Below are 72,089 nucleotides of genomic sequence, written 5' to 3' on the forward strand. Positions count from 1 at the left end.
AGAAGACAGGGAGCTTATCGGTAGTCACAAACCATCGTGATACTAGTAGAAATATAAGGATCTACGGTAAATATGAATGCCTTACATTATTTGTTTTCATCATCATTTTCAGCTTTTATCCATTTATTATTATTGTTAAATCATATATTTCTAAATTTCTATCACATCTTACACTTTTCACATCATCATATCTCTAACTTCTTACCATCATTGTGCTTACGCACATCATTCTATCATCACATACTACCTATTTATCTGTTTATCTTCGTATGTCATTCTCATCACTTGCTCATCTATCTTACTCATTCTTATAACCTTGCTCATATGACTATCTCCTGACTACTATAATTTAAACTAATCATCTTAATATTATTAATAATTACCACAGTCTTGCCTCACATTTTTGTCATCTCACTATCCCTTATTTTATATACATACATATATCCCCTTCATTGCAATAATTACTTGATAACATGGATATTAGTACTTTAATATGATCATATTACCATGTCTATTTGCATTAATTCACTCATATTTGCCTGTTTTCAAGCTAAAAATGATTAAATCTATTTTTAGATTGATTTTATGAATTTTCTGCCACCTTGTACATTTTTTGGGAATTTTCTGACAATAGATTCTAAAAGAATATAATTTTTTGAGACAGAAAATGATTTTCTGAAATTTTTTGACATTAAATTTGGAAAGATATGATTTTTGGGCTTCTGTTCATTTAATATGAATTTTTAAGGTACTTTTTTTAAAAACATTTTTTTGCGCTGCCATGTGTTGCAGTTCGATTTGTTGAATGGTGACGACTCATAGCTATGCTAATGATTGATGACCGCCATGATTGCATTTATGACTAACACATATTTTCAAATTTTTCTGGTGCAAAGCAACATGGACCAATCAAAAAAAGGGACGAGTGTTTTTGCAATAAATGCCCCTTGGACCGAGGCGCAAAAAGACAAAATAATACTTATTCACCTTCTCTTTTGCTGCTAAAGAAGAGCGAAGTGGGCGTCCGACGGGGAGCCACATGTACACGTGGCCCGCTTGTGTACACGTGGCACACTTATATCCTTTGCTGAAGATATGAAAAAAAAGAGAATAAAAAAAGAGGCGATGTGGCGCGCAGTGACGCGCAGCCACGCCAGCCTTGAGAAAGAATCTTTCTCTCTCATTTTGTATCTTTGTTTTCTTTCTTGTTTTCCTTTTACAGGTACAAGTGGACTCTGAAAAGCACACGTGTGGAAGGCGAGGAGACTCAAAATATCAAGCAATGGCTCAACGACAGTGGAAAAAGAAAGCGAGGAAGCGTCAGCGACACTGATGAGGAGGGAGAAATAATTCAAGGGCTAGGATTGGCTCACTTCCAACGGCCATAACGTTTGATCTACAATTTCAATAGAGCTGAAATGTTCAGCATTGCTTCGTCTTCCCCTCCTCTGACGTAGGACAACTAAGGAAAAGGTGACTGAGGGAATGGATGGGTTGACGACAGGTATGGGTAATAGGCGGATTATAGGTAGGGATAAAACAGCCCACAGAAATTCACTATCGAATTCGGATTTAAAAACCGATGAAAATCTGGTGGTGTAGTTCTGACCCTTTTCGAGGGCGGGAGTACTGTCTTCCCCCACCGCGACGATGCCTAAGCACCGAAATCAATACCCGAATTCACGTAGCAAGGGAATATTCGAGAAGAGGAGAGAGGAGATAGAATCTCAAACCAAATCTAAATCTGACGGCGGTGGAAATTTCTCGGGAAAACACTGAACGAGGAACACTTCGACACCAAAGAGTTCAGGCGTACCTCGGCACCATAGTGCGTGAAGAGGTTGCGGGCAATTCTGATCGTGACGAAGCTGGGCGAATCTGGGCGTTGAGCGGCCCACTAGACAAGGACGAGGCTGGACGTTATGGGCGTTGAACGGCCCTGGTTGAGTGCGGTTGTTGTGGGCGCAACGTCAAGCGTGGGCGAACACCCGTGCGCGCGAAGTGTGCGCGGAGCGCACGGAGCAGCGCGCGCGGGCGCTGAGCGCGTGGAGCGCCGGCGCGCGCGCGGAGTGCGCGGAGTGCGGCGGAGCGCACCCAAGCGCGCGCAGCGCGCGCGGCTTGAAGCGTCGACGACGTCCGGACAGGGGCAGCCGGAATGTGGCCTCGGGCGGCCCTGGCGAAGGCTGCCTAGGCGGCGCAGGCAGCGCGTGGGGGGTGCGCAGGCGGTGCGCGGCGGCGCACGGTCGGCATGCGGGCGGCATGTGGGGCGCGCGAGCGGCGCGCGGGCGGCCTGGGTGGCCCCTTGGCGGGCTACCTGGGCAGCCTTGGGCGAGAGAGAGAGGGTGAGAGGGAGAAAAAGAGAGAGAGAGAAAGAGAGAGAATGGAGAGGAGACGGGAGACTGACGTCGCGAGGCGGCGGCGGTGGTGGCAGCGGCGGCGGTAGCGGCGACGAAGGCTAGGGTTAAAAGGGACAGAGGAGGCTGGGCAGTCCTCTAAGAAGAGTTAACAAAACTCAATTCTTGAATCAATGACTACCTGATGTTTCTTGAAAACAATGGCCTATATATAGGCCTTGGAGGAAAGAGAAAATGACGAGAAAATAAAGACGAGAAAATAAAGACGTGCGCCGTGTCACACCAAAGGGCAGTTGTGGATCTGCCTCTGGCGTCGTGTCATGACGCGCGTAGGGACGTGCGTGGGTGGAGACATGCTTGTCGACGGTTGTGGCATGTTGACTTCGGTTGACTCTGGTTGACCGTGGTCCATAGCGGGCGTGTTGACTCTGCTTGACCGTGGTGACGCGTTCGATGCTGAAGTGTTGGCGTCCTCGCCATCATCCTCTTTCCATCCATACCCTCTGATTTATACATAGAGGCATCGATCACTGTGTAATTCATCTTGAACTTGCTTCCTACTTATGTCGGCTGATTGAAAGATAGTGAGTTTTGAGATCCATCAAGTGTGTTGTTGGTGTCATGGGTGTATGCGGAGAAGCATTGAAGAAGAGGGGGAGGTTATCGCCCCTTGTAAATTTTCATGATCTTAACGGAACGTAAGGATCTAAAGTAAGTGTCTTTGTCATATGTTGTTTCTTTTTCCAACATCATAGTTAGCTTAATTAGGATTTATCCTCATCTTCTCACTCCTATTTTACTTCTTTATATCCTCTTATCTTGTCTCTCTATCCTCTCCATCACAGCATTCTACATTCTACTACTTCCATCGTTCACACACTCGACCACCATCGTGTCCTTCACGTTTTCTTACTCAACCCCATATCACTTTGCATAATTCACGTTCACTTACTCTTTTCTTTACTAAATTTACATATAACTTACATCCTTTTACTAGAGATCACTAGCTTGCACACTCTACTCTCGTCTTCATTTCTTTTCACATTGATAATCACTATAGTGATAAAATTAAGACCTTAATCATCGTTCCTTGTGGAGACGATCCATATTCATCACTAAATAAATATTCTTAAGTACGGTTAAATATATTTTTATTGAATAATCTCAATTACCAACAATGAATTAAAACCCCTAAAATTGAGATTATTATTAATCTTTAAATAATTTTAATTAGGGAAAAGTTTACTATTTTTTTTTGAATGACCCTTGTGTTTTAGTGTCACCAAGTTTGATTGAAGGAACATTTTTGTACTCTATCCTTAGACCTAAGTCACAATATACATCATTTTGATGGACTGTTATGTTTTCACTATAAACAAGAAATCCATAATCACAAGATTACATTCAATCATATGAGATTATGAAAGAAGTTTAGGAAGGTTAAAACATGTCTATGAAGGTGATTGTGTTATCAAGGTGGGATCATCTATCATTAGTATAATAGAAGACACTCAAAGCAGATGAGATGAATCCCTTGGCCAAGGTAGTGGAAACGTCAAAAAATACATTTTATAATGATTTCCAAAATGCGTTAGTGCCAACTAGAAAGAATGAGTAGGGTTAGACAAGTGAGAATATCCTATGTCATTCTAAGTTTCGTGTGGATAACGGATAATATGTAGATGGTATCTACCAAATTACAAGTTAATTGAAATAGTTAATAATGTTTTTCTACTTTCTGACATATGAGTAGCTAGGCAATAATCTAAGTATATGTATGCCACTAATAACATTCCGATTTCATTTTAATAATCGATTCTAAAACATTTATATCATGTTTACGATGCATGGTATCATCTAATTATTGTGTTTTCTCCACTACCAGAAAAAACTCCTTAAGCTCGTATTTTTATATCATCATCTAAATTGACAAGAATCAGCTTGAATGCTCGCAATGATCTCTCACCCCATTCTCTAAACAGATTTCAAAGGAATAATAATCAACCAGAAGATCTGAATCACACTGGGCATTCAAAAAATGTTTTCCAAGATTCAAAATAAAACTTCCATAATTTTCCACACTTTAATGGAAATGTGTGATGTGCCATAAAAATGCAACCTCAGATTCTGATGAAATCAAAATTTGGGTGTTGAATTATATTTTTTATTTCTGTTAATTAATAAAAATTACAAACTTTGACTTGTAAAATAATTTGACTAGTTAGTGATGAGCAATGGTTATCTCCATAGGTAACAGAAATTAGGGCTTAGATGTATTTTTATATAATGATTGAGGGATGAGGAAATTCCTCTTATTATTTAAGAATAGTGTAAGTGTAGGTGTCCATAGAATAACCTAAGGGGAGGGGTGAATTATGTTCTCTATTTATATTATATTTTTATTTTTAATTAGCCTAGAGTTTTTCTACCTAAGAAATGAGGTAATGAAAATGGGAGATACAATTATTATTTTTAGACATCTTAGGCTAATCCTTAATGATATTCGGGGGTATCCGTCTTGAGGTGATGATGTGCCCTAACCAAGTTTGTGTGAATGCCCTCCTAGAAAATCACTTGGAAATAGGGTTGAGCAAGGATACCAAGAAAAAGAAAAAGTTGATGAAGCTTTGTCGTCCTCAACCCTCAAAGGCTTCCACGGAATGACGTTGCTTGATCTACTTCAACTTGGCCCCCAAAGCCTTCTTCTTATGGCCCCCAAAGTCTTAACCTGAGTGATTATAAAGATCTAAAAATAACAATATACTTATGAATAATATATTTTCCTCAACAACACTTAGTATTGATGGCTACTTAAAATAGTATTCAAGACAACGATCGATTTTAAGTATTTCAACAATAATACTTTTATGTCAAAAAATTTAATTCAGGGATAAAGATTCATCAATATAACTATGACTTCACTTCTATAATACCTCCTTGTTTGTGGCTGTTATTTCTTCTTGAAATACCCTGCACAAAAAAATATGGTTCCAAGTTCTAAGGATGATGTTAGAAACAAATGATCTCTTCAAAGATTGCTCAAACACTGCTTGAAAATTGCTCCACGAATTGAGAAATCTCTCTAGCTTTTGGACTGTGATTTTCAACAATTAAGAGAAGGGTGATTGAAATCAGGGCTCAAAACTGTATTTATTGACTTATAAATGTGAAAGGGCATAATGGTAACTGTCAAAATTCCAACAGTCATATTCATTGATTATGATTAAGCAATATAAAATAATAATTATTTTGATTCAGTTTTTTTATACTTACAACTTTGCCATCAGTTCAAAACACCTTTCAATAATTAAGAGCAAAAATTAGGCATTATGCAACGATTTGAGTTTTAAAAATAATCATAAAATTTTAGGTATGTTTACCACATCATTTAAATAAATATATCACTATTGTAAAATAAGATCTTCATGTAATTCATTTTCATTAAATCACCAGTAAATTCAGCTATAGATACTCAAAGGTAATAAATAGGATTTTGGATAAGTTATTCAACAAATCAAATGAAGAAAAATTCACACAAATACTTGAACAGTGTTAAAAACTATGCTTATCTTCAAGTCATAAAAAATACAAGTCCTAAATACATGATTTGACTTGTTCAGCGTATGGTCAAACTAAGTAGTATTTTAATATATCTAAGGCTCCTATTTTGTCTTCACGTACAATTAGTCAACTACTTGATTGAGGGCTTATTGTGCTTTGATCACATCCCATATTGAGGCATGCATCTCTTTGAACATTCATCAAAACACACATTAAAGTATTGTGTTTAAAATCCACTTAAAGCTTAATCTTCAATTTTTTTAATAGTTAGTAATGAGCAAGGGTTATCTCCATAGGTAACAAAAATTAGGGCTCAAATATATTTTTATAGAGTGATTGAGGGATGATGAAATTCATCTTATTATTTAAGAATACATTGAGATGAAAAATATCATATCTAAAGATAAATATATAAATATAAGTAGTATTGGTTTTTGAATACAAATGAATAGAAGAAGTGAACATGATGGGTAACATAGAGATGAACTCTAAGAATAGACGTGATCGATATATGAAAGTAGACCGATGGACATGAGTGAATGGATATACATGAGTGGATTATTATGAATGAATGTGGATGTTGAGAAGATGGTGATAAAGTAAGTGCAAGGCAACTCCCAGTTGATCCTTATATTCCACAAGGATCAAGGCAAATTACAACAGCAAGAGAACCTCTCCACTTCTCTTGCACATTCTAACTTCAATCGATGGCAAACAACAAGAAAACTTGTTGTATCTTAAAATCACTTTCCTCCTCTTGGCCCAGCTTAGAAACTTATTTAATCCAAAACTTAATGTCATAAAATTCTAAAAAGATTACAAATTAGAATTTTTTTCTTCATGGAAATGTAAGAAATCTAAAAATACTTAAAATTACATAAAAATCAAAATATCCTTTTAAAAATATAGTTAATCCTTTTATGCTTGAAAATACACATATTTAAATATTTTAGTGTATATATATGGAATTTGTGATATTAATATAATAATTTGTGTGCTTAATAGAAATCATCATATGTATGATCCGTGTTGATCCTCTTACAACCAATCAAAAATTTTCATATGTATGCACTTTCTTGACCTTCAAAATTGCATTTATTTTGAAAAAAAATTCTGGATTTAGCATGCATTTATGGGTATCCCTTTCCAACCTTTATAATCACATCTTTGTGATTTAAAACAGATATTTTCTTTATTCCTCCATGATAACACTCACTTTTAGTATCTTAATCTGACCATATATACATGTTTAGTAGCATTAAATAGATTTTTTAAGCATATGTTTTCAGAAAAATCCTTAAAGTATATAAAATTTAAAATATTATTTTCAAAATATATTTAATCATTTTAAGCTTGATAACACACATATACTTTAAGGATTTTTCTGAAAACATATGTATATGTGTGTTATCAAGCTTAAAATGATTAAATATATTTTGAAAATAATATTTTAAATTTTATATACTTTAAGGATTTTTATGAAACATATTCTTGAAAAATAATTTTTTGGGTCAAAGATGATTTTTCCGGAATTTTTTGGCATTAAATTCTTAAAGATATGAATTTTGTAAGTAGAAATACATGTTTAATAGTATTTTTATGGTATTTACTTAATTTAATATGAATTTTGGAATATTTAACACTTTTATTTCTGCGACGCCACATGTAACTGTTTGATTGGTCAAACAAAGACCAACCAGCAAGTAAAGTTAATGATTGGTTGACACACTCAGCAAATCATTAATGTAAATTGTTAAGCCATCATTATTAGCAATGCCCTAATGGCATTCAATGACTAACAAATTTATTTCTTAGGTTTTAATTCAGGGTGATGTGGCCCAATAACAAGACAGCCTTTTTTCCTAATTAATGCGAAGGGGAAGCTGGGGCTAAACTTTTAAAGTTTTGATTTTTCAAATCCTCTTACCAGTCAAAGATTGTGGCTGCGCCACCTGTCATGAGACAAATGGCACCATGTGTACACGTGACGCGCATGTGTCATCATTTCATTTGACGTTAAAGGGAAGACACCGATGTGGGGCGCGCTGATGCGCCGTCACTTCAGCTGCGACTTATTATATAATATATTTTATTATTAAACTGTTATATATTAATTTTATCTTTTTCTAAAGGGGACCCATGGCACGACGAGAGCCATCGATCACGGATGACGAGGAAGAAACTGAGCCAATCGTCACATTAAATGCCATGATGAGACATAACCCTAATAGAACGACATGATGGTGTTGATGAGGACAAAGAGAGAGAAATATTGTCATTAAATCAATAGCTAAAAATTGTTCAACTTCCAGGCTTGATGTCTAACGATCCAAAACTCCGATTGAGCTGAAATTTTTAGGGTTTGTTTGTCCTTATTTCCTTGTCCATTGATGTGTTATCTATAAATTGAGCTCCCAATCTTTGTAAAAAACATCTTTAAGATCACTTACTACTAGAGAGGCAGATTGAAATAAAGTGAAGTTTTGAAGATCCATCATGGTTGTTCTTCATGTATTTAGTGCTTGGAGAGGGTTCATAGAGAAGTGGGGAGTCTGATATGCATCAGGAAGATGCCTTGATCTTGGGAGAACATAGGGATCCAAGGTTAGCTTTACATTGATTATTCTTCAACACATTTAGGTATTTGATGCTTTCACATATCACTCCCATCCATCCTCATCCATTATCATCACTATCTAGAATCCATTATCACACAATTCACGCCTTCCTATCCTCCTATGTCATAAACCCTAGCTTATAAAACCCTAAATTGGATACCTCTTATCATTAATTCCCATCTCGTCTCACCATCAGCGCTTCACACTTTCTTACCATCTAGTCCTACCAACTTGATAACGATCCATTACTAGTACAATACTCCTCATCCCTTCTTCTTAAATTACTACTACCTTTGTCGTAATTACTATCTTCGCCCAATTACTACCTCTTACCCTATACGCAACTTTTTTCACCTTCTTGAATTCAGCACATAGAGAGAGAGCTTTCTGTAATCTTAGTTCCCTATGGAGACGAACCTTTCTTATCACTAACTAATTCAATTTTTTATAAGTAAAAGTTTATAAATATTATTTATTAAACTCAATTTCATGACAACTTAATTTTACCGCTAAATTTGAGTATACCAGGGCATACATCCTTATGGATCTAAAGAGAAAGGGAATATCAACTCATGAATCGCCATTACAGTATCATGATTTACAATGCCATAATGACACTTTTTTAATGAATGATTGGAGATCCAATCGTTGGTCACCAGAATATTTTGATGCATGTAATTAAAAATAATTAAATAAAAACAAATCAAAAAATTAAAATAATCCATAAATTGATAAACCCCTTTCAATACTTCTATTTTATTCAAATTTCTTAAATATAAAATAACTTTGAATTAAGCTTTTAATATCTCTAAAAATATAGGGTCTGAAAATTCAAACAATACGTTCTCATTAGAAAATTATTAATTTTAAAAATAGGATGTTAGAAAACTCTATAAAATACCTTAAAATCCCTAACAATTATAATATCATTTAAAAATTGGTTTAACCATTTTATCCTTGGTGATACACACACACAATCACTTTAATGCCAATGAACATGTACAATTACATGTTATCATGTCAACTCTCTCATTAAACCTTTATAGTGATCAGTTGACGTGTATGTATACCATGTCAATCTTTCACCCAATGAAAGACTCTTTAGTGGCTTATGGTATGGTTAACCATCTGCCTCTAAAATTTCATGCTAGTTAGCACTGATGTTAGGCAAAAGTAATCGAAGAGTAATTTTCGTTAATACTTTGAATACAATTTTTAGGGATTTAAATATGTTTTTTCCTGAAGCAAATCTACCCTTATACTGTGGGCGAACCATCTTCTCTTGACTACACAATCATCTATGTGGATGAATTATTGCTATGATGTACACAGTCATAATCGAATTGGGATTAAACTGTGGTATTTTATCTGAATATTTGTATTTGTATCTTATGTATCCTTTAGAAAAATAATACTTAAAAACACATGTTAAAAGACCAATGATCATTGTATTGTAAGCTCATCATATTGTACATATTCATTACATCTATGCAAGGATTTTAGAATTTAACATTACACGTATTTCAATGACAATCTTGACTATACTTCAAATATGAATACTTAGAACACATATTAAATAATAATGATTAGCATATTATGATCATGTCATATCTTTCATAATCCTTTTATGAAAAACCGTTAACTATAGAAAGACACCCATGCAAGTTTTGCTTAGTTGCCGCCCCTTCTTCTTCGTTATATTGAAATAACTTTTCTCCTAGTGTGATTGGAATGTTGAGAAGATCCTCCAAGATATACCTATCAGGGCTAATCAAGTAAAAGGATGGTGTGGATATTTTTAGAGGCTGAACATCTTTCTCTTGAGATGGCTCATTCATGGAAACAAATTGAAAACAATTGACTTTGTACAAGGTCACTGATCATCAATTTGTTTATGCTTGATATTTAGGGGTCTGGTTCAAGTTATATTTATTCAGTTGTGCACGTATAACCATAAAAAATTTGATGATGTACAATTACAACAAATTTAGTGTCCATTTATGGAGCCAAATGAAGAAAAGGAGAAACCCAATACATGACTTAGAATTGGGAGGATGCCCAAACAAGAAAAAAAGTACATTCAGTTCCAATTCAAGAATAAAAGGATTGCTACTTGGTCGAAGAGATTTCACCTTTGGTGGATATGACCCATCTTCAATTATTGCATTTATTTTCTAGGTCTGGAACATGTAGGCACATGGATTTGAAGAGAAGATCAGCTAATCTTGACCATCCATTTGTAGGATATTTAAGCAGATTTAATTTCACATTTAAAACCACTATTTAATCTACATATATAACCAACAAAACCTGCCATTTGATTATCACCTTCGCATTGGTTTCTTCAATAAAATAGTGATTTTTAGGGACCATTATTGTGCATGTTTGTACAGAAGTGTGAGGTGGAAGATATTAAGACATTTTTACAGAGCTAATGAGTTTTGTCACCATCTAGAAAAGGATTATAACTCAATGGGTCATGTCATCCTTCTCCATTAGTAGTTTAGAACCATCAACGTTAGGTAATTTTCACACATTCAGTCCATCCCCCCATCCATCCTCACTCCACTGCATTGAATTATTACTATATATATCATTGACTTATCATCCTTCTCATCTCACAATATTCTTATTTTATCACATACATTTTCTCATACCGTAATTACCATTTTGAAAGGGTTTAAATTTCTAATATACATCGTATATGGAGATGAACTTTGTTCATAAATAGTTAGTCATATACTTTTTGAGTTAAAATCTTGTAAATTATATTGAGCAACTAAAATATCAATGGTTAACTAGTACCCGAAATTTTAGTTTTTCACCTATCATGTTAAACAAAGTTGTTTCTCTCATACTTATTCTAATGTTTGCATAATTTTTGTTTTGAATATTTATTGATTTCACAACATAGAAAAGTGGATAAGTTGGATTTATTTAATAACCTAGAAATTAATATTATGAATAAAAAGTAATACTAATTTTTTTGTAACAAATGTTTTTTTCTTTATTCAATGATAACTGTATAATAAATACATTCTAAACTCAAGGTCTGGTATCTTTATAAATCACTATTCATATAATATTTTTAGAAAGAAGCATTCATGCTTTATAACTCTACACTAGTTATTATTTATTTTAAAAACTATTTTTACTTCATGATCTTGAATGTATCAACACATATATACTGTTTTGTGATGGAAATATATGTGTTTGGTAAACAATCATACATTCCACAACTCATACAATATATTCATATTATCCATGTACTATACTTATATTAAAGCCCAGGAATATATGATCTGACTAGGTGAATCATGATGAGATCATCATAAAGAGATCACTACTCTTTAAACATGTATTCTTAACATTCCTGTTCAAAGCATATTCAAGAAGGACATTGAAATATCTATATAGAATAGAACTATCTCATCCCACTCATGTAATGATTACAACATAAGAGTCCATTCAATTGATCCACGTAAATTGCTAAATGGTATTATAACAAAGTATCAATCATGTTGATTGACATCACAATCATGTAAGCGGTTCTACTCAGTGAATCATTGAGATCATAAAAACGAGATCACTAAGTATTTAAGCATGAGTTCCAAATATTTCTATTCAAAGTACATCAAAGTATACAATTATAATAATACTATATAGTCCTATTAAAATGATGAGTATGGCCGATCCCAAAGCCATTAGTGTAGAGACACTATGGATAGATACTGGGAGCTTTTTGTGAAAAGAGTTTCCTGAATTGATCTATATGTATCTTTTTAAAAAATATTATACCAAACTGTCAAGACTTCACAATGTGGTGGAGTCCTTGGCCACATTAGTGGAATATCATAGAAGAGTTCTCTATTGCTTTTCCAACACATCAATGACCGATTAGGGTTTGAAATGTTAATACCCTATGTCATCATGAGAGCATCAAGTAGATGAGGGACTATAAATGCATGATAACTGATGACATTAAGGTTCCATGAGTGAGTCAATAAACTCATTTATATTTTCTAGCTTGTCTCTAATAAACCTAATGTTAGGGATTTAATTTTTCATTGTTGATTTTGAGTTTATCAACAAAAATAAGAATATATACTTTCGTAAACAAATCTAGATATTGATGTGTATGGATCATCTCCAAAGGGAAACACTAGTAAGGGTTTAATGTTATTTAAATAGTGATTAATGAGATAAGGGAAGATACATATAAGATACATGATAGTGAAATGGGGAAATGCATAGTGAGGAGATGATAAGATCACAATTAATAACATAAAATGTTGTAGATAGAGATAGTGATGTGAGCGCAGAAAAATAGATGGATAAATAGGTAGTGTATGATGCTAGAATGATGTACATACATGGAATGCAAGTAAGATGACAGAGACATGATAAAGTGAAAGGCTTAAGATGTGATAGAAATGTTGAAAGTGTTAGATAATGGTGATAACAAATGGGCATAAGCTAATAATGATTATGAAAAGAAACACTGTAAGGCGATAATAATTATAATAGACCCTTACTTTCCATTAGGATCATGATGATTTGGGAGTGCAAATGGGTCCCCCATATTTGTTTCCTAACTTGAAAAACCTACGACACCATGAACAAGCTCGATGAAGCTGATGGGGGACCATCTCGACAGCAAGACGGACCGTCACCAACAACCACACCGAGGCGCTCGAGCTGACGCCCGCGACACGTCGTTCAAGTACTCAAAGTGAAAGTCGAAGCTGCACGCATTCTCTATTTTATTTTCTTTATGTCTTTGTTGTAATTTCCTGGCTGAATTTTGGACCGGGCCGCTTGTGTTTTGGCCTTGTCCATTTCGTTCGTTTAATTTTCTCGTTTTAGAGAGAACCGCTCGTGTTGAGAAGGTTCTCTCAAGTTATGCCGATTGGGCATGCCCATGACCCTATCTAAGGATGGCATGCCTAAGAGGATGGACAGACCTATGGTGAGAAAATCCAAGTATCGTTTGTTTCTTACCTTAGCCTAGAGAATAGTACTTAGATTTAGACCTCGTCATAGAACGAGGAAGACGTGGCCTCCCTCCACGATAGGAGCAGCGTGGAAGCCTTCATCTTCTTCTATTCATAGTGATCTTTTCTCCAAGAAACCCCATTTCTTGACAGTTACTGCACAAGAAACTATCAAGAACAGGGATCTTTGAGGTTTCTTGAGACCCCAACAGCTGTCGCCGTCCCTAGGAGTCTTGACATCGCCGGAGGAGCGCGCCGCTGCCGCCCACGCTCCCTCCAACCCGTCGCAGACCTCGTGTCGCTCACCTGCCGCTGCTGCCGCGCCCCTGCTCGCCCTGACCCCGCGTGCCGAGGTCTCCCCACGCGTCGTGCCTGTATGTCGCCTGTCCGTGCACCCTCACCGTGCCCACTTACCTCCGCCGCGCGCCGCACCATTGTGCCTGTGCGCCGTCCTCTCACACCCCGCCCGCGCTTTCGCACGACGTGCCCTCGCGCCCGTGCGACATACTCTCGCGCTCGTCCCACGTTTCTCCCGTGTGCCACGCCCAGCGCTAGCGCCCCCGCACACCGTGAGACACGCGCCATGCCCGCTGTAAGCTGTGCCTGCGCGAACCTCATCCTTGGAGCTGCGCTCAAGCCTGCTGCTTCCAGCCCGCTGCAGCTTCGATTATTGCAAGCTCTCGCATTGCGCCCAGTATTCGCCATCGTCGTCGACAACTTCACGACCCCCTTGCCAGGTCTATAGGAATCCCTCCCCCACTGTTTGCAGATCATTACTTCTTTCAGTATTTGTCTCTTGTTGAACTGTGCCTCGAGAGATAAGTGTTAAGGATAACGACACACGTGACACAAGTGCCACGTGTGAAGACACCCAAGGCACAATGCAACGGGCGTCCAGGAATGTTCCAGAAGCTGAAGAGGACCGTGGTGCACGGATCCCAACAAACACACAGACGTCCACTCAGAAGAAACACAAACGGGAGAAGTTTGGTGTGATGAAGCAAGGCGAGCGCTGTTTCCACAATGTGTCGATGCTTGCATTCGGCGGTGCCGTTTGTTGGGGAGTGTGAGGACACGAGACGCGGTGATGAATCCCACAGTTTCAAAGGTGGGAGTGGAGTGCTTGAAACTCGCCTCCCCAGTCAGATTGAAAAGCCCTTATTTTGGAATCGAACTGTCCTTCGACTAATGCTTGAAATTGGAGAAACATGGAGAGCACTTCTCCTTTTGATTTTAAAGAAAAAAACCAGGTATAACGACTAAAATCATCGATAAAAATTACATAGTATGAGAATCCAAGATGCGACTTGACCGGGGAAGGCCCCCATAAATCTGAATGTATGAGTTGGAGAGGTTGTTTGGCATGAGAAGAAGAAGGTGGGAATGGGAGTTTGTGGCTTTTGGATACTGTGCATGCTGGACATACATACCGTTTAGGAAGGTGAGTTGATGGAAGACCATACTTTGAGATTACTTGTTGGAGAACGCGGAAAGAGGGGTGACCGAGACGTTGGTGCCAAACGACGGGGGAGCTTCGGTGGCTGACGAGGGCCGTCTTTTGAGGTTGGGACTGTAGTTGATACAGTCCGTCTTCAATGTGGCCCTTGAGTAGCACCTGTCCGTTAGAACTATCTTTAACTAGAAAGTGAGATGGATGAAACTCAAAAAAAACATTGTTATCTGATGTGAATCGTCGAACAGATATGAGGTTGGGAGAAATATTTGGGGTATGTAAAACATTGTTTAGATGTAGCTTTTTCGATTCAGAATTTAGAATTGCGTGTCCAAGGTGAAGAAGACACAGATGATTGGGAAAGCAAGGATGAATGAAACCTGGAGGCTGGCGCATGTAGACCGTTTCCTGAAGATCCCCATGGAGAAACGCATTGGTGACGTCCAGCTGGTGGATGCACCATTGGCAAGAAACTGCTGTGGCGAGCAGCAATCGGATGGAAGTGACTTTGATGTCCTTTCTCCTCACATCCATGACTGATGAAGTCATTGGAAGTGTAACGGAGGCCAAGACGACAAAGGTCATCAAACTCACTTCCATCCAATTGCTGCTCGCCACAGCAGTTTCTCGCCAATGGTGCATCCACCAGTTGGACGTCACCAATGGGTTTCTCCATGGGGATCTTCAGGAAACGGTCTACATGCGCCAGCCTCCAAGTTTCATTCATCCTCGCTTTCCCAATCATCTGTGTCTTCTTCGAAAATCTATTTACGGTCTTAAACAGTCCCCTCACGCTTGGTTCTTAAAGCTTTCTTCTCACCTTCTCCACCTCGGTTTCTCCGGCTCTCGTACCGATCCCTCTTTGTTTTTTAAAATCACTCCTCAATCTCGTCTCTACCTCCTGATCTATGTCGATGATTTTCTGGTCATCGGCTCAGATCGCCAGGGGGTAACCTCGTTACTCAACTCTCTTCTTCGCACCTTTGCCATCCGCGATCTTGGCCCTGCGCAACATTTTCTCGGCATTCAACTAAGTCCTCCTCTGCAAGGCCTCGTCTTATCTCAATCTCACTATCAAACTACCATCCTTCGCCGTGCCCACATGAACGGCTGCAACCCAACGATCACCCCGGCTCCAACCTCCCAAGGAAAGTCCGTAGACAGTCCATGTGACGCCAAGCAATATCGTCAAATAGTTGGCGCCCTACAATACCTCACGCTCACCAGGCCCGACATCTGCCATGCCGTTAACAAAGCATGCCAATACATGCACAACCCAATACCGGAGCATTGAAGGAACGTGAAGCATCTCCTCCGATATTTAAAGGGAACCTCTAACCTCAATATTATTTACTACAACGACTCCAATTTCAATTTGAATGTATTCAGTGATGCTGATTGGGCAGGTGATTCCGAAGACAAGCGATCAACAAGTGGGTATCTCATCTACCTTGGTCGAAATCTAATCTCGTGGAACTCCAAGAAGCAGACGACCGTCTCCCGATCCAGCACGGAAGCAGAATACAAATCTATGGCCAATGCAACGTCAGAACTTATATGGATCATCTCACTCATGAAGGAACTACAGATCCAAGCCACCGACACTCCCACGATGTGGTGCGACAGTCTCGGCGCAACTTACCTGGCTCGAAATCTTGTGTTTCATGCACGCATGAAACACGTGGAAATCGATTTTCACTTCGTCCGTGAACGAGTCGCAGCAAATCAATTAAAAATCAGATTCACGTCCAGCTAGAGTCAACCCGCTGACATTCTGACTAAAAGTCTGCCGAAGCAGCCATTTCTCCGTCTACGTCAGAAGCTCAACCTCGTGCCCTCACTGAGCTCCCGGGGGTGTGTTAAGGATAACGACACACGTGACACACGTGCCACGTGTGAAAACAACCAAGGCACAACGCAACGGGTGTCCAGGAATGTTCCAGAAGCTGAAGAGGACCGTGGTGCACGGATCCCAACACTCACACAGACGTCCACTCAGAAGAAACACAAATGGGAGAAGGTTTCTCCTATAAATCGAAAGCTAGTGTAATCCTTACACAGACGTTCCAAAACTCACATAGACGTTCCAAAACTGTCTATCTAAGGATTACACTAGCTTTCGATTTATAGGAGAAAACTTCTCCCGCTTGTGTTTCTTCTGAGTGGACATCTGTGTGAGTGTTGGGATCCGTGCACCACGGTCCTCTTCAGCTTCTGGAACATTCCTGGATGCCCGTTGCGTTATGCTTTGGGTGTCTTCACACGTGGCACGTGTGTCGTTATCCTTAACAATAAGACCCAATTGGAACATCTTAAAACGGTAGAAAGAGTGAATAGTCATACTTCTTCTTGTGGTAGTGCATTATTTCCTTCATGGAACGTGGGACGCCATTAGATAGTAGTTCTATCCCTCGTCTTATGCGTTCGGATTTGGTCCAAAGGGACGTTGGGAAGTCGATTGTGCTCAATCAAACTTCGCCAACTTAGCTAGTCATAGACTTTGACTATGAATTGCCACGTACTTGTTGTTTTCTCAAATTTCAACATCATAACATTTAGCATTTAACGAATCCCTAGACGTTAGTTGTGGTGTAACCCAAGCCAACCGATCCCGGCAGGTTGTGTTACATCAGAAGCTCTCTTTCAATCAGCAACAAATGAAGGAAGCAAGTTCAAAGATCATTTTTACAAAGGTAGATACCTTAATTTATAGATATGAGCACATAAATGAAATAGGGAAATAAAGATAAAGTTACCCTCAAAACTTCAGGTCAATTTTCCATTTAGATTATTAGATATGAAGCCTAGAAGTTGGATAAATCCTAGAAATTCATTGTATTAAATACTCTCATCGTTAGCACTTGTGCCGCTTCATCTTTTTTTTTGTTGGTGGTTGAGAATCCCATAAAATTCCTTCTTCAATGATTGGTGAATTTTTTTTCCTCATCATTCGTGATCAACATCACCAAGAGCTACAGGTGTCCTGACCAAAATAAGAGAAGGAAAACAAGCAATTTAATTAATGAATAATCTTGCAATGTTGTAATGTATTGTCGCGACCCACATCAAAAGAAACCAAAAATTGCTAGCATTACTCAACATGGCAATGCAGACGCGGCACCACATCAACACCTTATTCTTTTTTGACAATCAAATGGTGCCACGTAGCATTTAGACTTTTCTACTTTGAATAAGACAAAAATATTTTTTCCTAAGTCTCTGCATACGCATTTATTGAAATTTTAATCTTGCATTTTTTCTGCTGCTCCATGTCGCCTATGAATTGAAAAACAAGAAAGATATCAACTAATCATTGGGATTTATGTCATCATGATTTATAATGCAATAATGCCACCTTTTGTAATCATCAAATGGGCTATGCCAAAACCCTAATGGGTGACCGTTCAATAAAATTGAAGCTTATGGCAACATGCAGTGAGCATTAATTTAAGACATTGGAGAAAATCAAAGACATAAAATAATATAAAATATGATTCTGACTTAGGAAACTAATTCTTCCAAAATATAATGTCAACAAATTCATAAAATATATATTCCAAACTTAATAAATCAAGTTATTTAAGAATATTATTTTGAAAAATACTTTAAAAATCCAATATATTCATAAAATTACAATATCAATTTAAAAATATATTTCAGCATTTTAGGCTTGGTAAAATGTTTTAATGGAGAGAATATGTAAATTTGTGTTATCATGGTAGAAGCCAAATAATTTGTGTTATCAGAGAGTGGTATTTGATTAAATTATTTTGAAGCCTTTATTAAATATCCTACCAATAGGAATGTTTAAGGCGTATGTTACTTTACAAGTCGTCGTTTTTAGGATCTTAACGGAATTCACTCATGATTGAACATCTATGGACTTTGTAGTAATTTCATGTGAATATGGAAAAATTGTCATATTAGTTAATTCAAAAAAGATTTTGGTGTGTGATTGTCTTGCATGTCATATAGTTCCATAATTTCAGACCTTGTAAAATATCTACTTTGAGTGAGAGTAAGATCTTGAGTTCTTTGAAAATATAAGATCTAGATAAATGAGCTTGAATCAAGGGATTTACTGACTTTATGAATAAATCAAATGTAATGACCCAACATCAATCCATGAGTTTTAGTGGGCAACCAGGTTTGTTTTTATTTATAACTCATTATCCATCAAATTTGTATATCTTTTAGATTAAAAAACTTAGATATGTATATTATTACCTTAAAATTCCATATCTATGCCATTCCAGTTTTTTAGACTTCTGGATGATTAAAAGATATGAATAACCCAATTTTCTTTGATTAATTGATTCTAACATAATTCATCATCTTCCCCGCCCCCTAAAAATTTCATAAAAATCTTACAATATGATAAATCTTTTGGTGGTGAACCATTTTTCACCGTTCTAAAAAACGGATTCTTCTGGGCAAAATCGAGGTGCTATGAATTTGAAGTGTTCTGGTTGAAAACATGTGAATTTGAAGAAAAGTACTATCATGAGTATTCTGACTTAAAATTTTAAAACCATTTCATGTTGACATATGGTGCTGAAACATGGTAAAAAATCCTAGTATCATTCACATCACAAGAAACTCAGAATGAAGAAAAGCTGTGTTGCTCATTGTTGACAAAGGGACAAATAAAACCTAGAATTGATAAAAAAGGGGCAATTACATGTGCTGATATAGAAAGGAGGAGAAGAGAGAGAGAGAGAGGGAGAGAAAAGAGTGGAGGTAATGAAGGAGGAATATGGATGTGGGTACAATAATTCTACGATGGGCGGTACAGGCCAAGTTGACCTACTTCAAAAATCAATTTATATACCTTTTTAGTAAGAAACTATACACATAGGTTGTCATTTCATTATTTGTTAGGAATGAGAGAAGGGTTTCTACAGAACTAGCAGGTGTGGAGCAAGAAATCCAAGTGACCTTTTCATAAACCCAAGTGATCATTTTGTAAGCATTTGCCATGAGGATCTCATCTTTTATATAAACATAAGTAGTTGATTCTTGAGTTCAAAAATCTATCTTTACGAAGTGAATAGATCTTAAAAAGAAGGTGATTGCTAATTACTATTGCTATAAAGAAAAATTATTTGTGATCTTACTATTACTAATTACTGTAGTGACCCTTTTTAATAATGATAAACAAATTGAGACAACCGTATAAATTTCTTTCAGTTAAAATGAAATTTCTATATCCCCAGGTGAACAAGTGAATACCTACTTACTTGCCCATTTGGGACTTAAATATTTAGTCGAATGCCCTTTGGGCTATGTAGAGCCCCCTCAAGTTGGGTGCATGACTGCAATCTTCACCGAGCTCATTGGAGAAAGCATAGAGGTGTTTCTGGATGACTTTTAAATTTTTGGCATGAGCTTTGATAAGTGCATATATAGATTGACTAATGTCTTGTTCCTCTGCATAGAAAAATGATTAGTTCTTAGTTAGAAAAATTTAACTTCATGGTTCAAGAGGACTTTGTATTGGGTTATCTAAAGGTCTTGAAGTATAGAAAGCAAAGATACAAGTGATTCAGAATATCCCATTGCCAAAAACCTATTCGGTTTTAGGGCCTTGATCTGAATGAAACCTTAGAATGTTTTGTAGTAGAATACTCCTAACATAATTTAAAATTCATCAATAATACCATGAATTGAATCACCTGGGCACAAAATACATTTGTTATTTCTTGGATCCTAGGGTGAGACATGTTGAAATGCACGTGTGCAACCTCTAGATGTATCCACGTAGTTCTTGGAACGTTGAATCTCCTCCACCTTGATGAGTTTTGTTCACACTCTGTCATCATTATTGCCCCATCCCATTTTATACTAAGCGTGTATTTTTCATAAAAACCGCCAAACTTTAAGTAGCTGACGTCCAAAATAAGCATTGTATTTATATAAATACAATTTTCCTGTGAATAATTCATGAAACTATCCTTTCAATTAGTTACGAGAATAATGATAAAATATTGTTAATAACACAACATTACCTTAATTATAAATAATGAAGGCATATGCTACACACAAAATTAATGGGGCACTTAGAATTTTATTATGTTTGTTTAACCTTTGTATTTGTCGGGCCGATAAGTAACCATGCAATTGCAATTTTTGAAAGGATATCATGACTGGGCTTTGAGCCGACCCAACCTAAAGCCCATGTCTTTTCGTGCATATTTTAAATAGGCGGATATGATCTCATCCGCCTATTTATCTATCTCATTTAATTTCATAAGTTTTATTTGTTTTCCAGGCCTTCCTATTGGCTATGGGGGGTGATGAGGATCACGGAACCCCTCGATGGGCAATCAGAAGAAAGGAGGGTGTTGAGGCAGCTGATGAGGTGGCTGACGAGGTGCTGACATGCGGAGCTGCGATTTAATCACAACCATTGGACATATTATAATAGAGATATGATACCTAGGAGCAAATCCGTCTATCTCCGCCCCTGGTCATCGACGCCGTCGGACCATCCGCCTGTAGTTTTGACCGACATGGGAGGACCGCCAAGCCATCCGATGACCTAGGAGGACCCCTAGGGCTATCCCCCTCCATTTGATGCCCTAGGAGGTCCCTCCCAAGCCATTAAAGGGGCTCGAAGGCCCCTAATTACCCATCTTTTGACCGAGACTTCATTGACGTTGGGAGACCCTTACGGCAATGGCGAGAGCAGCGGGACAGTCGTGACAACCTCCTGACTGCTCATGTAGCTCTGAAAGGTGCCAAAAGGTAAGCACTTAGTAAATCCAAGTACTTACCTAGCTATCAAATTCTGTTATATTCTTCTTCTTTACTCTTATAATTCTTCTCCTTAAGTAACTCTTTACTTCTCAAACCTTATTACCTTCTCTTCACTAACTACTTATATATTAGTAATCGTTATTATTATACCACCCTGCTATTTAAAATATAACTTACTGTTAATTAAAGATATATCCTCCTAACATTTTATAAATAATACCTTACATTTTTATCCATAGTACCAGTCTTATCTACCCCTCCACTACCTATATTAATATCATCTTTAACTATATTCTCTAATATTATAATTCTTTTTTATTTCTAGCATCTATAAAAATCTATTAATACAATATCTGATTTTCTCTCCTAGCCATTTCTCATATTAACCTAATATTCCCTCTACTTACTAACTACTCATTTCTTCTATCCTCGCTATCTTAAGTATCATTATTATTCCATATTAAATAATAATTCAATTATTAAATACATTCCTAAAGGCCAGTCCCTGTGGAGACGACCGTACTCCAACTATACATTTGAGTGAGATTTATACTTTTATCAAATTTATTTGATTGTAGGCAAATTAAATTACAATGACATTTAAAATTAACATGCATTTTTCTTCCATCACTTTTGCCAGGATTATCTGATACCACTAAAACCTCTCGTAGAACCCTATTCTTTCTTCTTCTTGTTCTTATTCTCCTCCCCTCGCACTTTTCAAAACTAATGGCTCACTTTTGTCCTAGCATATTTGGGCACGACAACTGGGCTATAATGGGATGATATCAGGCTTATTGACTGCATAAAACCTAGTCCCACATGATTGGACAAGGATTTTCTGATGGGCACTAAAAACTGTTCTCAAACCCTTCTTTTCTCTTCTTCTCTCCTTACATTTTATAAACTAATTACTCATTTCTATGGGGTATTATCAGTGTATTTGGGTTAAGAACTGGTATTGGGTGTGAAATAGGGCCTGTTGACTACATAAAATCTAGTCCCATAAGATTGGACAAGAGTTTTCTGATGGGCACTAAAACCTTTCCTCAAACCCTATTATTTCTTCTTCGTCTCTCCTTACATTTCCAAAACTAATAACTCATTTACGCGAGGCATTAGCTGTGTATTTGCGCTTGAGAACTGGGTTTTGGTGTGAAATAGTCCCACAAGATTGGACAAGGCTTTTCTGATGGGCACAAAAACCTCTCCTCAAACCCTATTCTTACTTCTTATTCTCTCCTTGCACTTCAAAAATTAACAACTAATTTCCTTGGGGTTTTAGCACTGTTTTTGGGCTTGAGAACTGGTCTTGAATGTGATATTGGGCCTGTTAACTGGAGGAAATCCAGTCCTTCAGACTTGGCCTAGGGTTTCTGATGGGCCCTTAAACCTCTCCTAAAACCCTCTATTCTTCTTCTTCCTCTTCTTCCCCAGTCTGAAAATTTGAAGGGTTTTAACTCAAGAAGCTCGAGGAAGAAGAAACACCCCCCCTCGGATTGCAGTTTTCCTTCGAAACAGTTGTCGGAGAGCTCCTCCCCAGCTGCTAATCTTCCCGTAAACCATGAGGAAGAAGGTGGACGATCGTATCCGGACTTTGATTGAGAACGGCGTCAAATTGCGCCACCGGTCGATGTTCGTCATCGTCGGTGACAAATCGCGCGAACAGGTTCTTCCATTTACGATTCTGGAGGAACCCATCAATATTTTCCGGCAATTTATCGGAATTACGTCCCATTTCATTTCGTGGATTAATTTTTTTTGGCTTCTCGCAGATTGTTAATCTCCATTATATGCTGACCAAGGCGTCTGTGAAATCACGACCGAGCGTCTTGTGGTGTTACAAAGACAAATTGGAGCTTAGCAGGTCAGTGCCTTTATTTCTATTGGTGAAAAAATAGAATTTTAATGTAGTGAACATTCTATCTATGAGTTTAGTAACTCAGCCATGAGTGATTTATCTTCATAGGATAATGCCTAAGTTAATCTCCTTTACGACATTGCACACCTGAACATAAAGCTGATTAGCTTTTTCTTGTTGGTGTCTAACTTCCAAGGCTACTCTTGAGAGCCTGCCTTCAATCTGTAGAACACATTCATGGGTTCATTTTGCATCACATTTCGGTTGAATTTGACTGAAAAAATTGATTGAATTAAAATTATGATGTGGAAGAATCATTTGTCTGTTTATGCTCTCCTGAGGATTGAGATATGTTATCCTTGCTCGGAATGTTGTTTCCCTTGTCTTCACCACCCTATTTGTTCATAGAGTATTTGCTTACCCCCTCATCTCTTCTTTTCACCCTTCTGTTGAGCCTTGGACTATTATCTGATCGTTTGCTTCGTTATCATTTGTTTTCTCATCGTTTTAAGCCTTTTGTTGGGTAGTGAGGCAACCAAATATGATTTTTATTTGCAAGATTTGTTCCGTTGTCCTGGAAAGTCTTGAAAAATTTTGTTCACTATGTTTGTACGTTTAGTGTTTACTCTAGTTTGAAGTTTTAAAGAAATTAGGTCCTGCATTTTGAAGCTCATATTTTTGGAGTTCTTCTCTACATGCCTAATGCGAAAGGCATCTTGATTGCTTAATTAATCATTTCGGATGCGAAGAACTCTTAATATGGCTTTGGGAAAGCCCAATATGCCTGGCATAAGTTGCTGAAAGGGATCTTGTAACAAAGAAAATGGTCATGAGATAAAGGAGCCTGCATTCTGAAAGGATCGATGAACACCGACTTTTGAAGAACATAGCATAAGAGAAAATTCGTCTAGAACATGACGAAAGACTAATATTTTTATGTTATTGAAAAAGAAGCTCAAAAGGTCCATATCCTTATTAATAAGAATCCCTGGTGGGCCGCTCTATCCAGACTACACGGCTAACTGACCCTTATGAGATCATTATAATATGTATCTCGTATGGGTGTATCAACAATCTTAAACAGAGGCCCTTACTGTACTTTTTACGTCAGTGTTTAAGTGCCTTAGTTATGTGAATTAGGTGACTTAAATTCAGGGCGAGTCTGTGCCTGCTCCGGGCCCAGGTCCAAGCCTGCCAGTGTATCTCATGGATTTTTAAACCCCAGACTCTGAGCACGAAATTCAGTTGGCTTTTTCTTTCTGAAACCCCAAAATATAGAGGCTTGCAATTGGGCTGTTCTGCTTCTGCAGAACTGGCACGCAAAACAAAGAAATTCAAGCTAGAGTAAATAAAGGTGTAATTTTAATGGCAAACAGTAATGAAGGACAAATTTATCTGGATATAGAGCACCATCTGCTTCGAAAATCATTGGATTATCTACGTCAAACTTTGTCAATGGATATCTTTGAGTATTTCATTACTTTTTTTAGAAACCTTATTTGGCCACAGAACTGTCCAAGATCTTCCACAGTTAACAGTGCTTCCATTATAATGATAGGCTTGGCAGCCTCTCATTAAGCTGGCATGATCAATTTATGATGCTTTTATACATCATTGATCTGATCTTAATATCTGAACATTGTGGCATACGATTTGCAGGATGTCCATTATCTATCCTCTTTTTATTATTGATGCATTGTAGATTCTAGAATATTTCCATGCCAAACGTGCTAACCTTTTTTACGCATCTTAGCCACAAGAAGAAACGAGCCAAGCAGATAAAGAAACTGATGCAACGAGGTTTGCTGGATCCCGAAAAAGTTGACCCGTTTTCTCTATTTATAGAAAGCAGTGGTGTCAATTTTTGCTTGTACCGGGATTCAGAAAGAATCCTCGGTAACACTTTCGGGATGTGCATCCTACAGGTAGTTTTATGTTTATTGAATATTCATAGTTAATATCTTAGGCTTTTTAATTATATTTCTGCTCTACACTACCGTCGCTTTTCCATTTTGTAGGACTTTGAGGCATTAACTCCTAATATCCTGGCTAGGACCATTGAAACGGTAGAGGGGGGCGGACTGGTTGTTTTGTTGCTTCGTTCCCTGCCCTCATTGACGAGCCTTTTTACTATGGTCATGGTGAGCAAATTATTTCTCTGATCTTCTTATGATTGCTTTTATTTCAAATCTTGTTTCTTTTGTTCTTTGGACGAATGGAAAAGAGAGAGAAGGCAGGGTGACCGGAGATACCCGTGGTCTGGGAGCTCGAAATAAACTTTTCAAATGGTTCACTTTCATTTGCATTCTGTTTAAGGCAGACAGGGTAATACACTTTTTCGTAAATACCTGTCTTAAATGGGAAAAGACAAAATACCCCATAATGGCTGTGTTTCAGTTGCATTCTGTCTGCCTTCAAAAGGCAGACTAGGTATTAGATGTGATGGGCTAATAGGTACGCCCCCAGACCAAATAACATAGAGAAGAAATATGACGACAAGAATTAAACCTACATTCTCTGGCTGACATTAGACATTACGTCTCTTTAGCCCTCTACTTTTATTCTTTAGAAGAAGCCTATTATTGTATCCCATTTCTTGTGGAATTCCTTGATTGTATAACTCCCTAATTAGATGGTTATATCAAAGGGAAGTTGACGTATGAATGAATCTTGTTGACGTTTCAAACTTCAGGATGTTCACGAGAGGTTTCGTACAGAGTCTCATTCGATGGCAACAGGGAGATTCAACGAACGGTTTCTACTCTCTCTGGCCACGTGCAAGGCATGTATAGTTATGGATGATGAGCTTAATATTTTGCCTATATCATCCCATATGAGGTCGATCAAGGCTGTCACAATTTCTGAGGTAAGTTATTTTTGTATCATATGTTTTTTATGATTCTATCTTCAAGAGGTTTGATCCTCTTTTAATTGGAGTACTATAATTTTACTTCCTAAGAAAATCTTTGAACAAAAACGGGTCTCCTCTGGGACACACTTACAAATACAGAAACGTCTGTTTAAAGAAATGTCTGTCCGTGAAGGACTTAAAAATAACAAGGTTATAAATTAGGCGTTGGCTAACACATACTTTTGAATAGATCCACATTTTCTTCCTTGACATTGCTGTGTTCAGGATTCAGAAGGGCTGTCCGATGCAGAGCGCGATCTCAAAAGCTTGAAAGAGCAACTCCACGAGGACTTTCCCGTTGGTCCATTGATTGGAAAATGTTGTACAATGGATCAGGTAATTCTGCGTTTAAGAAGTAAAAATAAAAATCATAGACTCCTGTAGGTGATGCTTCAATCATTTTCTTTGGTGTTAATTATTTTGTTGAACAGGGAAAAGCTGTGATAACTTTTCTTGATGCTATACTTGAGAAGACGCTTCGTAGCACTGTGGCATTGATTGCTGCTCGAGGACGAGGGAAGTCAGCTGCGCTTGGCCTTGCCATTGCAGGAGCTGTTGCTGCAGGGTTGTCTAGGATACTCAATTCCAGTTGGCTTTCTTTTTGTTGCTTCCATGGTTCTAACTTCTATTATTATTTGTTATTCAGATATTCCAATATATATGTGACTGCCCCAAGTCCTGAGAATTTGAAGACATTATTTGAGTTTGTCTGCAAGGGGCTGATATCTCTTCAATACAAGGTGCGTTTGAATATAGATGGTGTCCAGTTTATGCTTGTGTTTGATAGAAAAAAATGATCTACGTAACTAAGTACAGTTCATTTGGTTAATGGTAGTCGTAATTCGGGCCATGTGTTCATACTAGTATTTATGTCATGCAATTGAATCTAACTGTCCAAATTTTGCAAGCCTATGTCCTAATATCTAAAACATTGAACATTCCTAAACCCCACACCCTATCAGACCCAGGTTTAAAGCTCAGAAAAATATGACACGATCCCCACCGGGAATGTATTGAGATGAAAAGGGAAAGAGGTGACCTCGGCAGAATGGACAACGCCAAGGGACACGAGGACGGTGGAGGAGCGGCGGAGTGGGCATCGCCAGAGGGAATGAGACCCGACGGAGTGGACGTCATTGAGTAGGAGAGTAGCTACTAAGGGGAAACACTAACTTGTAACTTCATGTTGTGCCCTCCAATGAGGAGAGCTACATATTTAAAGGGAAATGCAATATGCGAATGCAAAGACGAGAATGCCCCTTGTGGGCTTTACTAGGGGAAATAGATCGTAACGCAATATGTATTAATTGCCTTTCTTTCAAATCTCCGTAGTTTCTATGGAAAACAAAACCTGGAGATCAAGGAAGAGGCTAATTGCAGATAATAGCGTCTTTTCAGTGGAAGCGGGTGAATAAAAACTTCATCTTCCACAAAAATGTCATAAAGTTTTTGAATTTGGCCAGATCTCTAAATCTTTAATGAGTTGTAGCTATCAGCTGCCGTATTCATGTATAGTTTCTGTCAGCCGAGATATTTAGAATAATACTTCTTGTCTAGAATTCATTCTATTCTGGGAGTCTTCTTGTTGTGGGCCCCACTAGACGTACAGCCTGGCAAGTATATAAGTCAATGGAGCTCCAGCAGAGAGGGCTGTTACATTCTTGAAGTCTGTTACGGGATTCTGCAGAAGCATTGGAGGAAGACAAGAGAACAAGGTCCATAGTATGAAATTCAACAGTTTCCCTTCTCAATGATAGTTTCCAGTTTTAAATGCCCAATCCTATGGTTGCGCGTTCAAAAGGTTGATCCTTTATCTGCTTCCATCCCTGATCTGCACACGATCAGATCATTGAATGGGCTCAATGGTTGGATCGACCATGCTGATTGGGCCGAGTGGATAAATCAAATGGTTGATCAAAGACTATCTGATTGTCGATGAGCCCGGCGAATCAATCAGCTTGGTAGTGGGCCCCACCTCCATCATCAAAAGAAGCAATGTCACTCTCCGGGCCGTTCCAATTTATGGGACGATCTGATTGAGTCAATGGATCTGATCGGTCAGATCAAGCAAATCGGTGATTTGGATCAGATCCGCTAGAATAAACAGATCTGTGTCGAGCCTATCTGATGGATCAAATATTTTGATATGATTACAATCATGCCGATGGGTTGATTGAATTGAACATATGGATCAGTAAAAGAGGGAATATTACCTGAAATTTGTGATCAACGCCCAATTAATTATAAATATATGATCATGACGAAAACATTACCGACTAGTCCGGCCCCTTTTCTGTGACAAATACAAAGTCCGCATCCTGAAGTACCAAATCCAGCGACGCAGCCCTTCCCCTAATTACCACTTCTTTGCAGAGCAGCCCTAATGGCCAGGAGCACCACGAGGAGCCTATTCTGATCTAATCATATCGCTGTACACTACTTGCTTATTGGGATAAGTCGTGATCTTGTATTAATAATGGTTGTTGGTTGCAGATTTTAATTCCCTTGATTTTTTTCTCTCCTCATTTTTTCTTCAATACGCCTCTGCTCTTTTAATCTCTTTAGAGCATCAACATTTTGCAGCTCAATTTTTTAGCAAACTCTTTAAATGGCTGACACTCAAGCGTTGGATCCATATTGAGACTCCGTATCTCTTTGGATTTGCTAAACTATGCTTTTTTCAGGAGCATTTACATTATGATGTTGTGAGAAGTGCGGACCCTGAGCTAAAGAAAGCAACTATTCGGTTAAATATCTACAAACAGCACAGGCAGACTATCCAAGTGAGTATTAACTTTACTCATCGCTTCTCAGTCTACCCACCCCAGATTTGATACATGGAAATTTCTTCATTTTTTTGATGATAGTAAGATGTAAACTTTGCATGAAGGTCTAGGGTTCAAGTTTTAGGGACAAAGGTTTAGGGTATTTTTAACGTTTTATTTCTTGCATATTCCTAATCTTCCACATTTTATTACTTGAGGCTTGGATCTCCTATCAAATCTTAGGTTTCGAAATGCATGAATTTTTTGTTACCCATGTATCAGGAACGGTTCTGTGAATTTTCCGTTGGAATTGAGTAATCTTGCCATTCTCTGTTGTTTAAAAGCTTGGAATGCTGACGACTCTCTTTTTTTAATCTTTCAGTACATACAACCGCGCGATCATGGTAAACTTTCTCAAGTTGAACTGCTTGTTATTGATGAGGCGGCAGCTATACCGTTACCAATTGTGAAATCCATGCTCGGACCATACCTTGTGTTCCTCTCATCAACTGTCAATGGGTATATATTCTTTCCATCCTGCTGTATTTTGTTTGTTGCATATTGCAGAGGCAGCCCCTTCCAGTAGCTGGCAAACACGATATAGGGTTAGATGAAAATGTTCAATCTATTCTGCCTAATCCCTCGTTTAAATAGCAGGTGTAAATAGGAGAAATAACAACTATGAGTGGGCCCACTAAAGAGTAAGTTAAAAGGAAGAAGTTCTTTCAAAAAAAAGGAAGGAAGATATTGATATCTGGTGTAGGGCCTGTTTTACTTATGACGCAATACCGATTACATGAGAGAAGAAAATAAACTTAGCGCAGACACAGAGCAGTGGCTGTATTCGACTTGTTAGATCGATTCAGAGTAAAATTAGCGTTCTTTGTTGATGAATTTTCGTCTGTACTCCTTTAGATGCCATCTGTTTTTTAGATGTCTGTGTCACAACAGTGCTTCTCCCTTAAAGAAGTCTTACTCTAGCTGTCTGTTTGCTTCTCTCTCTCTCTTGTGATTTTCTCTCAACTTACCTTCTCAATATCTCTCCTCGTCTCTCTTTTTTTAATGTCATTTTGGTGATAGTATATTGAATAAACTATGATTCTATTTTCAAAGTTACGAAGGGACAGGCCGCTCTCTATCATTGAAGCTTCTAACCCAGTTGGAAGAACAAAGTGTGACTGGGGTGAAGAGCAGTGACAACGCTCATTCTGGTGAGCAGAAATTATTGTTGAGTTTGCGTCCGTAAAATATCTTTACTTAAGCATGTCAGCGAAAGGAATGTTTATTCAAAATAAATGTCAGCAAAAGTAAATGGTAAAAAAATATTTTTTGTGTAATTTTCGTCAATATTAACAATTTACATGAAACCAGTGGGTCGTGTGAGGAATTGCATGATTCCATATTTGGAGATAGTTTTCTAATTTTTTGGATGACGCTCATCGTCGTGTACTGAGTTGATAGTGGAATTTGATGAACGAGGCTCTTGTCTTCCCTTGCTTGATATCAAGCCCTCTTCTCGTGCCATCTTCCTATCTATCTCCCGTTCGTTACAAATTTAAGCTTCTTGGAAAATTAGAGAGCCAATATGTTGATGAAACTGGCAAGTTATTTAGTTAAACTCATTCAACTCCAAGGGTGGAAGATTATTAGGGGATGCAACGCTCCATACTACATCTGCGACATGCAACTGGGGCACAAGATGGTTGGATGTGGTCTGGCATACCCTTTGCCGTCAGGGGTGCATTTGTACAAATCAGACATAAACAATCATAGGAGGAACTGTCAACCGTCAACACATGCGGAATTGTATTGAAACTAAATATCCCTCTAAAAGTGCGACTGTTCCTTAAATGAAGATTGCTGACGCAGGTCTCCATGAAGAAATGGCTACTGGACGTCCTGGCAGAGTGTGCTATGTTTAGTGTTTGAAGAAGACTGCTCCCATCTTTTTTTTTGAATGCCCATTTGCTCAGGCAGTGTGGGCCGTCCACTCTATGATAGGGGGGTTATCTCCTCAGCACAGGCCTTCTGCAGCTCTCTATGGGACGGGGTATCCTGGAGGCAGGAGGAACAGAAATGGCTGTTTATCTTCCTCTGGGCAGTATAGCTGCACCACAACATGGACCTTTTCAAGGGACAAGGGGTATCGCTGGTCGGCATAGTACACAATTTAAAGAAGGGTGTGGAGACCCCTTGGGTTTAGGTTGTACTAATAACTTTCTACCTATTAATCAATTAGGGAGAATCATCAATCTGGGGTGACCTTCTGTCATTATCTATCCCTCTATTCAGCCCACTGGGGGCATTCTTGTCTTTGCATTTCCCTTTAAATATATAGCCCTCATTGAAGGGCAGGACATGAAGTTAGAATTTCGTGTTTCCCTTTTGTAGCTACCTTCTAACCTGGTGACGCCCACTCTGTTGGATCTCCACCCCACTGACGACACCCCCTCTGCCACTCACCGCCACTCTTCCTTTGTCCTTGTCCACCGCGTTGTTGTCCATCCTGCCAAGGCCTTCCCCCCCTCTCCCCCTTTCAGAAAAAAAAATACTAGATGGGACGTGAAGGTTAATGGTTTACAGGAGCTTTTTTATGGAGGAGCTTCTAATTTTACTGTTTGGTTTGGTCTTTGGATTTAATGTCTTGGGAGTGTTCTATGGGTTTTGGTTTTCCAATTTGAAGGTTGGTGCATGGGTTCATTTTTTTTTCTAATTTGATATTATGCATATGTTTTCATTAATGTTTTACCCAAAATTATGCACATTGCGCAGATATTTAAATTAACTTGTTTGATGTAAATGTTAACTATAATTTTTTCCGAGTTGTCCACTTTCAAAAGTGTAAGGAGTTCTTGTCAAGAGAGGAAGGAAGAAGATAATGACATAACTCAATAGAGTACATGGCTGGGTATACATATACCCTAGGAGGGAGAGAATGATAAGAGGGCTAATGGGCTTATAGAATAGGGCCCATTAGCCCATAAGGCTGACTATCTCACTAACACCCCCCCGCAAGCGAAGTATGGATGTCATCCATGCCAAGCTTGGACACTGCACGTTGCAGGAGAGGTCGAGATAGTCCTTTGGTAAGGACATCAGCAGCTTGATCAGCGGATGGAACAAATTCCAAGTCAAAGATGCCCTCGTCCACGCGCTCCTTGAAGAAGTAGCGGTGGAGTTCCATATGCTTGATCCGTCCCTGTTGGCCAGGGTTCTTTGCCAAGGCGATGGCCGACTTGTTGTCGCAGTAGAAGTGGATCGGGCTGGAATACTCCACACGAAGGTCATGGAGAATTCCGTATATCCACTGGCCTTCAGAGGCCCCATCGGCAAGTGCCCGGTATTCGGCTTCAGCACTGGAGCGGGACACTTTGTCCTGCTTGCTGCTCTTCCAACTGACAAGACTGCCGAAGACAAAAGTGCAGTACCCCGTGGTGGAACGACAGTCCACAACTGAGCCGGCAAAGTCCGCATCAGTGTACACCTTCACGGTCCGCTCCATACACCGAGGAAAGAACAAGCCCTTCCCGTGGCAGCCCTTTAGGTACGCAAGTACCCGGTTGGCCGCCTGACGATGGATCTCCCGCGGAGAGTGCATGAACTGACTGAGGAGGTAGACGGCGAAACTGATGTCGGGGCGGGTGTGGGTCAAGTACAAGAGTTTCCCCACCACCTGCTGGTACTGATATGCGTTCACCGGTACTGAGTCCTCCCCCTTACCCAACTTGACGTTAGGGTCGATGGGAGTAGTAACCGGTGCACACTCAGTCATTCCGGTCAAGGCCAGTAGGTCAACGGCATACTTCTGCTGTGACACAAAGATCCCCCGGGGGGAGTAGGCCACCTCAAGGCCGAGGAAGTAGCGAAGAAGTCCGAGGGCCTTGATTTCGAACTCCTTGGCCAACGCAGAGCTGAGGCGGCCGGCCTCTGCAGAATCGGACCCCGTGATGAGGATGTCGTCGACGTACACGGCCAAGATGGAGACACCCGCGGAACTGTGACGGAAGAATAGGGAGGCATCCCCATTGCTCTGAGTGTAGCCCTCGGTCTTCATGACCGAAGAGAACCGACCGAACCACATCCGCGGTGACTGTTTCAGTCCATAGAGAGACTTCCGCAGCCGGCAAACGGTGCCCGGGGGGCCAAGGGTATATCCGGGAGGTGGCTGCATGTACACCTCCTCCGTCAAGTCACCGTGGAGAAAAGCATTCTTCACATCGAACTGTCGACGCCAGTCGGAATGAGCCGCATAGCGCCAAGAGGAGACGGACTGTTTCCATCTTCGCCACAGGAGAGAAGGTCTCAAGTAGTCCACGCCATACGACTGAGTAAACCCCGAGCCACAAGTCGAGACTTGAGGCGCTCGAGTACCATCAGCATGATGCTTCTTGGCATGAATCCACTTGCAATCCACCGCCCTCTTGCCAGGAGGAAGTGGGGCGACTTCCCAAGTGTGGTTCTTGAGCAAGGACTGCATCTCCTCATCCATCGCCGCTTTCCAATGAGGAGAAGCAAGAGCATCGGATAGGTGACGAGGGAGGGGATGCGACTCGATTTGAGAAAGAAAGGACCGGTAGGAAGGGCTTAGCCGATCAAAAGAGAGATAGTGAGATAAGGGGTAGAGAGGTGTGCGAGCGCACTGACGAACCCCTTTCCGAAGGGCGATAGGCCATCCCAACTGAGCATCATCATCAGTAGACGAGGGTGACGCATCGTCCGACGGAGGAGCGGAAGCAAAGGAGGGAGAAGAAGATAGCTCCCCGGGGGTAGGGGGAGGCTCCCCGGGGGAAGGTGGTGCACTAGGAGAAGGATACGGTGCACCAAGAGTAGGAGGTAGCTCCCCGGGGTGAGAGATGGACTTCCCGGGGTTAGGAGGTGCACTAGGGGGAGGATACGGTGCACCGGGAGGTGAGACGGTAGGAGGCAAGGGAGAGAAGGTGGCTGGGGACGGCGACGGTGGAGGAGTGGGTCCCACAAATGGAAAGGGTTCCAAGGAAGGAGTCGAAGACGCCTCAACCAGCGGAAGGCGTCGCGAGGTAGAATCACCGAAGTAAGACTCATGCTCGGCAAAGGTGACGTTTGCCGAGATGAAAAATCTCCGAGACGGAGGGTGGTAGCAACGATAACCTTTCTGGAGAGAAACGTACCCGACGGAGATGCACCGGAGAGCTCGAGCATCGAGCTTCGTGCGAGTGGGAACCGTATCGTGGACGTACGCCGTGCACCCGAAGATGCGATGGAGGAGTCCAGTCCGCAGTGAGAGATGGGGGAACGCCGTGGAGAGACGATCCAGTGGGCTGACAAACCCGAGGGGCTGGGAGGGGAGACGGTTTACGAGATGGGTACTCGTTAAGACCGCCTCGCCCCAATACGCCCACGGAACAGAATAGTTCAGTAGAAAGGTACGGGCGGTCGACGTGACATACCCGATCCGACGTTCTGCCATACCGTTCTGTTCCGGGGTGGCCACACAAGAGGACTCGTGGAGAATCCCATGGTCAGCAAAGTACGTGGCCAGCTCGGTGTTGACGAAGTCCCGGGCGTTATCGGAGCGGAAGCGCTGAATACCTCGGCCAAACTGAGTACGAACCATGGTGCAGAAGTGACGGACCGTCGGAGCAACCTCAGATTTGGCGGTCAACAAGTAGACCCATGTGTAGCGGGTGGCCTCGTCAACAAAGATCTGAAAGTATCGGTGGCCCTTTAGGCTAGCCTGCGGGGCGGGTCCCCAAACATCACTATGGATGCGAAATAATGGAGTGGAGGAGTGCGAGGTGGACGGAGAGAAAGATGAACGACGGTGCTTCGCCAGTTGACAGGCATCACACACGATAGTCTGAAGGTCCAATCCAGTACACATCAAAGGAAAGAGACGCTGTAAAACTGAAAATGGCGGGTGACCCAGCCGTTGGTGAGCCAACTGGGGACGTCCCATACGCTGCACATCCGCCGGTCGGAGTTGGCGGTTAAGCAGGAAGCACCGAGAGCGCCCCCCATCGTCCAACAACAGCAACCCGTTCTCCCGCCTAATCGGTGTAGTCCGACCCACCTTGTCAGATAGAAACATCCCGTCAGGCTGGAGGTGAAAAGAACAGGACAAACTGTCAACCAAACGCTGAGGAGACATAAGTATAGCTCGCAGGGCGGGGACATGAAGAACATTGCTGACCATTCCGAGGCCGTCTACAAACACTGCCCCAATTCCAGCAACACGCAACCGTCCACCACCGGCTGTAAGAACTGTACGGTCCCCACTATGCCTTCGAGGATACAAACCGGTCATTGAACGGGGTCATGTGTTCGGTTGCCCCGAATCAAGAACCCAGCTCGTATCCGATACGAGAGGCGAGTAAGAAGCCGTACCACAATACCACTGTTCAGACTGAGGGAGAGAGAACGCACCAAATCCACCAAAATGTGCCGTCGACTGAGTCTGAGTCTGCATAGTAGCCACTTGGTCACGGAGACGGGCCAAGTCGGCTTGGAGCTGCTCAATAGTCGCCGGGCTGGTAGAAGAGGTAGAGGAGGAGGCAACCATAGCTTTCCCTTCGGTAGCCTCCTTCTTTTCCGATTGTCGTACTGACGCTTCTTGCACCACTTGCGGAGATGTCCAGGCTTGTTGCAGTAGGAGCAAATCAGCCCGGAGGGGGCCGCCTCCGCGGGGGGAGCAGGAGCGGGCGAGGGAGGCTGGGCGAGGAGGGCAGTCGAGTCACGAGCTGCCTCCGAGGAGAGAGTGCCAATGACATGAAAATGACTCTCCTCTTCCTGGAGTTCCTTCACCAAGTCATCAATGGAAGGAAGGCCTTCCTTGCGATGGAGGGCACGGCGCCGAGTGTCGTCATACTCCTTGTTTAGGCCATAAAGAAACCCCAAGAGGCGTAGGCGAAGAGTGTTCTGGAATGACTTGCACGCCAGATCATCCGTCGGCAAGTAGTAGTCCACCTCGTCCCACAGCTTCTTGTGTTCCAGCGCATAGTCCGAGATGGACAGTGCGCCTTGGCGAAAGTTGCTGGCTTTAGCAACGAGCATAAAGAGGCGCCAGTTGTCCCCTTCGCGGCAGCAAAATTTGTTGGCCTGGTCCCAAAAACCCTTCACGGTGGTGCAGCGAGGGAACCTTTCACGGAACGAGGGTGCCAGGGAGGTCGTGTGGAGCCATCCAAGGACGAAGTGTTCCTCGGCTTCCCACGCCGCATAGTGTGGATGGGTCGATGGAAGCGGGGCTTGTGTGCAATGCTTGAACAGTTGGCGAGCCTTGAGAGTAGTCTCGACAAAGTGACGCCACTGTAACAAATTCGGGCCCTGGAGACACATCGTGTCGGGAACCGCCGGCAGAGAATGAGTAACCTTGTGTGACAAGGGTTCTCGTTGAAAGTCTGCATCGGTGAAGCCATCATCTGGGACGGCTGGTTGACGCGTCTGGCCCGTGGAGTAAAGTTCCTCCGACATCAGAGCCGTGGTCTCTACGGAGACGGCTGTTGTGACTGAGGTTGCGGCCCGTGCTGCGGCTGCGGCTGCGGCTGCGGCTGTGCGCGGCTGTGGCTGGCGCGCGGCTGCGGCTGCGGCTCTGTGCGGCTGCAGCTGGCGAGCGGCTGCGGCTGTGCGCGGCTGCAGCTGTGCGCGGCTGTCGCGCTGCGGCTGTCTTGGCGCTGCGCGCTGCGCGCGGCTGCGGCTGTGCGGCGCTGCGCTGCGGCTGTCTGCGGCTGCGGCTGTGCGCGGCTGCGGCTGTGCGCGGCTGTGGCTGTGCGCGGTTGCGGCTGTGGCTGTGCGCGGCTGTGGCTGGCACTCGGCTGCGGCTGCGGTTCCGGCTAGGGCTGCGGCTGCGGCTGGTTCTCCGGAAGCTCCGCGGGCTGGCTACAGCTCGCGCTGTGGCTGATCCGTCGGTCACGCTCCGGGTTCGCTAGACAGCGAGAGGGTGATGTCAAACCCTAGATGGAAGAGCTCTGGAGCTCTGATACCATGTCAAGAGAGGAAGGAAGAAGATAATGACATAACTCAATAGAGTACATGGCTGGGTATACATATACCCTAGGAGGGAGAGAATGATAAGAGGGCTAATGGGCTTATAGAATAGGGCCCATTAGCCCATAAGGCTGACTATCTCACTAACAGTTCTAACTATTGAGTGACCTTGTGACGTTTTTGTTAGTGTGGACTTCTTCCCTATTATGTACTCTCTCTCCTACTTACTCTCCTAGGGTATAAATACCCTCTATGTACCCCTTTGGGTCCAAACATGTCATTATCTTCTTCCTCCTTCAATCTAGGATCTTCTCCTCTCCCTCAACCCTTCTAGGGTTTCACATGGTATCAGAGCCCTTGGGCATCTGAGTATAGGGCTTGACATCACCCTAATCCCGGCGGAACTCCGGTGAACCAAAGCCCTGTTCGAATCTGCAGGAAGGGAAACCCTAACTTCCTGCAGAATCGACCCTGGTTCCACCGACGACCACCGTTTTTGCCGAAGACCGTCTCCCACCGTGGAACCGCTGCCCGAGCCGCCAGATCCGAGCGGACCAGCCGCCCGAGCAGCAGCCCAGCGGACCAGCCGCCCGAGCCGCCAGTTCCGCGCGGACCAGCCGCCCGAGCAGCCGATCCGAGCGGACCAGCCGCCCGAGCCGCCAGCTCCGAGCGGACCAGCCGCCCGAGCAGCCAGCCCCGAGCGGACCAGCCGCCCGAGCCGCCAGCCCTGCACGGTCCAGCAGCCCGAGCGGACCAGTCGCTTCGCGCGGACCAGCCGCCCGAGCAGCCGATCCGGCGGACCAGCCGCCGAGCTGCTAGCCCCGGCGGACCAGCCGCCCGAGCTGCCAGCCCGAAGCGGACCAGCCGCCCGAGCCGCCAGCCCTGCCCGGACCCGCAGCCCGAGCAGCCGATCCGAGCGGACCAGCCGCCCGAGCCGCCAGACCGAGAGGACCAGCCGCCCGAGCAGCCAGACCTGCACGGTCCAGCAGCCCGAGCAGCCCGACCGCGGAACTGCCTGAGCAGCCAGCCCCGAGCGGACCCCTGACAGTCAACTGCCTGCCTGATGGCGGACGACAGTGTTGACCCTCCCGTCTCCGGCAATGCCAGCACCACAGTGGCCCCGCTAGTGCCGACGCCTGCTAGTGATTTTTCCGACGCTGATTTTCAGCGGGAACCGCTGTCGCACAAGGTGGTCCATCCTCTCCCGATGGTCCCGGAGTCGACCCTTCTCCGCGGCCCGAACATCCTTAACTGGCGTCGGTACATCGAGACCACCCTCAAGGCGCGCCAATTGTTCAAACACTGCATAGCCGGACCGCTACCGCCGACCCATCCACACTTCGCGGCATGGGAAGCCGAGGAAAATTTTATCATGGGCTGGCTGTACATTCACACTCTTGCTCCCGAGTTCCGTGACAAGTTCCCGCACCGGACGACTGTGAAGGGTTTTTGGGACCAGGCCGCTGCCTACTGTGGCCGTGATGGCGACAACTGGCGCCTGTTTAGCCTTGTCCAGCGCGCCCAAAACCTCCGTCAAGGCCAATTGTCCATTTCGGACTATGCCTTGGCCCACAAGAAGCTGTGGGAGGAAGTTGACTACTACCTGCCAACGGATGACCCGACTTCCGTGTCCTATCAGAATACACTCCGCATCCGGCTCCTGGGATTCCTAAACGGCCTCAACAAAGAATACGATGACATTCGTCGTCGCGCCCTCCATCGACGCGAAGGACTCCCGTCAATCGATGATCTCGTCAAGGAACTCCAGGAGGAGGAAAGTCACTTCCAGCTGCAGCAGGCTTCCGTCGAGCCCTCTCCCGACTCGACGGCTCTTCTCACTCGGCCATCGACTTCCTCCTCCACTTCCTCTTCCGCCTCTACTTCCGATCCGCCGGCCTCCGCAGTGGTATGCAACTACTGCAACAAGCCCGGCCACCGCAGTCGTTTCTGCCGGCGTCGCAAGTTAGATAACGAGAAGAAGAAGGCAGCCGACCCGAAGGCCATGGTCGCAGCCACTCCGTCCTCCACGTCACCCATGGATCAGCTTCAGGCTGATGTGGCCCTTCTCCGCGAGCAGCTGGCCGCCATGCAGTCCCAGTCTTCCGCCCATTTTGGCGGTTTCGGTGCGTACTCCTCTCCGGTGTCTGATCAGTGGTACTGTGGTCATACGGCTCTCCACTCACCTCTGGTCTCGGATACAACCTGGGTGCTTGATTCGGGGGCTACCGATCACATGACCCGTTCAACGACCGGTTTGTATCCTACGAGAGGCATAGTGGAGTAAATGACGTGCTCACGGCCGGTGGTGGACGTCTCCGCGTGGCTGGTATCGGGGCAGTCTATGTTGACGGCCTCGGTGTTGTCCGCAACGTCCTTCACGTCCCCGACCTGCGAGCCGTCCTCATGTCACCGCAGCGTCTGGTTGATTCAGTTTTTTGTTCGTTTCACCTCCAACCTGACGGCATGTTCCTTTCTGACAAGGGGGGGCGGACTACAGCCATTAGACGAGAATGGGCTGCTGCTGTTGGACGATGGGGGCCGCTCGCAGTGCTTCTTGGTACCTCGTAGCCTCCGTCCGGTTGACGAGCAGCGCCGTGCACGGCTCCAGTTGGCTCATCAGCGCCTGGGTCATCCTCCGTTTTCCACTTTGAAGCGTTTATTTCCGTCGTTGTGTACTGGACTAGACCTACAGACCGTTGTTTGCGAAGCTTGTCAGTTGGCCAAGCATCGACGATCCACGTTTTCTCCGTCTGTGTCCCACAGCTCGACGCCGTTTTTCCGCGTTCATAGTGATGTTTGGGGACCGGCCCCACAGGCGAGCCTAAAGGGCCATCGCTATTTTTTGATTCTCGTCGATGAGGCGACCCGCTACACGTGGACCTACCTGCTGGCGGCGAAATCTGAGGTTCCTGCCTCCGTCCGTCACTTCTGTGCCGTCGTCCAGACTCAGTTCGGCCGCGGCATTCAGCGATTCCGGTCCGACAACGCCCGCGATTTCGTCAATGCCGATCTCGCCTCCTACTTTGCCGAACGGGGTATTCTTCATGAATCCTCGTGTGTGGCGACCCCGGAGCAGAACGGCATGGCTGAGCGTCGCATTGGCTATGTCACCTCCACGGCCCGGACACTCTTGCTGAACTACCAGGTACCCTGGTCGTATTGGGGTGATGCGGTGTTAACGAGCACGCAACTCGTCAACCGCATTCCCTCCGATATCTTGGGGTTCCACAGTCCCCTTGATCGGATGATTGAGGCCTTCCCCGGCGTGCCTCTTCGGACCGGCCTGCTCCCTCGCGTCTTCGGCTGCACTGCCTATGTGCATGACACGTCTCCTTCCCGCACGAAGCTCGACGCTCGTGCCCTCCGGTGCGTGTTTGTGGGTTATGCCTCCCTTCAAAAAGGCTACCGGTGTTATCACCCACCTTCTCGGAGGTATTTCATCTCGGCAAACGTCACCTTTGCCGAACATGAGTCCTATTTCGGTGACCCCTCATCCCGCCTCTCGTTGGATGAGGCTCTTGCGGCTCCCCACTTAGAGCCGTTTCCTATTGCGGGGCCCACTGCTCCCTTGCCCTCCTCCATTGTTTCTCCCCCACTTGATCGGCCTTCCATTCCAGTGGCTTCTTCTCCTACGGGGTCGTCGGAGCACTCCTCCACTTCCCCCTTGCCCCTTCCGGCATCCTTGCCACCCTCGCCTACCCCGTTAGCGGTTCCGCCACTACCGCCGACACCTCCCTCCCCCGCGGCTCCCCTCTCCCCCGGTGTGTCGTCATCCACACCTCTTGGGGAGTCGCCCTCTCTCCCTCCTGCGGATTCTTCTCCATTCCCCGAGGAGTCTCCGTCTCCACTCGCTTCCGCTCTACCATCGGACGATCCTTCCCTGTCTCCTCCCGATGATGACGATCAGTTGGGATGGCCTATCGCCCTTCGGAAGGGGGTACGCGAGTGCACCCGCACTCCGCGCTATCCCCTGTCCCACTATATCTCCTTCGACCGGCTGAGTACTTCCTACCGGCTGTTTCTCACTCGCATCGAGTCGGACCCCATTCCACGCCGCCTAGCCGATGCTATCGCTTCTCCTCATTGGAAAGCGGCGATGGACGAGGAGATGCAGTCCCTGCTCAAGAACCACACTTGGGATGTTGTCCCACTCCCTCCTGGCAAGCGGGCGGTGGGTTGCAAGTGGATTCACACCAAGAAACATCATGCTGATGGCACCTCGAGCGCTACAAGTCGCGTCTCGTGGCCCGAGGGTTCACTCAGTCCTACGGCGTGGACTACTTCGAGACATTCTCACCCGTGGCGAAGATGGACACCGTCCGTCTTATCTTGGCAGTGGCTGCTCACTTCCACTGGGGTATCCGACAGTTCGACGTGAAGAACGCTTTTCTCCATGGCGACTTGACGGAAGAAGTTTACATGCAGCCACCTCCGGGGTATGCCCTCGGCCCTCCTGGCACCGTCTGCCGACTGCGGAAGTCTCTTTATGGACTCAAGCAGTCTCCGCGGATGTGGTTCGGACGGTTCTCTTCCGTGATGAAGACCGAGGGCTACACCCAGAGCAACGGCGATGCGTCGCTGTTCTTCCGCCATTCTCCCGCCGGCGTCTCCATCCTGGCTGTATATGTTGACGATATTCTTATCACCGGCTCCGATTCTGCAGAGGCGACTCGCCTTGGTATTGCTCTGGCCAAGGAGTTCGAGGTTAAGGCCCTTGGGCCTCTCCGCTACTTCCTCGGCCTTGAGGTGGCATACGCCCCCCGGGGCATCTTTGTGTCTCAGCAGAAGTACGCCGTTGACTTGCTGGCCCTTGCGGGCATGACGGAGTGTGCGCCAGTGAGTACTCCCATTGACCCAAACGTGAAGTTGGGTGCAGGGGACGACTCGCCTGTGGTGAATTCCTTCCAGTATCAGCAGCTGGTGGGGAAACTCCTCTATTTGACGCACACCAGACCGGATATCAGCTTCGCCGTCAATCTTCTCAGCCAGTTTATGCACTCACCGCGGGAGATCCATCGCCAGGCAGCATATCGGGTACTTGCGTACCTTAAAGGTTGCCCCGGGAAGGGATTGCTCTTCCCACGGAGTACGGATCGGACAGTGAAGGTGTACACCGACGCTGATTTCGCCGGTTCGATTGTGGATTATCGCTCCACGACTGGGTACTGCATTTTTCTGTTTGGCAGTCTTGTCACGTGGAAGAGCAGCAAGCAGGACAAGGTGTCCCGCTCCAGTGCTGAAGCCGAGTACCGGCACTCGCCGATGGGGCCTCTGAGGGCCAATGGATCTACGGCATTCTCCATGACCTTCGGGTGGAGTACTCCGGCCCGATCCATTTCTACTGCGACAACAAGTCGGCGATTGCGTTGGCCCAGAACCCTGGCCAGCAGGGAAAGATCAAGCACATGGAGCGCAACCGCTACTTCTTCAAGGAGCGGATGGACGAAGGCATCTTCGACCTTGACTTTGTTGCCTCCGCGGATCAAGCCGCGGATGTCCTCACCAAAGGACTGTCCCGGCCCCTGCTTCAACGTGCGGTGTCCAAGCTCGGCATGGACGACATCCATACTTCGCTTGCGGGGGGGTGTTAGTGTGGACTTCTTCCCTATTATGTACTCTCTCTCCTACTTACTCTCCTAGGGTATAAATACCCTCTATGTACCCCTTTGGGTCCAAACATGTCATTATCTTCTTCCTCCTTCAATCTAGGATCTTCTCCTCTCCCTCAACCCTTCTAGGGTTTCACAGTTTTGATTCGAGAAGCTATTCTGTGTTGTATTCAGTCAACCCCATGAACTGTCTAATGGATGCATCTTCCTGAAGAATATCAGAAGTAACGTTTATTTTATTGCAGATATTTCTGGCAGACCATTCAAAAAAATCGAACTGACTGAGTCAATAAGGTATGCATCTGCTGATCCGATCGAATCCTGGCTCAATGATCTTCTGTGCCTGGATGTCACAAAGTCAATTCCTGCCTTAACCAGGTCTGCTTAATTATTTTTTGCATTTTTTTTATTATCAAAATCATCCTAAGCATCATCATTGGCTTGTTTTTACCGGTGGTAGGCTTCCTCATCCAAGCGAATGTGATCTCTACTATGTTAATCGAGACACACTGTTCTCTCATCATAAAGATAGTGAAGTTTTTCTGCAGGTAGATTGGTCGCCGATTATAGTTCTTGTCTCAAGCCCAAATCACATATATTCCTACTCTTCCCTCTTTGGGTAATTTTTTCAGAGAATGATGGCTCTGTACGTTGCGTCACATTATAAGAATTCGCCAAATGACTTGCAATTGATGTCAGATGCTCCTGCCCACCACCTGTTTGTACTTCTTGGTATGTATATGATCATAATATATGATTTGATTGTTCCTGTTTCATCTGTTGTAACAGCTTGCAATGGTTTTAAGGTCCTCCATGTTATCCTTCAATTAATTATTCAGTGGCTTGGTATGTTGTCAGGTCCCGTTGACGAGTCAGCAAATGTCCTTCCTGATATTCTTTGCGTCGTTCAGGTCTTTTCTATCTAAATTTATTTCCTCACTGGTTTTTGAATTTTCTTTTGATTAGTAAATCATGTACCAAAAATCTATTTGCTCCGTTTGAGTTGTAATATAAAGGTTGCACTTCGTTATCAAAATCATGGAAGTGAACGTCATTAATTATTTGATCTATTTCATTGTCTTTTCAGGTTTGCCTCGAAGGTCAAATTTCGAGGGATTCTGTCTACAGAAGTAGAAGCGATAATTTCTATCCGTCTGGTGATCTATTAGTCTGGACATTTGAGAAGCAATTTCAAAACGATGATTTCCCAACATTGTCAGGGGCTCGAATTGTTCGCATTGCAGTCCACCCTAGTGCCCAAAAGGTATCAATTTATGATTTTATAATGTTTTCTTACATTAGGAAGAATTCATCTTGCTGATACTTATCTTTTTCATCAATGGCAGCTCGGTTATGGTACTACTGCAGTAGAGCTCCTTACGAGGTTTGTCATATCGGGATATCTTGCAGTTACATAGATCCAAGTTAGCTGATAATCAAAATTGTATATTCTTATTCATTTATGTTAATTGGCTTTGGGCGATATTTTTATGCAGATATTACAAAGGAGAGCTCACATTTTCTGAAATGGGTCCGGAAGAGCCCTTGGAAGCAAAAAACTCAACTCCTGCTAGGATCACCGAGGCTGCAGCAAAGGTAAGAGCTCTTAAAAAAAGTTTACTTTTTTGTTTCAAAAGAACTATATTAAAAATTTGACTTTTTAGGCTTGTTGGTTGTTGAGCTTTTCTTGTTATTTATTCGTTTTATTCAAAAATAAATTTCCTTAGGACTCTTATTCCTCTATAAGGGTGGGGAATCTCTAGTTAATAGAGTTTGGGGTTTATTGTTGTTGCCCAGCTCTATGGCCGCAGCGTTTATCCCTGCAATCAAGCTCTAATTTTTTCCTCTATTTCTCTCTCTCTCTCTCTCCTCCTCCTCCCCAAACTCTTACGCATCTAACTCCTTTGTCAAATGCTGCGCCAGTAGTGTTCTTCTCAGCTGCTGCTAGCAAGCGTTAGGGTTAGGCGAGGAAAGGCCTAGTTTATAGGAAGACTCTGGTTAAAATACTAGTGCCCCAATAAAGGTCCATTATGTCTTGTTCATAAGTAGGCCCCTAAAAGAAAGGAAAACTTATGTGAGTTGAGCACAGACTATGGAATGGGCCCATTCACTTGTGGCCAAGTACCAGTGACCTAGAATAAAGGGAAAATGAGTATAGGAGGAGGGGCACTGGAAAAAGTGGGTGTGCTCAATATCCTTCCATGGAGCTCTACTAGGTTGCTTTTATATTTTAATTATAAGGGTCTTGCTCTTGTTGATTTCAATTTATTTTCTTTGTCAGATATCGTTGTTGGAGGAAACTGTGAGGCCAAGAGAAGACCTTCCTCCTCTTCTTCTTCATCTCAATGAACGCCGTCCAGAGAGACTCCACTATCTTAGCGTGTCGTTTGGTCTAACCTGGGAGCTCTTCCGATTTTGGAGAAAACACAAGTTTATCCCTTTCTACGTCAGCCAAATTCCAGTAATCCATCCCCTTGGCTAATGATTCGGTTTCCCTTTCTGAACCCCGATATCCTAACTTTCTTTGTTAAATTTTATCCGAGTAGAATGCTGAGACTGGCGAGCATACATGCATGATCATAAAGCCGTTAAATAATGATGATATTGATTCTGACGATAAGGGTGACTATGGTTTTATGCTTCCATTTTATCAAGGTAATCTACAATTACGCATACTTCTTTTATTATCAAGTGCGTAAGTTTCCATCTTTTACCTGATCTGAGGTTTTTTTCTCTGTTTCAAGACTTCAAGCAGAGATTTACCCGTTTGTTGCGTTATAGCTTCCGGTCGATGGACTACAAGCTCGTGATGAGGTTGGCCTTTGAAAGATATTCAATGAGTATCGTTGTCATTATATTTATTATCATATTTCTTTCAGTGTGTTAGCGCCTAAAATTACCTTCAAGGAGGAGGAAGAATCTGTGTCCTCTATGCCTGATGAGGCCGTGAAGCACCTAAGAGGGCTCTTGTCGGCTCAAGATTTGAAGAGGCTGCAAGTTTTCACCTCCAACAATTTTACAGATCATCATTTGGTACGTATATATTCATACTCACGGTCAAATCATTAATCATGATAATGCCTGTTAATATTCTTGTTGGGTCCACCATCATATTTGCAAAATTCCATCTCAGTTGAATTAATCACGATACTCTTGATCTTGGGTTCCATTAATAGTTTAAAATCTCTTTCAAAAAAAGTTACTTTTTAAAAATCCGTACTACCAAGAATTCACTTAGAGAAGCCTTAGTAAGAAATCACGATTATTTTCATTGCGCCTTTACCTGTATATCACAATGGAGTTTGGGGTTGGGGTCAGGTTGGCTGACCAGACCCAACTAAGAGGGCGGGTGGGGGGGATCGTGTCAGGATACCCAATCCAGTCGGACATTGAGTCCATTTCTTCATTTAAATTGGCTGGGCTCACTGGGTAAGTTTAGTGTTCATTATAGTCGATTTCTTTCCCCAGTTGTCGCCGCCTTTCCTGTTAGGGTTAGGGAAAGAGGGAACTAAAACCTCATATATTGAATCTCGAACAAGCTGGTTAAATACCAGCTGAGCCAAATAACTTGGGTCATCTATTTCTCACGTGAGAAATAGATGACTTGAAGGTTTACTTGACGTGGGCCGTGCATCACGCGTGGCCCACAAACAATTGGTCCTTAAAATTTGAAGGAAAGCATTGTGGACCAGTTATGGTAAGTGGCTCACTTACATGAAGTTCACAAGTATACACAAACTAACAATCAGGTTACCCAAACCACTCAGCCCTGTCATAATTGATATGCCTGTTCATTATAAATAATGAAGAATTGACACACTTAAAATCTATAATTAGTAATGTTCTTAAAAAATGTATAATTAGTTTTATTATGAGACCACTTGACATGCTCATTCTTCCTGATTTGACCAAAAGGACGAGTTAGGGGTCACATCGGCTGTTCTGAGTCAAGGGTTGGGTCTACGGAAATTAAACTGAATACGTTTGTGTTGTGAAAACAGTTAAATATTCTTCATCCTTACGGCTGTTCTGACAAAATATCCTTTTTATATTCCACAGATACTCGATCTTGTTCCGATCCTCACTTACGAGTACTTCCTTGAGAAGCTTCCAGTTTCTCTCTCTGCCGTTCAGGCCTCCATTCTTTTGTGCTTGGGCTTGCAGAACCAGGATTTTATCTATGTTCAGGTGACTGTTGTTTTTCATGTTCTTGAAGTGTGCATCAGTAGGTTGGTGACTTGTGCTTAACTAGATTTTGAGAAATGGACACATCCTGCTAAAATGACTGTTGGATTAAATGAAGGTTTATGTTTTTTGTTTATCTTTAAATGGAAAAACTAATAGCATAGGATAGGTTCGACCTCTTGATGTTTTGCGGCCAATCCTGAGGCATAGTGAATCTGTCCGAGTTTGAAAGCGTTTGTTGCGAGGGAAAATTTCGGTGATACTGAATTTAGGAAATAACAATAATCTGGCTTTGCAGAAAGACATGAAATTGGAGAAATCACAGATATTCCATCTTTTCAAGAAGGCGCTCAAGAAGTTCTGCAAGTTCCTCTACGAGATTGCCAGCAAAGATATGGACTCCAGCCTTCCTCGAACAAAGGAGGTGAGCGTTAAACTATTAGAGTTCATCACCATCACCACAACTGCACATCAACAACAATGCCATCATCATGAACATCGTCATCATCATCAACAACATCATTATCATCATGATGAACACCATCAACATCAATATCGTTTTCATCAACATCATTATCATTAAGATTATCAACATCATCGTTAACATCATTAACAGTATCAACATCATCATCAGCAACGGCATCACCATAATTGTCATAGCCATCAGTAGCGAAAACATCATCATCATCATCATCAGTATGAGTACCATCATCATCATTTATTTGTCGTTCCGAGAATCAGATTTCACTCATCTTTAGAATTCGAGACATGAACATCTGGACCTGGCTGTAAATTATCACTCTTATCATCACATTCTTTCTTGACTTGGCTGTAAGTGATCACTCAGATCATCTCATCTCTCTAGAGCTGGCTGTAAATGATCACTCACATCCCCTCTCTAGACCTGTCTGTATTGGATTACTCTAATCATGGCTCTCTCTCTCTAGATCTCTCTTCATCTGTCTCTCTAGAACTGCATGTAAATGATCTCTCACATTATATTTCACTTTTCTTTCTCCAACTCTGATGCCCACTTCCTTTTCCGCCTATTTGTCTGAAGATCTCGATGACTCCCCATCACAAATCAATGAATGAAGATCTCGAGGAAGGAGCAAGAGATGCTATGGTGGGCCATCTCTGAAAGCTAAACTTCTTTATTTATCATAAAAAAAATAAAAATAGATAAATTGTCTACATTTTTCTATAGGAGAAACTTAAAGCCAGAGATCTCCTAGGCATTGAAGGCGACAATATAGCGACGGATAATGGCACGGATGGTAATTTCCAACAAATTGAGGGTATAAAGATACCACAAAGTGGCATTATTAGCGTGAAGTCAACCAAGCCCAAAAGGGAGAAAGAGAGGACCGAAGAGGACAGCGCTGGAGGAAAGAAGAGGGGGAAAGGAGACGGCAAGAAGAAGGGAGAGAAGAAGAGGAAAAGACATCCTTGACCCTGTCCTCTTATGGGGGTAAGTTTTGGTGGGAAACTTTCATTTTATTTATTTATTTGTTTCTCTTTATGCGATTATGCTTGTCCTGAATCAGCAATTAAAAACTGTAGGAATACTCTTCTTTATATTGAAGTAATAAATATACTTCTAGATTTCTGTATCTTTGTATGTCTTGCTCTCCTACTCTTTCCTCTCTCCTATTTGTTCCAAAGTTTAGGAGACAAGTGACGAATTTGTCTTCCCCATCCCCAAATTTTGTTATCCTTGATTTCTTTGGCTGGATGATGAGAAGTTGACGATGATGATGATACTGATAATGATGATGCAGTGACAAGGTGATGATGAGTTTGTCTTCCTGGTGCCTATTTATCATCATTATCATTTATTGTTGCCATGGAGACGAATCCTTCTCATTTACCCTTCACTCTTATTTCCTCTTAATCAATGCATCAGTCTTTCTCTGGTTCCCATCTCTTCTCAGTTGGCCTTTATCTCTTTGATTTTTAAGTGTTTTTTATCTCTCTTTATTATTTTATACAAAGGCCCCGTTTCTGTTGTAGAAAATATTTACAGTCATGAGGATGTTACTTAAGGATGAGAATATTGAGGGGAGACGATTTCTTAATCATCCAAAAGTTGAGTTTGGGCTGTTAGCACTCGAGAAATTTGGGGGAAGAATAATATCAGGAAACTAAAATTATTATTGCAAGAAAGGCCCAACCATAGGTTTTTGAAGCAAGGTGCGCTTAGCTTAGAGGGTCAATGATTCTTTCTGCTCATATCTGGGTTTGCTATTATTTTTAAGTGGATTGTCTCAAGGTGAAAAAATTAGAATAATATCCACTCTACACAAGATGGATCTAGAATAGTTTCTCTTATAATGGACGTTTTATTACCAAATAAGGGAATCGATTGGTTCCATAATATTTCAGCAGATCTTTTCTATAACTTATTCATAACCAAGTTTTGGTTCCATAATGAGGAAATCGATGAGATTTTAATCATAGTGGCCACCAGTTATAGTTTAATGAAATATTCTATAGTTTAATAAAAGTTTGGTAGGATGATATTTAATTTGGATCATTATATAAATTAAAGGACAATTTTAATTGATATTTGTATGCACTTTGAATGGTGCACATCTCATTCAAGATCAAGATATTTGACTCTTGTCGTCCCGTGGGGATACAGTAGAAGGTAATGATTGATAGATTAAAAAAGGTGATTAGTGATGGATAATATTAATTAAGTTAAATGATAAAGTTAATGGTTAAACATAAATCTCAAAATCCAAAATAATCAACATAAGTGTCATTGCTATTGAGCATATGAATAAATAAATGTATCCCTATTAGGTGATGGTTCAAATGGAAGAAGATGTCATAGAGACAAAAATAGTACACATGACCACTCTTTTGGCCCAAAAGAGAGGGAAAGTGTAATTACGAAATAAACAAATTACAGAAAGGCTGAATTAAAGAAATGCATGATAATTGTCAACCCCCTTCAATCTGGTGAGCAAATGCTTTGTTGTGACATCAAAATTTATTTGGATTCCAAGTGAGCAAAGCATCTCCTACTAATGCTAGTGTGCAGAAAGAAAAAAGGAACATGAATGAGGTTGAGAAGATGCAAAGTGAAAATGCAAGGATGACAACAAGGAATAATATACCACAAGGATATATCAAAGAGAAGTATGTAAGGGCTTGGGTAATTAGTGTTTGATATATTTGGCATGCAAGCTAAATGAACATTCCACATCATGTTCACTATTTATTAATACAATGTATTCACTATAGTGCAAGTTTAATGCTTATAATGAAGGCAATGAATGATGATGGATATATGTGGCCGTCTAGCCTATTGCACTTCTATGATTTACTTGAGTTCGTTGAGATAAATATTTGTTCATTGTTATTCCCCAGTGATGTTTCTAATGAAGGCCCCAAAATACATGCAATGAATTAGTAAATTATGATAAGATCATAGTAGAATGATTACAAATCTTCAAGTTTATATTCTAAACATTTATATTTGTCAAATACTCGAGACTCTCAAAATTTAAGTGTATCTTTCGAAGTCCAAAAGACCATTTGGGTATAACCCGCCAGACCCATGTATACAGTATAGTTAACAACTCTAGTGCCCCAATAATTTTTATTGGCCTTCCAAATTAATTAGCTACATCATCATATTCATTAATTAAAGTCAGATCGATCTAACCCAATCGATAGGTTGAGTTTGCAACACGTGGGATGCCAAGCTACACCTCATGCTCTAGAATATACAAAGGAGTGTGGATACTGTTTGATATCGGTTATCGTGTACATTTAGTCCCTCATGTACTTGACACTCTTAGGAGGACTTAGGGTAGGGTCAACTGTCAAACCCTAATCGTTCATTCAAGTTAGTACTGATGCGTTTGGAAATCATCTGAGAACTCTTCTCAGATATTTCACTACCTTGAACGAAGACTTCATCACATTGTCTTCCTTGAGCTGTCACCTCTTATATCGAGGCTGGTTGATCCCATCTTCAACACTCAATCATCTTCGTGAACTTCTTGATGCACCCGAACTAAGACTATTTAGAATCCCATGATTAAGGATACATAGGTTATAGTCAAAGTACAACTGTCCATCCATAAGACATCTTTGGTGTCTCATGTCTAAGGACCACTTACCCAACGGTGACATGAATCAACCTGATTGACATTTCAGTATAGAATATCTTTCAGGGATTCATACGGATCAATCCAGTGAACTCTTTCCACTAAGAAGCACCCACTATTTATCCTTAGTGTTGCCACACTGATGGCTAGGGGATCAGCCATACTCATCAACATATGAGTCTACAAAATAATTTGATGTCTTTTTTGAATATTTTTCAAATAGGAATATTTAGAGCACATGCTTAAATACAAGTGATCTATGTATTACACACTCATCATAATTAAATTAGTCCGATCATGTATTCGTAGATTTCATTATAAATTGCATTAATGAGATATGGAATGTGGTATTGGCTTGCAGGTCACATATATTTTCATCAACATGTGTCCGTAACCATGGTATTCAAACACGTCTTAGCTTGAACATAACATGAAATACACGAAAGTGATTGAGTGGTCATGGTGTGTGCTTTATAATACCTAGGGGATGAACATGACCAGTCTGATCTTCTTAGTCTTTTCCTCAATCATTGATTGTCACCCTATATCTTTGAGTTGTGCTGTAAATCTCTCATCGCAAGCCCAAGCTCCTTAGACATATATCTTCATCCTGAAAGTGATAATGCATGAACACCTACAACAATAGGGAAATCTATGAAAAGTAGTGCAAGAAGAAAAATATGGAGCAAGGGAAAGAAAAGTGTGTGATTTGCGTGCCGTATGTTTTCAACCCCACAAAAGCAAAAGCCAAAGAAAATTATGAAGGGAAAGTTCTAAAAGAGAGAGAGAGAGAATTTTTCGAGAGGCATTAAGTTTATTCATACATTTCAAATAGAGTGGATGACAGTATGCATTCTAAACTAGATGGTGGAATTAATGGATGTTGGATAGTAGCAAAAGAAAGCGAGGAATTGGGAATTTTCTAAGTGTGTAGAGGAGTTCATAGAGGACTTGAGTCTTGAGTAGCTGAAGTGAGCATAGAGACTGATATGTGGTGAGAAATTCCTCTAGCCTATCTCTCACTTTCAAAGATAGCTAACCCACTTGAAGAAGTAGTCTCTAAAGTCAACCTACCCCATTAAAAGATCTTTTTGGCTTGGTTATGCATCATTGCAAGGGGGTCCTCTAGGGGACGTAGGATGGCCTATGGTCCCCACTTTTCAATGGAATCTTCCATCCAACTGCCAATGTTGACAGCCAGGGGCGGAGATGGCTGGATCTGCCCCTGGTCATCTGATCTCCGGATAATTGACAAATGGCTGTGATTAAATCAGAGCCGTGGACCCTTAGTAATCTGGTGCACCCATTTTCTCCATGTCAACATCCTCGTCTGCTTGCCCTATCAGCATCCACATGTGTGATTTGCCTGTAGAGGGGTCTCGCCATCCTCATCGGCGAGCTCAACCAATTAGAAGTCTGCAAATAGAAGATAGAGAAAAAATAATTAAGAAGAGAAGATCTAGTTTTCCGATATTTAATAAGAAAATTAGACGATTGAGATTATATCATTATATTTAAATCAGCCTGATGTGACACATGCTTCAGGCCAGGTTGGCTCTTCTTCTTTTGTTTCATTAACTTTGTGGTCCATTGAGCCGCGAGCTATCTCATAATTTGCCATCCTTGCCTGATCCAAAGCTGAAATAACCATTGAGATACAATCCCATATCAGAGACATGAAATAAATGTAGGTATATAACGTCTAGTATCCTTTGTATCTACTTCCCTCTTCTGCTTTCGTGTAGGGGCCTCCATGTGGGCCTTTGCGTGGGCCTCTATGTGGGCCTTAAGCGTGCCTTTGTGTAGGATTTCTGGGGTTATGCCAGGCGCCACCGCTCGCCGACTGCGGGTAGGCTTGAGCACCCTGCGTTTACCTACCTATGGCTGGCCCCTGCGCTGCTGCGCCTTGGCTCAGGCCTTGCTACCCACTTATAACCATTTATCTATATAATGTCCTTTCTTCCTCTATCTCTCTCTCTGTCTCTTTTATTTATTTCTTCAAATTTGCTTTCATCCCTGCAAAATATATACTGACATACTATAGAGAGAATTTAACTCATTTCATGTTATAGTGTTCAAACACATTTTTAGTAAGCAATAATTGGACTTCTAGAATATTTAAGACTTATATCAAAATGTATTGTTTTACCAAATACTCCATTTAATTCATAAGATGAATATTCTTGTAAAGATGAAGGTAGCATACATAAAAATGATATTAAACTAGCCTTAAATTATGTATAACTACTTGCCTTATTTATGTATCATCAGTGCTCCCCGCTTTCATCTCAATTTTTACACTCAACTCATTCCATTAGAGAGTGTTGATGTTGAGGAGATCAACAAGGTTAGAGACATAGAGGAGATACAATAGTCCACTGATTTACATGTAGAGGCTGTGCACATGAACGACTTGAAAGGACTCTCCTGTGGAGAAAGTTGAGGGTGGAAAAATTTCCCCACAAGATACATAAAGTTCATCATGATTTAGAGATAAATATTGAATTGACTCCAGCTTCCGCGTCGTGGAAATGACTTCTTGAAGCTTTGATGCATTTCCATAAATCAAGGAAATGATATGATCTGATTTAGTGATTTATGATGAGGCCGTATAATGGTGATCATTAGTCTTTAAACACGTGTGGTAAATATTCATATTCTAAGGATAATAGAGAAGGATATCAGAATATCCAGTAAAATAGCATCATCTAGTCAGTTTTATATGATGAGCATGGCCAATCTCATGGCCATTAGTGTGGAACATTGATGACACATAGTGGGAGCTCTTTATGAAAATAGCTCACTGAATTGATTTGTATGAATTAGTATTTGACAGTTCGATATCCGGTATCGGACCACCGATATCTGATATCCGGAAAAAAATCAGGACGTTTTGTGAAATCGGAGATTGGACATCGAATGGATATCGTCATACCTATGTAAAACAGATATCAAGATGGATGTCGGATAGTTAAGGATAAGGCAGATACCGTATACTGGATATCGGCTTTCGATATCCAAATATTGGAACCGGTATCTGGATATCAATATCAGATACCCGGATATGTAGTAATATAAGATATGGAAGAAAATCTTATAATCCCATATGGAAATTTTTTTTTACGAGAGGTAGATATAATACGAGGTAAGATATATCATTGAAATCTTTAAATGTAAATGAGGGGTATTGTAAAAATCAATGTTCCCAACGGGGTCACAATAACTTCATTATAATATGAATTTATATTGTGAATAACCACATAAATTATGTAACATTTTTAATATATTCTCCATACAATCTATATTTCTAAATTCTAAATTTTTTAAAATTTCTATATTTCTTACCCAATTATCATGCAGGAAAATTTGAGATACTAATATATATCATTTAATTTTACATTCCCTGTATGGATAAGTTTCAAGTGGCATGTATAATTGTATTTATAGTTATATTTTTTATCTTTCATTATTAAGCTGTAATGTTTACTTATATTACAAATTAAAAAGGTAAATAACAACATAAATCATATAAAGTTTATAATATATTCTCTACACTATCTATATTTCTAACTTCTAAATTTTTTATTATTTCTATATTTCTAAGCCCATTTATCATTGCGGGAAACGTCGGGATAGTAATATATTGTTTAATTTGACATTCCCTATATGGATAAGTACGAAGTATATATGCGAGTCAAATATATATGGAAGCCTAACTATTTTTGAATTATGAGAAATGTTATGCATTAAGCGATGTTAGAATTTCAGAACTAGAAAATGTTATCGCAGTCATGAAGTTTGACAAAATGTTTTTTCAACAAAAGAGGCTTCTTCTGTAATCTTTTAGCCACATAATATGCCCTCCATTGTAGTAATGGTGATGCCTAGAAGACCAGTACCATTCTCTGCAATCCATGAGTCTATAGTGAGAGACAGTCAATCGACATTATCGCATAGCTTTTTCAACCCTTCATGTGGCCATGGATTTGGATCATCCATTGCTTCATCACCTTCACACTTGGGGGGTCTAAGTTCACATGTGTTGCATAGCGCCACATCAATTTGAATGCGACATTCTGAACGATCTTCCAAGCGGAATCCATTAAGCAAATGACGTGGCCAATGACATCCTTCATCTCTTTAGGGGTATGTCCCTTTAAAGGTCCTCGTCGGATTGCCCCTCCATGTGGTTGGTCACCTATAGCCTGAGTTATTGGTGGCTGGTTCTTGTCGATGATGAATCAAATAGTAGGTGCTAAATGACATATTTGAGCAAACTGTTTAATGACTATTAATATTTAAATTTATCATTTAAACATCATTTAGCACTTAATTCATGAAATTGGCCTAAATTAGTAATTGAATATTTATAAGAATTTTTTAGACTAACCTCATTTGACTCATAAAGTCAAGTGGAATGAATCTCACTTCTATTTAAGAGTTTTTGACATTTTTCAGGTTTAGGTCTCATTGGAGGGTTATTGAGCTAAGAGAAAGAGTTTTAAGAAGGCCCAACAACGTTCAGAGCTCCAGGAGTGGTCAGAGTTGCAGCTTGCATGACTTTAATGAGCCTTTAATCTCATTAAGGCCAAATCTTAAAAAAAAGCAAGCCAAGTGAGCAATCATAATGAGGAGCAATCAGAGGACTCAATATTCATTGAAAGAAACCTCTTCACCAGGATCGAGGCTGCAGAAAAGATCTGGACCATTGAAGACCTTGGAAGATCCAAGGGACATCATTTCCCTCTCTTCCCTATATAAAACCCTCACAATCCAATGTAATACTCACTATTGTTTCAATCTAAATGCAATATTTAGCAGCCTGTGTGCAATTGTTCTTAAGTCCTTTTACCTTTAGTGAGAGTTGGGTAGATAAGGGGCGTTCTAGAGCAAGAGCTTCTGGAGAAATGGAAGAGTCTTGATCACCTTGGACCTTGTATAGTGTGACAAAGAGGTTTGATCACTGTTTCTTCCCCTCATTTGTATCTGTTCACCTTTGTCCGGATGGTTCCAATGGTTACAACAAGCCAAGAGCCATAAGAAGGAAGAGGAGAATAAGAAAAGGAAGAGAACGGAGAGGAAAGAAGAAGAACAAGATGAAGAGGAATGAGAAAAAATAAAGAAGAGGAAGATCATGAAAGAAGGAGAAGAGAGGATGATGATGAAGGAAACAGCAGAAAATGGAGAAGAAGAGAACGGAAGAAGGAAAAGAACCAGAAGAAGGAAGAGGAGAATGAGAAGAGGAAGAGAAAAGAGAGCAAAGAAAAAGAACGAGAAAGAGGAATATGAAAGAGAAGAAAGAAGGAGAAGAGGAGAGGAAAGAGGAAAGAAGAAGGAGAAAACAGGAGGATGAGGAAGGAGACGACAGAAAAAGGAGAAGAAGAGAAAGTAAGAAGGAAAAGAACAGAAGAAGGAAGAGGAGAATGAGAAGAGGAAGACAAAGGAGAGCAAAGAAGAAGAACAGGAGAAATAGGAATATGAAAGAGAAGAAAGAAGGAGAAGAGGAGAGGAAAGAGGAAATAAGAAGGAGAAGACAGGAGGATGAGGAAGGAGATGACAGAAAAAGAGATGAAGAGAAAGGAAGAAGAAAAAGAACAGAAGAAGGAAGAGGAGAATGAGAAAAGGAAGAGAAAGGAGAGGAAAGAAGAAGAAGAAGAGAAAGAGGAAGATAAGAAATAAAGAAGAAGAAGAGGAGAGGAAGAAGGTGAAAGAAGGAGAAGAGAGGAGGATAAATAAGGATACGACAGAAAAAGGAGAAGACGAGAAAGGAAGAACGAAAAGAGCCAAAATAAGCAAGAGGAGAACGAGAAGAGGAAGAGAAAGGAGAGGAAAAAAGAAGATGAAGAAGAGCAAGGAGGAGGAGAAGAAGAAGAAGAAGAAGAAGAAGAAGAAGAAGAAGAAGAAGAAGAAGAAGAAGAAGAAGAAGAAGAAGAAAGAGAAGAGGAAGAAGAAGAAGAAGAAAGAGAAGAGGAAGAAGAGGAAGAAGAGGAAAGAAGGAGAAGAAAGGAGGAGGAAGGAGATGACAGAAAAAGGAGAAGAAGAAGAGGGGGAGGAGAAGAAGAGGAAGAGAAAGGAGAGGAACGAAGAAGAAGAAGAGAGGGAGATGAAAAGAAAGAGCAGAAAGGAGAGGTAAGGAGGAGTTGAGAGGGAGAGGAAAATAAAGAAGAGAAAGGAGGAGAGGAAGTGGAAGAAGAGGGAGGGAGGAGAAAGGAGATGGCAGAGAAAAGAAGAGAATTAGAGAAAGAAGAGTGAAGGAGGAGAAGGAGGAGGATAAGAAGAAGAAAGGGAAGATAAAGGAGATAAAAGAAAAGTGAGAAGAGATAGAGGACGAAGGGGAAAATTAGAGAAAGAAGAGGGAAGGAGGAGGAAGGAGATGGCAGAGGAAAGAAGATAATTAGATAGAGAATTCAAGCAAGAGAGGGAAGGAGGAGTAGAAGAAGAAAGGGAAGAGGAAGGAGAGGAGGAAGGAGGAAGAGAGGAGGCCACAAAGAAGAAGAGGAAGAGAGGAGGAAGGAAGAGGAGGTGATAATAAAATAAGGAGAGGAGGGAAGGATGAAGGGTACGATAGAAAGAAAAGAAGCAGGAGGAAGGAGAAGAAGAAGTAGAAGCAGAGGAAGAAGAAGAAGAAGAAGAAGAAAAAGAAGAAGAAGAAGAAGAAGAAGAAGAAGAAGATGATGATGATGATGATGATGATGATGAATAATAAGAAGAAGAAAAAACAGAACTAGAAGAACACGAAGAAGAACAATGATGACTTCCAGATTTCATGTTGTTGTCAGGAACCACCGCTGCTGCTGCTGCCAAATGCTGCCGATGCAGCCTATGCCGCCATTCACCGATGTCGTTGATGCCGTCGTGCACTGATGCCATTGATGCCACCGTCCGCTGATGTCGTCAATGCTGTCGTCTGCCGAGGCCACCATCCACCGAGACCAATTGTTAGGTCTCCTTTTGAAAAATCTCGTTTTGGCATTCAACATGATCATTCCATGTTGGGTATCGAAATATCTGATATCCAACTCCGAGATGACTATATCGAAACAGATAACGATATCAGATATTGTTGTTGTACCAACCGATATCTGATATCGTCATCTGATATCCGGATATCGGTAAAAAAAGATATCAGAATAGTGTTTTCTGATATCCGTATGAATCCCTGAATGGTATTTTACCTAGCATCAAATAGTTGATTCATGTTATATTTGTGTAAGTAGTCTTTTGACCTGAGACACCGAAGACGCCTTGTGGATGGAATATTATGTGACCTATAATCTACAAGCAATCCTTATGACCTGGATCTCTAATATGGGAATTCCTAACTGTCCTAGCATAGATACATCTAGTCCACGAAGGTGCTTTTGTGGTCACGAATATATTTTACAGCCTTCGTATTAGAGGAGATTAACTGAGGGAAGATGATGCCATCAAATCCTTGGTGAGGGTAGTGGAAATAAGACAAAAATATTCTTCGATGATTTCACAATGCATCAATAATAACCATAATTTTTTAGAAGGGTTTTATGGTTTAACATTCCCTAAGTCATTTGGGAGTCTCACAAATACCAAGTATTATAAATACACAATAAATGATGATGGAAAAATTTCAATGAGAGAGTTGACATACTCTTTATATCTTCTATTGCATGAGGTGTAGCATGGTAGGGACTTGACCAATTGATTGGGTAAAATTAAGTTATCAACTATTTTATATGTTATATGGTTAATTAATGAGGTTGGTCAATAGAGGTTACATGGACATTAAATTTATTAACGAGAACGATACATGGATCTAGAGGGCCACATGCAAAAGGTTTTTCGACAGTAGTGGCCATACTCTAGGTTGAAGACTTTTATTTGAGTTAGGGGGCTTTTGTGGAAATTTTCCAAGGACTTCTGAAAATTTCCCCTTATAATATAAACAGAGGGGGCACCCTTGTTTAATTCACATGCGAGTCAGTTTGAGGGTTTCCCTCTTTATTGTCTTCCTTTTCCTTGAGTGCTATTATGACGGAGGTTGGATGGAGAGGAGATCACATTTCTGGTGGCCTTGTTCATGGAATAAGAGGAGACCCATTACTCTGAAGATTTTGTGGATACGTATAGAGGCAAGACATGCAAAACTTAAATATGGTCACTTGAGGAACCAAAAAGTCACATTTTTTATCTGTGCAAAGGTGATGGTTTTGGTTTTTCTATGTGTTTTGGTCTTCAGATATGTCTTCGATTTGATATTTGTTTGCATATATGAGTTTGGATCATTGCTTATAAAAGCAATAATTCCCAACAGTTAAGTTTGTCACAAGTAACGTGGGGCATGGATGAAAGGGGTTTCAAATAAAATATCATAGGTATAGTGTTTTTGGACAATGGATTGTTGCTAATGAGATAAGAATGGTAGGAAATTGATCCGAATTTGGTTCATGGTGGATAAAGGAGATGGAATCCAGTGCTCAGAAATTTAAGAAATGGTTGGGGTTCTCCCTTGAGTATCATTCCTCTTCGTGCCAGAGCAATAAAACAAAGAAACATTGGCTAAGGATATATTTGTGGTGCAATGGAGGCTCAGCATTCACTCCACCTAGGTCATAGTGCTTCGATCCTTTGATTTTTACACTTTCTATCCACTCCACTAGGGTCCTTGCCATTTAAAAATGACCCCACATTTTTGAAGATCAGTGTTTGTACTATCTTAAACATGCGCTGGAAGCCTAAATTCTCCATACACATTTATAAGTTCAATAAGGAAACAACTTCCTAAAGTGGGGCTATGATTGATTTAAATGCATGAAAATATATTCTCCTATACATAGAATAAATGCATGAATAAATAGTTGTCTGAATAACATGTGCATGATCCTCACTGCACAAATATGTATTGTAAATATAAACGTTAAGATGTAGAAATTACAAATGAGGGGGTATCGAATCTTTTTCAGGTTGGCAGGCAACCAAGTGTTGTTGATGTTCAGGCTTTCGCGGCAGCATTGTTGGTGTGGTGCTGTGACACTGTAGTATGATGGGTGCTGCTGCACTCAATGGATCTAACTTGCGTATTTTGAGCCCATTTTTTGATGGTCAACAATAAACCAATTATGTGAACAAATGCCAAAAATTTGGATGAATTCAATTTCATTTGAATAGTCAAATGGTTTGACCAAAATTCAGGTTTATGCTTTTGGGGAAACTATGCATTATTTAAATGAATATTTTTTATACACAAATAAAGATAGTAACAATATAATTCATAAATAAAACATGTTTCTTTTTTGAATGAGTTTTGTGATAAAGTTTATTTCCTAATGTTCAGATGGGTATTTAGTTTGTGGATTTTGTATATAAGATAAAAGTAATTGGTTGATTTTTAAATATATCATGTTTTGTGTGGGTTATGTTATATTGTTTTTTACTGATGATGTGGATGACACGAAATCATCCTGGGATGTTAGAGGATATTTCAGGGTGTACCAAAAATTCCCCTTACAAAAATTATGATCTGGTAAGAGAGACAGTGATTATAAAAGTAACGTATGCTATTTCAATTAAAATACATGCCTTTTATTGCAGGTGCCCTTCTCTCTTGTCAAAAGTGTCTCTGCCACTTTCTCCTGAGGTAAGTCACAAAATTATTTTTTTAATGATGAAAATAATGAGACATTAATGCATGGAAAATAAGAAAACACACTTCTTAATGAGAAACTAATGAGCTTCGACATTGAAAATTAAAATCAGACCATTAAGGATGTGAATTATCATCTTAATCTCCCCGACTCTCTTACTTCTTTAAATGGCATAGTTATGGGGAACCTAAGGTGTGTCTCTTCAAGAAAAAATTGGGCCAGGGCATATCCCCCTTCAAGACAGAAAAATAAGGCATTCAAGTATCCAACATTAGTGCTGATTATCTAGAAAAATGCAACTGATGGAGGAATAAGAATAGTCGATTCATTCCCCATTCCTGGTAAATCTATATTTTTTATGCTTTGATTTCAGGTTGTTTAAGGGGAAGGTGGACATGGAAAAAGAAATGAAAGGAGGGGCATTGAAGGGAAAATATAAGACACAAAGATAGAGGTTTGAATCCTGAAAAAGTGCACATTGCTATTTTTAGATTTTGATACATAGAATAGAAACAAGGGAGAGAGATGACACATGAGATTGATTAGGAAGAGTTGAATGGTAAGGAAATAGGTAAATTTGTGGATTGAATAGCGATGAGTTTCAGAAAATATTAGGAAGGTTTTTAGAAAAGGAAATAGGAAATCTGTGGATTGAATAGATGATATTTGTGATAAAATGTAAGGAAATCAAAATTTTGAAAAGAAATATGAGTACTCAAGTATTGAAATATAGAGTGATTGATAACATATTTTTTACAAATATTTGAGGAGATTAGAAATAGAGAGATTCTGGAATCAAGGAGAATAAAGCTAAGAACCTAGAAGGTTGTTAAATTGATTTTATTAGGCTAAACATCAGAAGTATGTTGGGCTGATTACGAGAGAACAACTGGGATGAATTCAAAGAGGATTTTAGTTGGCTTATTGAAAAGTTTATTCGGGTTTCCTACCATACATCTTTGTGGGCCATCATGCAGAACATTATTAAATTGATTACAAGAATTTTATTAGGCCTATTTAGAGGACAATTTAAGTATATTATTGGCTCATTTTCAACGAAAATTTATCTTATTATTTAATTAAAAATTATTTGAAAAAATTGAAAGCCTTTCGTGGGTTAAAATTTGGGGAGTTTTAATGGGCCTAAATTAAGTTCTTATTGGGCTAATGTTTGAATCTTAGTGTAATTCTTGGTGTCTGATTAAATTTAACAAATTAAGAAGTTTAATATCCGATTGAGATAAAGTGATTTTAGAAGTGAGTCTAGTTAGTCAAAATAAAGCATTGAAGTTTAGGACAAAGAAGTAAACACAAGTGGAAGTATCATTTTATTTTTTTAATCATTTTAAAATTTTTATTTATCATTGAAATATTTAAATTAGTTTTGAGATTTGTGAGATTTCTTTAGAGTATGGTAAAGATACCATAAGGACAGGATTATGGGACTAGCCCTAAGCTGTATCAAAAGCACTATGTCAAATCTGTTAACGATAGTGTCTATAGTTAGGTACAACATCACATTAGTAGGCAAATTGACAAAAGAGAAATTGAAATCCTAGTTCACCCCCCTCTTGGGCATAACCGATCCAGATAAACAAATAGCTCCCATCAGGGAAAGTAGAAATGTAGAGAAAAAACAACAAAGAGGTAAAAAGAAATATTTTTCATTAGAAAATTTTACATAAGAAATTGAGAACCCACGTGGATGAAATAATTAAATTATAATAAGCATGAAACCATGGAGCTCAAAAATATGAAATACGCCCGCTTGTTCAAATCCCATCGGATTATCGGAAAAACGTGGAGCACAGAAAAATCTCAATCACCAAAATATGTCAATAATCAAAATATCTATCTCATGAATCAATTGATTGTGCCAGTCTGTAAAATATAGTTTCAGTAAAATTACCTTATCCACATGTTCATCCATATGATTTTATCATTACATTAAAGGATTTACTATGGGCAATTTGAAATTTAAAAATATTGCAAAACCTTTATTTTTAAAACGTATAATCCAAAGATTTATAGATGATTCAACCTTGAAATTTCTTTCTATATTTAATGTTTGACCCTTAAATGTTGTTAGTTCTTTTATTAGGGGACCCTTAAAGATAAAATCATAATTGTAAACTCAAAATGATAGAATGTTTTGACGGGTTAAATTGAATCAAAGTACTCATATTTATGTGTGAAAAATACACTCTCAACATAAGATAAAACCATATACATACCAGAAATAATTTTTCTTCAATGCATATATTTAATTCTCCAATATTCTTTCTATATGAGTCCATTTAAAAATCTGGTAATCTTGTGGTTGATGTTTGTAGATAATTGAGATACAAACTAGAATTTTTTCGTTTCTGTTCTCTTCTCCTTAAAATTTATCCTCATGTTTTTTATTATAATTCAGATAATTTAATTCCCTGTAGTAATCTCGGTGTGGTATAATATTATCATGGTCTTTATCATTTGGTGGCATGAATGATGATCATTTAATACCTCTGTAAAGTAAATTCTCATGAATAACAAAATATTGAGTACATAGAGTTACAGTTAAAATTAGAATTTTATTTCATGAACCTGAAAAATCCATTGAATAAACTGAGCAAACTGAACAAAAAGTTTCAACTCAAAGTTTCAGGACTTGTTAACAGAACATAAATTTTGCTGGTAAAATGGATCATTGAAGGAGATTATTTGTAGAAGAGATATATATATGGATACAGTTTGAACTATTTATGAAGTATTATATGTGGAAATTGGATATTTGTGCAGGGTGAGAATGTAATTAATGTATCTTATTTTATAAAAAAAATACAATTTTATCTGTCCATGTTGAACTAATTTCATGTCTGATTGGATCAAGAACCAGAAAATAGAAAAAAATTGTTGGTTTTGTTTTTCTAAAGTGATCTTTTTGGGATTACATCTCCATGCCCTTAGTCTTCACAATGTTTCTTATGGGATTGGGCTAGAGCTTCTGAATCTCCGGTTCCCTCTTCTAAATCTTTATCTCCCAATTGATCTCTTTAAGGCCTGTACATTCGTCGTCCATGAAGGCATTGTAATGGCCAATCATGTTCATCATAATCTTTCTGTCTTATTGCATTTCTCTGCCAATCCACTTAAAAAGGGGTTAGATTGGTCAGAAGAAAAATAATTATGGAGGGATAATGATTTGAAATAAGTAGAAGAATGAGGTGTGAAGCACTGCTGTGTGTCTTTGGTTTCCATCTTATTAATTATGATTTAACACATTACATTTGTTGTGATGCCACATGAGTTCGCTTTCCTTGGTATCCTCTCTTTAGTCTTTGGCTTAGACAATGATTGGTTGGTTCGGACAAAATCTTAACAAATTGTATCACAACATGTGGTGTAATTAAAATAAATCAGTAAAAATATTTTTTCAAATCCATGTAAAATTTAAATTAAATAAAAAATTATATTGTAACTCTTAAAATTAATTTACTAAAAAATCTAATGTCATAAAGTTCTGTAAAAGACCAAAATATTCATAAAATTATAATATTTCTGTAAAATAAATTAGTAATTTTAGGTTCGATAACATGCAGCTCATGAGGACTCATTTGAGAAAACAAATGGATACTGGATTCAGTTCCATACAAGATAATTCTTTCATTATGTTTTTGATTTAGTTTCAAATTCAATATGATTGAATTTAATTTTTTCTGGATGAATCACTAGGTCATTGGTCATGGTGACAAAAAATTTGAAGTATGAATTAACATTGTTACAATGGTGGGCATGAGGCTTCATACATTAGGATGCATGAACTCCAATATTCCTATTCACAGTTCCGTGTAACATCGTAAAGGGTTTCACACATCCTATCTATCCTGTCTCCATGTAAATGGTTAGATGATCAATCATCCTCCTCAGATGAGGAAGAGTAGATAGTGCTATTTATTTGGATATTTTGATGTCCTTCTCAAATATCTTATGAATAGTTGAAATATTAAGAATCTTTGGAAAGATATGTTAACAAAATAGAATGATCTCATCATAGTTCACTTATCCTTGGATTAAATGAGAGACAATTCACATGAATAATATTTTATATGATTTGTATTAATAAATGTAAAATGAGATATTGAATGTGTGATTGGGTCGCTAGATGGTAACATCAAATATATAGTGATAAATATGTATGCTTATATTTTGTTTAATTCTTAATTTAGTTATATGAACATATTCAACATTAAAATATAGAAAATATAATTTTCTATTGATTCCTAATTTATTGAATTTTTTGTTTATGATATTAACCCCATTTTATTCTATAGAATCAAGTGGAGTAGTCTTACTATTTATTGGATTTTTATTGAGATGATTCCTTTAGTTAACGAAATTATTAAATACTGGATGCAAATGGTAAAGAAAGAGAAGTCTAATCCATGTCTGGGATCAGAATAGGGGGCCCAAATACAGTCTACAATCTGAGAAATCATGAGTGGTTTTTTCTTTCTCTCGCTTCAATAACTGATGTAACAAACTCTTCACTATCTTATCATTTAATCTACCCCAAAAATTTAAATTTAGTTTAATAAAAAATTGTTTAAAATCCCTTTTCCAGAACATTGAGAGCATTGGGTGATTATTGACAACGATGGTGTGAGTAGGGTGGAGCATATGAGTGAAATACCGCCATTCATTGTGATAGAGATGTTAGTAGATATGCAACTACGTGAAGCAAAGGAGGGGCGAGTGATGATGAATTTTCCAGCTTGAGAGGTAATGGAGATAGAGACAGATATGCACCAACGAGCGGCAAAGTTGGAGGTGGCATACATCATGGTAAACTCTTAGGCTATCGACGATGATAGCCTAGAAAAAAGGATGAAGATGTGTGATATAAAAGGGGGGAAGATCACACTAACCTGGTCATCACAATGCAAAATGGATTTTTTCTGTTTATAGATCAAGATGGGGCATTGATAGAGTTTGAAAAAATGTACTTGCCCTCAAAATTTCAGTCTGAAACTCCCTCTAGATCTTTAGATATAAATATCCAAATTTGGAGCAGTCTTGGGGATCCAAATTTCTCTCTCCTCTCATTTGTATGGCAGATTCCGAGCATAGCAAACATTTCTAGGACCAGAAAAAACAATTCATTTACTAAAAATCTTCAAATAAATTCAAAATTTATATTTTATGACATAGAAAATTATTTTTCTTATAAACATAGCTATAACTGATAACATAAAATACTAGAAAAATAAGAAAAATCTGAATACCATTTTGAAACTGCTATAAACCTGTGAACAACAAGTAGTAAACAAACATTGCCATAACTTTTCCTACATGAGGAATTTTTTTTGAAAGCTTACAGTGTAGGCTATATAGTGGATTGTTTATGAAGAGAAAATGTGATAAAGCTCAAACAAAACATACATGAGATCATGCATATCTTGTTGTGAGTTCACTAAGGGCCAAGTGGTGCTTCTTCTCGAAAAATCTTGATTAAGCTTGAACTTTTTCTCCCACAGAATTATAGATCAAGAATGGATCAAATAAAGTTGATGCAGTAGGCCTCCAAAAAGTTGGAAGAATAATCCAAATATGGGATACAAAGTGAGGGGAGAAGAGTTCAAATAGGAGAGCAATATCTCTATAAGCCTTAAGATTTATTTCCAAGGGTTTGTTGGTTCAAAATTAGTTAATTTTTAACCTTGATCCACGTGATTTTGTTTCTGCATTTGAAAATAAAATTTTACAATAAAAATATAGGTTAGTTTCACCATTATTGCCTTTATGTAACGTGGTTCTGAAAAAGGGCTTAAATGGGCTTGACGAATAGACTTCTTGTGTATGGAGCCTTTTTTATGATTTGGGACATATATTGGGTTTCTTGTTCTGGCCCGAGAATAGCTTGGGCTTCTCTTTTCTTCCAATTTTAATCCAGAATTCACCAATTTATTCTCCTAAGTCCTGCATTTGAAATAAAACTTCAAGAAGATGTGACAAATCCACTTCGCTCTAAGGAACCAAAGGGGTTAGTCTAAAAAAATCAATAAACTACATAAACATAGAACATGTGAAAGTATATTATTTACCCCAAAATAGTGAATAATGAAAGTGAAAACCTAACAATTAGTAGTAAAAAAAAGTGTAAAAGCATATCTTTTTGGCCTAATTTGATGTTACCAAAGTAATTTCAGTTTTTTTAGTGATGCACTATAAATATGCATGGCAGGCACAAGATAAAAATAATCCAGTTTAATAACATGCAAAGAAGAGCTAATATAATGATAATTCATCATATTTGTATGCTTTGAACGTTGAAAAACATTAAATTCTATTGCACGTTATCATGATTTTATGTCAAAACAACACTTTTCTTAATTTTCAAGATAAAAAATACTTTTGATAAATAATTAGGTTATTAGTACATTTTAAACATCTTAAAATTGAATTTTATAAGAAATTAAATGTTTTTAATTGACTTATTTCTATAAACAAAAAGAAATTAACAAAAAAAACTTATTTTAGAAGTTATTAAAGCTTTTTCTTTGCATTAATAAGCAGTTTTTATAATTTATTTCAGTTTATTTTAAATAAAAATCAATTTTTTTATTGAAACTGGCCCTTATAGGGCCAGTTTAAGCGCTAATGTCTTGTTAAGTTGTGCAGCGCATAAGTGGACAACGCTGGCCAATCTGAGGTACGATAGGTGCTTTCGGTGCAGGACGCATATCGTGTCCCATGCAAAGCAGATGTGGACCAATCCTGTGTGACTTAACTCGCTGCGTGCAACGCAGCGAGTCTAGCCCATGGGAAGCCAGAAGTGGACCAATCTGCAGCGCAGATTGTATGCTGACCGGAATGTGTTGTTTGTGTAAATCATATGTACGCGGGGCTGTGCAAAGTGTGAATTAGAGTAGAGAAGAGAGCTGAAAGATAGTGATGAAGTGTGAATTAGATATATATATATATATATACACACATAAAAATATATACATAGAGAGATAGAAAAATAAATCGGTAGATAGATATAAAGAGACCATGGATAGATAGATGAATAGATAGATATAGAGGAATAAAGCATACATGGTACCAACTGGACCAATCGTGGAGCTCCGTTCAACCTGCATACAAAGTGAAAAGAAAGGGTGATAAGTTGCAATTTATAATGTTAAATTGATGAATATTACATTTCATTTATGTGTTTTGATGGCCATATTTGCATGTTATCATATATAAATGGATATAAATGACTTGCACTTTGATTTTATGATTGTTTTGAATTTTTAATATTTTTACATGGTATTTAACCTCATTGCATTATATAAATATTTTTTTTACAAGGCTTAAAATACTTGGCTAAAGGTTGGTAAGGGTTTTACTAATTTTACGGAATCGTTCCATATTGTTAAATAATTTGCTGACCAGTATTTAGCCAAGAAGTAAATTTTAATTTAAAGAATCAATTTTTTTATTTATTTGGCATTTTAAAAGAAGCATATATATATATATATATATCCACGTCATTTTGGCGAATAAGTGGATGCAATAAAAAAGGAAAGGGAGCATTATTAGCTCATTATGGCATCGCAATGCACGATGCCATAATGAGCAAATCATTAGGTCGAAAGGAATATTGTAGCGCCGTTGCCGAGAAAAAAAAGGTATGTCTTTTGTTTTATTACCTTTTTCGTGCAATAAATGCACATGGAGAATTGATCTCCATGTGCATTTATGAAACAAGAATATTCTATATTCAATGCACGTGGAATCGGTTAGCTGCGTGCATCTAATGCACATGGAAACCGACACCACATGCATGTATAAAATAATTCGTATTTAATACACGCCGTAATCGATTAGCCCCGTGCATTAAATGCACACAAAAATCAAAAATTGCATGTAATAATGTCTAACAAAAAGGTTCTTTTGTCTTTTTTTGATTTTTAAAAAAAAGAAGCGACATGGCACATTCTTCTCCACTTAAAGTTATCATTATTTGGCAATGATTGCAACCTTTGGAAGCATGCAACAACGTGGCAGCGCATGACCCAAGGGTAGAGAAAACAAGGAAAAGGACTCGGCTAATCAGAAAATGCCATTTTTTGTTGCAGGGAGGAGAGATAAAATGATCCAACTGTTGAGGTTAAACGCTAGTAAAATGACAATATTTTGAGATCTAGCAGTCCGATTGAGCTGAAAGTCTGAGGGCATGTTTGTCTTTTACCCCTCTACAATCCATATGGTTGGATTTACAAATAGAGGTCGGGAAGAAAGAGAAATTCACTTTTTGAAGCTCTTCCCAAGGATTTGGCCAGGAAGGACACATGAGTTGTGATGTCGGACGTCGTCAGGGATGTCGTCTGGTCGACACCGAGTATGATGGCTCAGTGGCGATAAAGGATGGTGGTATCGAACGTCGATAGTGTCGTCGTCCGATGGATAAACCCTAACGGGTTGATGTAATTACGATGGGCAGAATGAACATCCTACGTGTCGTACGTGCAGGCTCCGACTTGAGGGAGGCGCCGAGCTTCTAGCTTGGAGGGGTTGCCGAGTGACGGTGACGCTGGCCTTTCAAACCTCGTCGGAGTGATGAAGACGTCTACGACCGAGCGGATTCAATCCGTAGGGCTCGCACATAACGGACGGACTCGTGCGTACCGGTAAGACGCTCGAAGTACGTTCGTAATTTTCTCTCAATTCTTTCCTCTCTCACCTACCTAGCCCGAGCGCGGTGGAATCGACAGGAAAGTATACTGCATAGGGTAAAATAGCCAGCTGTAGAGAGAGGGCGTACCTTGTCATCGGGTGGCTCGTCGTGCAGGCTGTTTGTCGATGCGGTGGCCGGAGCAGATGTGATGGAGAGGAGCCAGAGAGGATTCGGTGTGCTCGAGAGGCGGCGCGGCGGCGGAGCAATGGACGGGGTCAGAGGAGGAGTGGGATAGAGACACAGAAGTACCCATGCATTTGGCAGTCCCGGGTGGCACGATCTTGAGGGAGTCAGCACAGCGATACTCCAACCTGGCTTGTGCGAGCGGATGATGGTTCTAGGTGATGCGGCAGACGTAGGCAGCCCACCGAGGCGGCCAAGAATTCTGAAGGGGGGCTCCGCGTTTGAGTGGTGGGACCTTGTACTGCTGTCGACCAGGTGGATTTCTCCAAGGTGGGGGGGGGGGTTCTTGACCACGTCCACCTGGTGGCAGATCAATCGCACCTGGTGGGCGGCGATCATCACCCAAATTGAGAGTTCTTCGCCACAATTTGGGGGGGGGGGACCTCCTCGGTCAAATGGACGGAAGAAGGAGCTATTCTTTCCCGCAGTCAGCAACCATGGAACCGTGACTTCCACGACCGGCACCAGGATGTTCTTGCCGAGCGGGAAAATGAGGGGCCAGACTGCCGATGAAATCTCCACATGAGGTTGGATTTTGCCCAAATTTTGGGCACGTCGGGTTTCTAGTTTGCTGGGGGAGTCTCTGCCGCCGAATTGATCGCCGAGGGTGGGCCGCGACCAGAGGGACACCGTCTGCAAATTTTACCAGGGCACGACAGCTTCGCGCGCGCCGCACGGTGAGAGTGCCGATGAATCCGACACGGAATCCATCATACGAGTTCACTGCTGCGTTGGGGAATGTTCGGGCAGTGGTTGGCCACTTAGAGGGCCAGATCTCACTCTTCCCTGGCCGAAACTTCCCCTCCGAGCTTCAGCAATTCACCTCCATGTGTGGTGAGGTTGCTGACGGCCGTTGAGGAGTGATTGATTGGTGAATTCCTGCTGAGATGGAGGATGCTCAGGGAAGGCACGATCACATTGATGGCTAGATTGCAACTTCCTCTGAACGAAGTTTTCCCCAGTTCTTCAGCAATTTTCCTCCTCCACGCTCCTCCTCTTCTCCCCCTTCTTCGTTCTCCCGGAACGAGGGGTGAGACCAAGATAGAAAAAAAACTCTTACTCAAAATTCTTCCTGGTCTAAATGTTTAGGGCGCCCCCCTCTTCCCTTATAAAGGGGAGAGGTCAATGGGCCCCCAATTGGGTCAACAAGGGGGAAGAAAGGGTCCATTAAGGGGGGGCCTTATAGATTGGGCCCCCCTCATTACAATATGAAAAGGGGGTAAATTAAAAATAAAAGAAAGAAGATAACAAGGAGGAAGGGCATAAGGGAAGGGATCCGAAAATGACTAAGGATCCCTCCCCATGATGACGATGAAGGAAGTACAGGAACATCGTGAATGCGACCAAATACAACGATGAGACAGGAAAACATAAAACACGAGAGAAAATGATGAAAACGAAAGAAATAAGTGAGCAATTTCATCCGAGCTTCGACGGCAGCGGCGGGCGGCGTGGACGAGGTCGTCGACGATCTTCAATGGCTTGTGCCATCAAGTTGCTTTGGAAGTTGACAGATCCTGATTCATCACTGAAAATTGTAAGTTTTTTATTTGCTTTTTGAACTTCTTCTTGAAAGATTCTAAAACGCCATGGCATGAGCAAAATGTACATGTCCTTGAAGTTGATTTGAAATGAAATTTGCATTGGATTTTGATTTTAATTGAAGATCTGGTTTTTTAGTCCTCAGTTCTACATTGATTTTCATCCAATTTGGCATTTTAGATGTTTCGATTAGGGTCAAGTTTCATCTTTAATTCATTTTCTCCAAAATTCTTCTACTTTCTCTCTCTAGGTCAATTTGTCCACTTTCTCTCTTTAGATTTCAAAATTGATTGTTTAAAAATTTAATTCAATATGTAAAAAACCTAAATCCAAAGTTTCATCCAAAAATTCGTCCATCTTCAATTCCAATTTCAAAAATCCCTTTCTTTATTATTAATTCCCTATTTTAATACATAAAAATTATCTTAAAATATTATCTCGATTGGGAAATTGGTAATACGAATTAATCTGATATTATAATCAAAGTTATCCTATCTTGAGTCTCTTGACTGAAAAAATTAAGATCAAAATTAAGTTTCTACTTAATTTTGATTAATTATAAATATAATTAAACATAATTGAGGTCTATCAAGTGAAAAATTAATTCAATTTGATTTAATTGATTTGAAATAGGACACAAATTCTTGAAGATTGATTCCCTGTGGTTCGACTCCTTGCTTACTCTATACATAGTATTTAGTGATTATGGGATCTTATAAATTTTATTGCAGAAGTCTAAAAGCTCAAACAACGACGTATTTACACACCAATTTTAGGTTATCAATTGGGGCCGTTGCCGGGGAGGCACAGTGAGTAGTAAAAATTAGACATCAAGAATATTTTTATCTAGTGTGCCAAACTGTTTTTTGATACACTCTCGAATTGAA

The 72,089-nt window shown here is 40.6% G+C and overlaps 1 protein-coding gene across 1 annotated transcript; it reads left to right on the forward strand.

Moving 5' to 3' along the window:
- Positions 1-23,145: 23,145 nt before the first annotated feature.
- Positions 23,146-48,642, forward strand: LOC144700586 (RNA cytidine acetyltransferase 1-like). Its single transcript, XM_078572024.1, has 26 exons — positions 23,146-23,408; positions 23,515-23,606; positions 25,354-25,525; positions 25,619-25,741; positions 26,293-26,466; positions 26,737-26,847; positions 26,943-27,076; positions 27,158-27,251; positions 29,196-29,294; positions 29,659-29,795; positions 30,390-30,487; positions 43,090-43,222; positions 43,305-43,392; positions 43,477-43,576; positions 43,703-43,755; positions 43,932-44,108; positions 44,191-44,228; positions 44,341-44,440; positions 45,126-45,305; positions 45,391-45,499; positions 45,589-45,658; positions 45,724-45,877; positions 46,904-47,032; positions 47,328-47,453; positions 48,090-48,155; positions 48,237-48,642. The coding sequence occupies exons 1-26, from the start codon at positions 23,304-23,306 to the stop codon at positions 48,480-48,482; spliced, it is 3,108 nt and encodes a 1,035-aa protein (XP_078428150.1). The 5' UTR covers positions 23,146-23,303; the 3' UTR covers positions 48,483-48,642.
- The last annotated feature ends 23,447 nt before the right edge of the window (positions 48,643-72,089 follow it).

This window comes from Wolffia australiana, chromosome 3 (assembly GCF_029677425.1).
Source record: "Wolffia australiana isolate 7733 chromosome 3, ASM2967742v1".
Classification (NCBI taxonomy): Eukaryota; Viridiplantae; Streptophyta; class Magnoliopsida; order Alismatales; family Araceae; genus Wolffia; species Wolffia australiana.

Bases quoted from the DNA above. Each gene is read 5' to 3' on its own strand.
- LOC144700586 (XM_078572024.1), top strand. From the start codon at position 23,304: ATGAGGAAGAAGGTGGACGATCGTATCCGGACTTTGATTGAGAACGGC. The intron at 43,577-43,702 runs GTATGTATATGA...GTATGTTGTCAG, and splicing joins CCACCTGTTTGTACTTCTTG to GTCCCGTTGACGAGTCAGCA. The intron at 45,659-45,723 runs GTTGGCCTTTGA...TATTTCTTTCAG, and splicing joins GACTACAAGCTCGTGATGAG to TGTGTTAGCGCCTAAAATTA.